General features: G+C 42.6%; 1 protein-coding gene across 1 annotated transcript; it reads right to left on the bottom strand.

Moving 5' to 3' along the window:
• Positions 1-41,216: 41,216 nt before the first annotated feature.
• Positions 41,217-71,729, bottom strand: LOC106607398 (protein shisa-9B). The gene is made up of 4 exons (XM_014204320.3): positions 70,809-71,729; positions 68,917-69,032; positions 49,954-50,112; positions 41,217-43,829 (listed from the first exon to the last, which is right to left on the bottom strand). Exons 1-4 carry the CDS (start codon positions 71,327-71,329, stop codon positions 43,411-43,413), a joined length of 1,215 nt encoding a protein of 404 aa, XP_014059795.1. The 5' UTR covers positions 71,330-71,729; the 3' UTR covers positions 41,217-43,410.
• Positions 71,730-72,089: the final 360 nt, after the last annotated feature.

Below are 72,089 nucleotides of genomic sequence, written 5' to 3'. Positions count from 1 at the left end.
TGTCTGACTACACCTGCAGGGATTTGACCCCTTTGAGAAAGCGACTGAACATTGATTATACCGCTGTGAAGATCATCGCAGTCGCACAGATCGTAAACCACTCAAACCATCTACATATCCAAAAGCCAGAGCGAGAGCGTCTTTTCTCTGCCTCAAGCCTCTTTTTTCCCCCAGCCTTTGTCTGTGTGAGACGATAGGAGGGTTCTCTCTCTCTCTCTAAAGAGCTCTGCATCAGCAGTAATCCCTATGTGCCTTTATGTGTTCAGATCTCCACAGATTTTGGTCCAGTCTGCTGTGTCTTGCTATGGCTTGCTGTTGTGCTGGGCTGGGAACACTGTGCTGGGCTGTGTCTTTTGTCCACTGGCATGGGGATTTGGTGCATTCAGAGCCTGCTTTGCAGCCACTGATTTGGCCCTGTCGGTGTCTTGCTAACCGAATGTCTATTGCTCCCTCTTCCATTGCATACGTCAGACAGCCATCCACTTGACTGGCTACAGCGTAACTGTGTGATGTTTTCTGCGGGCTCGGCTTCCCGACTGAAACGCCAAGCACTTTGTTTATGTAGGGGTGACAGCCAAACACATTTTATATGTTTGTGAAGAATACTGAGGATTCGAGGACTTGTCTTGCATTTGCTATATTGTATGCACACATTTTGTATTCATTTGTTGTATAAGCATCCATTACACCCCTCCCTCCCTCCCTCCCTCCCTCCCTCCCTCCCTCCCTCCCTCCCAGGGAGGGAGGGAGAGATTGAGAAAGAGAGGGAGGGAGAGATTGAGAAAGAGAGGGAGGGAGGGAGGGAGGGAGGGAGGGAGGGAGGGAGGGGAGGGAGGGAGGGAGGGGAGGGAGGGAGGGAGGGAGGGAGGGGAGGGAGGGAGGGAGGAGGAGGGAGGGAGGGAGGGAGGGGTGTAATGGATGCTTATACAACAAATGAATACAAAATGTGTGCATACAATATAGCAAATGCAAGACAAGTCCTCGAATCCTTGTCTTGCATTTGCTATATTGTATGCACACATTTTGCACACATGCACACAGCTCCCTCCCTCCCTCCCTCCCTCCCTCCCTCCCTCCCTCCCTCCCTCCCTCCCTCCCTCCCTCCCTCCCTCCCTCCCTCCCTCTCCCTCCCTCCCCTCCCTCCCTCCCCTTGTTGGGGATATACAATGGGTAGGCTATGGTATATTTTGATAACCTAGAATTAGGTATTTTACTAATATTTTACCAAAAACTACATATTTGCCCCAAGTATTTAAATCAATCATTTTTTTATTATCAAATAAACATAGTGAATTAAATCTAACCTCTCGTGTAGTTGCGCTTCCTCTTTTAATATGCACTTCCTTAAAAATCTATCTTAAAGAACATCTTAACTGCATTCTGTGCTGATGCTGGTGTAACCACGGCAACCCTAAATCCATAAACTCCCCTGCACAGTTTTCTCCTGGCAGAGTGGTGCCATTTTCCCTTCTCCCCTCCTCTCCAAGACATTCACGATGCAAAAGTACTGCTGTTTCTTTAATAGGCAGTAGCACATGACGGGGGGTTTGCCTCCTTCGTAACCACTGCTTTCACAAATGCATATTTTTCATGTCAGAAGGACTTACAATCTAATCAAAGACAACCTGTCGTTGGAAAGTTTCTACTGTGAAAAACACGTTCTATTTCTTTCTCTGAATCTTATCAACAATGCTTTTATGAAGTTATATGAATACAGTATGGGAATGTAGAATATAAATAACAAACAGTTGATCAGTTTGAATAAATTGTCATATCAGACTGAGATGCAAGAGAAAATTGACCATGCATTCCTCTTACATTAATGTTTAATGCAGTACGGACATGAAACTGAAAAATCCTAAGCCTCAAAATTACCACTACTGAACAAACACCCCATGGAAATCCCTGGTCAACCACTCTGCACGATTTCAGGACCCTGGACAGCAGCCACTCTGAAACTATACCTGGCATCGCACTTCACTGCTAGTCTTGCAGGGCCCTACAGGGTGTGAAGCCGTCTGTAGTTTGACTCTTAAGATGTTCAGACTTAAAAAGTGTGGAAAAACTGACAGTTTCATCTCCTCCCGGATCTGTATTGAGGAATACTACAAACAAATAACCCATGCACTTCACTGTGCTACGTGATCTGACTGCATTGGCCAGAGTGATTGATGATTAGACACATAGTGCAGAACTCAATCAAGAACCAGGAACTCAGCTCAACACCATACCACTACTTTTACTTTACTTTACCCCCCCTCCCCCGTAGACCAGAGGGACCAGGGACTTTGCAGGCTGTGGAGATTGATATCAGTGTTATCTAACATCTCTAGTTCCATTAAAGAAACATTCTGGGAGCCTTAACAAACTAATCCTTCCAAGGAGCTGGGATGTGGCAATGGGATGGGACCTGTATCTAGAATCAGTCTGCCATGTCCACCTCCTCTGTGGGATTATAACCCCCTCTAACTCTTCAGTCTCCATCTGATTTCTACTTTATTTTGGCCTCCCCCACAGATATTGGGCCAGCCAAACATAGGAGTAGCTACACTAGTCTGTACCTGTGAAATCCTCTTAGAGAAGACACTGTGGATGGATGATGGGCTGTGGACTGGGAGTGGGGATAAAGAAAGGGTTTCACCTGACAGAAGGTCACTACTCACTCAATATGCCAAGCTTGACATAAAGTGGTCCTCGACTACGCTCGCGTGGTAGAGATGGGATGTGAGATGTGGACCACAGAAGTGTCAAAGGAGCGCAAATGTCCTTTGATAATGTTTAAGTATTTATAAGCTGGCTCATTTGGAAATGTTGTGACAAATGCAACACATAGGACAGTTTTCTTATGTAGATTTCCTGGCAGAGAAGTGTGCTATGTTTACAGATTAATTTCTGATCTAGGAGGAATCATAACCCAGATGCTGTATCACTCCCTATACACCATCTCATCAAAGTGTGCCTCTATAACAGTTCTCAGACCTAGGTCATGTATGCAGTAAGAGTTTTGCATTACAGTGCAAGTGATTTCCTCATGAGCCCCCTCTTGGGAAATCAACGTCATTAAAAGGTTCACCCTTCTTCACAGCTGTAATTAGTGCGACAAGTTCTGGATAGTGAGACCCGCATCCGGTGACAGAGGACCAGACCACTTCCTGACACAGTATCAATGACTGACGCTGCTGATCATTTCAAACACAAAAGGCTTTTAACACTTTTTTTTATTTGAATAAGCAGTTCTCTCATTTAGCAGGTGTTGTTTTGCCTATTTATTAGCACTTTATCTATTCATCAACTGATTGACACATTGAAGATCTAGGCCTATAAGCAAGTAAATTCCAAATGTATGTGTGCAGTTCAATTAATACATATTAATGTGCATGTACACAGTGGCCCATCTACTGTTGCTAGCCCCAATTCTGATTTGTGCTCTGATATCTGCTTCACTGATTTCTGCTCTCGTAAAAGCCTGGGTTTTCTGCAAGTTAACACTAAAAACGTATTACCTACAATTTATCAATTTAAAGTGTGGGTTCACAGCTGCAATACAGATGTTGGTCATTAATTGTTAAGAGACGTTGTTAAGAAAGAGTGTTTTGAACACTGATGTTAACCTTTCTGGTTATAACCGTTTTCAGCAAGACATACAGTATCTTCCAAAGGTGGTGGAGTGGAAATATTTACCAAGGAACACCTTCAGTGCTCGGTTGTCTCCACCAAGTCTGTCCCCAAACAATTTGATTTGCAAATAACTCTTTGTTGACTGTTGCTGGGTGTTATCGTCCTCCATCAGCACCGGCCTATACCCTACCTGCCCTAAGCTCTCTCCTGGCCCCTTACACTAAGTCTGAATTTGTCCTGCTAGGTGACCTAAACTGGGACATGCTTAAACCACCTGACCAAGTCCTAAAGCAATTGGGACTCCCTAAATCTTTCTCAGATTATTACCAATCCCACAAGGCATGACTCCAAACACCCAGAAAAGGCTACTCTCCTTGATGTTATCCTTACAAATAATCCTGATAGGTATCAGTCTGATATTTTCTGTAATGACCTTAGTGATCACTGTTTTACAGCCTGTGTTCGTAATGGTTGCTATGTGAAACGACCTGTCCTGATTTGTCATAGACGCTTGCTAAAACACTTTAATGAGCAAGCCTTCCTTCATGATCTGGCCTCTGTAAATTGGTATAAAATCAGCTTGATCCCCTCTGTCGACGATACTTGGACCTTCTTTTTTGATATTTTCAGTGGTATTATTAACAAATACGCGCCCATAAAGAAAATGACAATTAAAAACAGGTTCAGCCCCTGGTTCGACCATGATTTGCCAGAGTTATTCCACCTCAAAAATTCCATTTGGCAATTCACTCCGCACACGCATACTCAGGCTGACTGGCTCTCGTTCAGGCAAATTCGAAATAAGTGCACTCAGGCTATCCATAAGGCCAAAGTTAGTTACTTTAAGGAGCAGTTCTCTCTCTGTGAGTCTATCCCCAAGAAGTTCTGGAAAATGGTTAAAGACCTGGAGAATAAACCCTCCTCTTCACAGCTGCCCATTTCCTAAACGATATCATTACCTCCATTGATAAAAGACAGTACTGTGCAGCCGTATTCATCGACCTGGCCAAGGCTTTCGACTCTGTCAATCACCACATTCTTATCGGCAGACTCAACAGCCTTGGTTTCTCAAATGACTTTCTCGCCTGGTTCACCAACTACTTCTCAGACAGAGTTCAGTGTGTCAAATCGGAGGGCCTGTTGTCCGGACCTCTAGCAGTCTCTATGGGGGTGCCACAGGGTTCAATTCTCGGGCCGACTCTTTTCTCTGTATACATCAATGATGTCGCTCTTGCTGCTGGTGATTCTCTGATCCACCTCTACGCAGACGACACCATTCTGTATACTTCTGGCCCTTCTTTGGACACTGTGTTAACTAACCTCCAGACGAGCTTCAATGCCATACAACTCTCCTTCCGTGGCCTCCAACTGCTTTTAAATGCTAGTAAAACTAAGTGCATGCTGTTCAACCGATTGCTGCCCGCACCCTCCTGCCCGACTAGCATCACTACTCTGGACGGTTCTGACTTAGAATATGTGGACATCTACAAATACCTAGCTGTCTGGTTAGACTGTAAACTCTCCTTCCAGACTCACATGAAGCATCTCCAATCCAAAATTAAATCTAGAATCGGCTTCCTATTTCGCAACAAAGCATCCTTCACTCATGCTGCCAAACATACCCTCGTAAAACTGACTATCCTACCGATCCTTGACTTCGGTGATGTCATTTACAAAATAGTCTTCAACACTCTACTCAGCAAATTGGATGCAGTCTATCACAGTGCCATCCGTTTTGTCACCAAAGCCCCAGTATACTACCCACCACTGCGACCTGTACGCTCTCATTGGCTGGCCCTCGCTTCAATTTCGTCGCCAAACCCACTGGCTCCAGGTCATCTATAAGTCTTTGCTAGGTTATGCCCCGCCTTATCTCAGCTCACTGGTCACCATAGCAGCACTCACCTGTAGCATGTGCTCCAGCAGGTATATTTCACTGGTCACCCCCAAAGCCAATTCCTCCATTGGCTGCCTTTCCTTCCAGTTCTCTGCTGCCAATGACTGGAACGAATTGTAAAAATCACTGAAGCTGGAGACTCATATCTCCCTCACTAACTTGAAGCATCAGCTGTCAGAGCAGCTCACAGATCATTGCACCTGTACATAGCCCATCTGTAAATAGCCCATCCAACTACCTCATCCCCATATTGTTATATATATTTTTTGCTCCTTTGCACCCCAGTGTCTCTACTTGCACATTCATCTTCTGCACATCTTTCACTCCAGTGTTAATTGCTAAATTGTAATTACTTTGCCACTACTGCCTATTTATTGCCTTACCTCCCTAATCTTACCTCATTTGCACACACTGTATGTAGATTTTTTCTATTGTGTTATTGACTGTACATTTGTTTATTCCATGTGTTTATTCCATGTGTAACTCTGTGTTGTTGTTTGTGTCGCACTGCTTTGCTTTATCTTGGCCAGGTCGCAGTTGTAAATGAGAACTTGTTCTCAAATGGCCTACCTGGTTAAATAAAGGTGGACATTTTTTTAAATAAAAAACAGCTGCCCATGTCCCTTAATGTTGATGATGTGGTTGTTACTGACAAGGAGCACATGGCTGAGCTCTTTAATCACCACTTCATTAAGTCAGGATTCCTATTTGACTCTGCCATGCCTCCTTGCCGTCCAACATTTCCTTATCTCCCACCCCTTCTAATGCGACTATCCCTGATGCTCCTCCTTCTTTTCCCCCTTCCCCGCTACAAAGTTTCTGAGTCCGAGGTGCTAATGGAGCTCCTTAAACTTGACCACCAAAAAAACATCTGGTTCAGAGGGTTTAGACCCTTACTTCTTAAAGGTTGCTGCCCCTATCATCGCCAAGCCTATATCTGACCTTTTTAACCTGTCTCTCCTTTCTGGGAAGGTTCCCATTGCTTGGAAGGAAGCCACGGTGCGTCCTTTATTTAAAGGGGGAGTTCAAGCTGATCCTAACTGTTATAGGCACATTTCTATTTTGCCCTGTTCATCAAAAGTGTTGGAAAAACTTGTCAATAATCAACTGACTGGCTTTCTTGATATTTATAGCATTCTCTCGGGTATGCAATCTGGTTTCCTCAGGTTATGGATGTGTCACTGCAACCTTAAAGGTCCTAAATTATGTTACCATTGCCCTTGATTCTAAGCAATGTTGTGCTGCTATTGTTATTGACTTGGTCAAAGCTTTTGATACGGTAGACCATTCTATTCTTGTGAGCCAGAAAATGAGTATTGGTGTCTCTGAGGGGTCTTTGGCCTGTTTTGCTAACTACCTCTCTCAAAGAGTGTAGTGTATAAAGTCAGAACATCTGCTGTCTCAGCCACTGCCTCCTTAGGGAGTACCCTATGGCTCGATCCTAGGCCCCTCACTCTACTCAATTTACATCAACACCATAGCTCAAGCAGTAGGAAGCTCTCTCATCCATTTATATGCAGATGATACAGTCTTATACTCAACTGGCCCTTCCCCGGATTTTGTGTTAAACGCTCTACAACAAAGCTTTCTTAGTGTCCAACAAGCTTTCTCTGCCCTTAACCTTGTTCTGAACACCTCCAAAACAAAGGTCATGTGGTTAGGTAAGAAGAATGCCCCTCACCCCACCGGTGTGATTACTACCTCTGAGGGTTTAGAACTTGAGGTAGTACCTCATACAAGTACTTGGGAGTATGGCTAGACGGTACACTGTCCTTTTCTCTTTACATACAGCACCTCTTTCACCACAGCTGCCAAACTAAACCTGATTCAGATTACCATCCTACCCATGCTAGATTACGGAGACGTAATCTATAGATTTCTATATCATTTATAGATCTTTACCATTCGGCCATCAGATTTGCCACCAATGCTTCTTATAGGAAACTGGTCATCTCTGTATACCTGTCGCAAGACCCACTAGTTGATGATGCTTATTTATAAAACCCTCTTAGGCCTCACTCCCCTCTATCTGAGATACCTACTGCAGCCCTCATCCTCCACGTACAACACCCGTTCTGCCAGTCACATTCTGTTAAAGGTCCCCAAAGTACACACATCCCTGGGTCGCTCCTCTTTTCAGTTCGATGCAACTAGCGACTGGAACGAGCTGCAACAAACACTCAAACTGGACCGTTTTATCTCCATCTCTTCATTCAAAGACTCAATCATGGACACTCTTACTGACAGTTGTGGCTGCTTTGCGTGATGTATTGTTGTCTCTATCTTCTTGACCTTTGTGCCATTTTCTGTGCCCAATAATGTTTGTACCATGTTTTGTGCTGCTACCATGTTGTGCTGCTGCTATGTTGTGTTGCTACCATGTGGTTGTCATGTGTTGCTACCATGCTATGTTGTTGTCTTAGGTCTCTCTTTATGTTGTGGTGTCTGTCTTGTCATGTGTGTTTTGTCCTATATTTGTATTTTATGTGAACATTTTAATCCCAGGCCCCGTCCCCGCAGGAGGCCTTTTGCCTTCTGGTAGGCCGTCATTGTCAATAAGAATTTGTTCTTAACTGACTTGCCTAGTTAAATAAAGGTTAAATATATATATATATATATATATTAGTATGGGGTGGAGGTGGAGGTGGGAGTTGCACTAGGAGGCATATTCTTTTACCAATCATACATGATAATGTCTCTTTGCGGTGCATTGTTTTTGCACATGCATTATCATGTTTTCCACATCCATTTCCATTCCATTGCATTAATTATTATTACATGGCCACAGCAGTGCTTTTAATGGGTGAAGAGACCTAAGTCCACCTTTTAATCCACTCCCAATATCTCCTTCTCGGAGACGTGAAGAAGACTGATGCTGATTTAAAGCTCCTGACACAGGGAAACGCTGTCCCTGAAAGGCATTCATTCTAGGTTTGGGCGATATACCGTTTATACCGTATACCCGGGTATTTCGACATAGCGACTGTATGATTTTCAATACCATTTAATAAAACGGGATTGGGGCACCCCTGCCTCACGGGGGTTGCGTGCTACGCCAATGCTTAAGTTAAGTATAATTCTAATAAATCTATAATGTGTTTAATACATTATATCCAGCTAAGGGCTCCAGCTATGGATTTGGTTTGCTAACTTGCTAGCTAAGTGGCTAGATGTCAAGATCAAGCTTCCAGTTGCTGCAGAGACATTCAATCACCTCTATGGGATTTTTGTGCATCCCCTAAAAATAACGCCTCTTGTGTGCACTTCCGGTAATACCATATACCCCGGTATGGTACAAATCAAATCGAACTTTATTTGCCACATGTGCCGAATACAACAAGTGTAGACCTTACCGTGAAATGCTTACTTACAAGCCCTTAACCAACAATGCAGTTCAAGAAGAGTTAAGGAAATATTTACCAAACAAACGAAGGTAAAGAAATATATAAAAAGTAACACAATAAAATAACAATAACGAGGCTATATACAGGGTACCGAGTCATTGTGCGGAGCTACAGGCTAGTCGAGGTAATTTGTACATGTAAGGTAGGGGTAAAGTGACTATGCATAGATAATAAACAGCGAGTATCAGCAGTGTACAAAATAAATGGAGTGGAGGGTGTCAATGTAAATAGTCCGGTGGCCATTTCATTAATTGTTCAGCACTCTTATGGTTTGGGGGTAGAAGCTGTTAAGGAGCCTTTTGGTCCTAGACTTGCCGCTCCGGTACCGCTTGCCGTGCGGTAGCAGAGAAAACAGTCTTTGACTTGGGTGACTGGAGTCTCTGACAATTTCATGGGCTCCACTACAGCCCCGTCGATGTTAATGGGGGCCTGTTCGGCCCGCCTTTTAGTCCATGATCAGCTCCTTTGTCTTGCTCACAGAAATGGTATGAAAATCTGCATACCCCCAACTCTAATTAATTCAAAAAGAAGCTTGACATTAACTGAAATTCAATAACGTGTCTTATTCGTTACAACTGAAAGGCAATACATTGGGGTACGCGCAATGCCGTCAGGGGTATGCCAAATAACAATGTGATTCACATTTTTTTATTTATATATATTACAATTAAATTAAAAATAAATTAAAAATCTTCACATTTTCAAACAGTACATTTATATTTTCAAACGGGGCTATACATTTGGGTGAGTTTTTTTTCTCACCTGAGTAGCCTCGTTTCACTGCCAAAAACCAAATTAAACCATCTAGTGTTCAGCAAAATAACAACACAATGTTAAATACAGGTAGCCTAGTCAAATAATTAACATCCAATCACATTATCCTTTACTCTCTCGTGGGAAACCTTCACTCTTGCGCAGACATTTAAAAACTAAACATGACCATTTGAAAAATAAGCCACGGGAGTTTTTTGAGCGAGAATAAAGACGACTTTCGAGTAATAAGACATGTATAAAAGCAACAGATACCATTAATAAGAAGGGGCTAGAAGCGTCTTATATGGTGAGCTACCGAGTGACTTGGACAGGCAAGCCCCATACTATTGTGAGGGACTTAATTCTTCCTGCTGCCGTGAATATGGCTGGGACAATGCTGGGGCAAAAGGCCCAAAAAACTATACAGACAATTTCATCATCAAACAACACTGTTTCACGACGCATCAGTGACATGGCAGGAGATGTTTTGAATCAATTACTGCTTCGCATACAGGCCAGTGAATTATATACAGCTGGATGAGGCAACAGACGTGGCGGGCCTGGCACAGCTCCTGGTATATGTCCGTTACATTTATGGGGGGTCAATTAAGGAAGACATCCTCTTCTGCAAACCACTGGAAACAGGGCAACGTGAGAGGATATTTTTAAAGTACTGGCCAGCTTTGTGAAATCAAATGAACTTTGGTGGTCAAGATGTGCTGGAATCTGTACTGATGGCGCAAAAGCCATGACAGGGAGACATAGTGGAGTGGTTACGCACGTGCAAGCAGTTGCTCCCAACATCACTTGGGTACACTGCAGCATCCACCGAGAGGATCTCACTGCCAAGGGAATGCCTGACAGCTTGAAAGACGTTTTGAACACTACAGTGAACATGGTTAACTTTGTTAAAACAAGGGCCCTGAACTCTTGTGTATTTTCTGCATTATGCAATGATATGGGAAGCGACCATGTAAAGCTTTTACAACATACAGAAGTGGGCTGGTTATCAAGGGGCAAAGTATTGACACTTTTTTTGAATTGAGAGATGAGCTTAAAGTTTTCTTTACTGACCATCATTTTCACTTGTCTGACCGCTTGCATGATGACGAGTTTCTCACACGACTGGCCTATCTGGGTGATGTTTTTTCTCACCTGAATGAATCTAGGATTACAGGGACTCTTCGCAACTATATTCAATGTGTGGGACAAAATTGAGGCTATGATTAAGAAGTTGGAAGTTGGACAACACACAGGTCTTTTTGTGTGCAAATGAACTCAAGCTTACAGACAATGTCAAATGTGATATAGCGAAGCACCTGAGTGAGCTGGGTGCACAATTACAGAGGTACTTTCCCGAAACGGACGACACAAACAACTGGATTCGTTATCCCTTTCATGCCCTGCCTCCAGTCCACTTACCGATATCTGAACAAGAGAGCCTCATCGAAGTTGCAACAAGCGGTTCTGTGAAAATTGAATTTAATCAGAAGCCACTGCCAGATTTCTGGATAGGGCTGCGCTCAGAGTTTCTTGCCTTGGCAAATCGCGCTGTTAAAACACTGATGCCCTTTGCAACCATGTACCTATGTGAGAGTGGATTCTCGGTCCTCACTAGCATGAAAACTAAATACAGGCACAGACTGTGTGTGGAAAATGATTTAATACTGAGACTCTCCAATACAACCCAACATTGCAGAGTTATGTGCATCCTTTCAAGCACACCCTTCTCATTAACCTGTGGTGAGTTATTCACCATTTTTGATGAACAAATAAGGTTTTATATGTAAGATGGCTAAATAAAGAGCAAAATTATTGATTATTATTATATTATTATTTGTGCCCTGGTCCTATAAGAGCTCTTTGTCACTACCCACGAGCCGGGTTGTGACAAAAACTCACACTCATTCTTATGTTCTTATGCGGGCTTACAATGATGGCAAAAAAACATTTTTGGAGAGTGCGCTGACCCTGGTGCTAGAGGGGATACACAGCGGGAGGTTGAATGTTTGAAGGGGTACGGGACTAAAAAAAGTTTGGGAACCACTGTCCTAAACCATTCACCTGTCATCCCACTTTACTCCACGTTTTAACATACAGAAACACATTGGTAATTCATCCATATGCATTCCCATGTGACTCAGTCTATAGTTATGTATTTACAAATCTTTGCATTGGTTCCACAAACCAAATCTTACATAGTGAGATTTGAAGTTGCCAATGCAAAAACAGCTGTTTCTGTTTGAGTACATCTTTAGGCTTAAGTTCCTTGAGGGTTGTAGGCAGCAGAAAGTGTGGGAGCTTTAGATGGGATGATAGATGTCAGTCAGGGATGCCAATTACAGGAGAGTGGATCCTCAGCATATGTGCTAAATGGAGCAGAACGTTCATCCCCTGAGTGCATCACGGCAGAGCCGATGAGCCATGTGGACGCCAGGGAGAGAGTGGCCACTTGGGACCCAGCCAAAGACCCACCCATCCCATAGCTCATCTCTGTCTCTCAGTGTCACTCTCAGTGTCTCTTAGTGTCTCTCTGTGTCACTCATATAAGTATGTAGGCCTACCATACCCATCTCTGAGGGACACGGATAAGCAATGGGTTTAGGATGTGAAACTCATTGTGAGGCTCCAACACTACCGCATCAGACAAACACTGGCATCACTGAACAACTTGTATCCCACATTAAACTAATATATGAGGATGTATTACTCTTCAATTACTCCATAATATGTCTGTACCAGATAAGGTCAGTAATGCAGTGGGTAGTTTCATAGTAAAATATTCTATAAAAAGAAACCAGCAGAGAAACCCAGACTCCTCCACTAGAGAAACCCAGACTCCTCCACTAGAGAAACCCAGACTCCTCCACTAGAGAAACCCAGACTCCTCCACTAGAGAAACCCAGACTCCTCCACCAGAGAAACCCAGACTCCTCCACTAGAGAAACCCAGACTCCTCCACCAGAGAAACCCAGACTCCTCCACCAGAGAAACCCAGACTCCTCCACTAGAGAAACCCAGACTCCTCCACTAGAGAAACCCAGACTCCTCCACTAGAGAAACCCAGACTCCTCCACTAGAGAAACCCAGACTCCTCCACTAGAGAAACCCAGACTCCTCCACCAGAGAAACCCAGACTCCTCCACCAGAGAAACCCAGACTCCTCCACCAGAGAAACCCAGACTCCTCCACCAGAGAAACCCAGACTCCTCCACCAGAGAAACCCAGACTCCTCCACCAGAGAAACCCAGACTCCTCCACCAGAGAAACCCAGACTCCTCCACTAGAGAAACCCAGACTCCTCCACTAGAGAAACCCAGACTCCTCCACTAGAGAAACCCAGACTCCTCCACTAGAGAAACCCAGACTCCTCCACTAGAGAAACCCAGACTCCTCTCAGATCCGTTGTCTCATTTACATTTTCGTCTCACTAGAGCTTTATCAATTCCACCTCTTCATGTAACACAGGGATAATGGGTCTCTGGTGCAGGCTGTGGCCAGGTACGCCTCTATAACTACCCAGGCAGAGAGATTGGAGCTAGCGATGCTATCTGTGGACCACATTAAAAACAAAAGGGTGTTGTAAAGACGCCCAGTGGGAAGTGACATGAACTTGACATGAAGTGGTCTCATCTGATGCAGCCTACAGTCTCCTGTGGATTCTCAAGACAGGCCTGTGAGACAGTGAAAAATGTTCATCGCTACTCTCCAGCCTGGAGCCTACAAATGTAATTCTACTACAGCAGCGATATCAGCCCAGATGCACTCGTTTTTTTGGTTGTTCATCAATCAAATGCCAAGCAGAAAAATCATCCAGAGACAGTACACTTCAGAAATCTGGCGCTTAGCAACATACAGGACTTGACTGCAAATACCATAATATTTGTGATTTATTCAAAAATGCATTAATGATGCTTCATCTGAATATGCCATTCTGTCAGCGATATGATTTATCATACACAGTGGGGGCATGGTCATTTACTAAAGTATGACAGAATTAGGTTATTGAGCTGATTTAATTTCCAGAGGGAATCACCCCAGTGGGAAAAAACATGATTTGCCAATTAACAATAATCTCTCCTGTCCTTTTCGGGGACATTACAATAACTGCAATAGCTTTTTAAAGCTAGAGGTTTAAATGAAGGCACAAAGCATGTCCATAATCATGAGTAAACTCTGTGGAAATTACAGGAAGTTAGTTGTTATATGCTCATTAGTTTCTTCAGTGTTGTGTTTATGTACAGCTGCTGTCTATTTGATAAAGACCACACTAGGTTAACCTGTACATACAGTACTTTATGATAAATCACACTAATATGATCAGTTCATAATTGCAATGTAACAGACAAATGAGGGTATTACAATAATCAGAATAAGCACTATTTGCTTTGAAATCAACCGAATACAAAATATAAGGGGAATGATGACAATGAATTATTGAACGATCAAGTGCATAAATAGGCCGTCATTGGAAATAAGACTTTGTTCTTAACCGACTTGCCTAGTTAAATAAAGGTTCAACTAAAATATTTAACCCAATTAAAAAAAAGAATAAACGTCTGTAGTTAATGCAGAACAGGATGGTAAACAAAGTACATTCATTCCCGGCTGTCAGCAGCGCTAATGATGTGCCATTCAAACCCCTGCAACACAGTGAGGATGCTCTGACAAGTGGAAAATCAGAAAGATGACAAGTAATCTATAAAAATACTTAAGCTGAAGATAATTTGTCATCTCTGCATACAACCATGAGTGGAATACCAAGTAGCTAGGCCGATAGCAAAATATATTTGAACATCAATTTTATGTGTATATTTCTGTAGTTTGGGGTCATCTTGAAATGGGGGGCCATTTTAATCAGGCAAGGGGAAACTGCTTAAAAAAATATGGTTTAGATTTTGAATGGAGAGCTAATGTATTTTGCTGACACATCTGCCTGGCTACATCACAGAGCTTATGGTCTGCAGGTCCCAGCTGTATGCCAGCACAGAGTTCATGCTTTAGTGTGAAATTTTAGTGTGTTTGTCTGTGTGTGTGTGCGCGCTTATGTGTGCATGCTCACGTATGTAAATGTGTGTGTATGTGTTTCTTTAAGAGAGAGTAAAACCAAATTGTGCATGTTTTACATGGTTGGGACGTGGGAAATGTGAGGGGGACTTGTGCTTTCATAGCTCCTGTCTTCTCTTGTACATCTCAGTTTTTCAATTGCCTTCTGTTGCTGTAGCAGTGCCCAGAGGGCAGGAAGGCGTATTTGACCTAATCAATGTTCTGAAGAACAACATACAGTACCAGTCAAAAGTTTGGACACACCTACTCATTCAAGGGTTTTTCTTTATTTTTACTATTTTCTACATTGTAGAACAATAGTGAAGACATCAAAACTAAGAAATAACACATATGGAATCATGTAGTAACCAAAAAAGTGTTAAACAAATCACAATATATTTTATATTTGAGATTCTTCAAAGTAGCCACCATTTGCCTTGATGACAGCTTTGCACACTCTTGGCATTCTCTCAACCAGCTTCACCTGGAATGCTTTTACAACAGTCTTCAAGGAGTGCTGAGAACTTGTTAACTGCTTTTCCTGCACTTTGCGGTCCAACTAATCCCAAACCATCTCAATTGTGTTGAAGTCGAGTGATTGTGGAGGCCAGGTCATCTGATGCAGCACTCCATCACTCTCCTTTGACATTTTCTTAACCTCTTACATCTAGACGTTCCGCTAGCGGAACACCTGCTCCAATATCCAATGATGGGCGTGGCGCGAAATACAAACTCCTCTAAAATACAAAAACTTCAATTTTTCAAACATATGACTATTTCACAGCATTTTAAAGATAAGACTCTCCTTTATCTAACCACACTGTCCGATTTCAAAAAGGCTTTACAACGAAAGCAAAACATTAGATTATGTCAGCAGAGTACCAAGCCAGAAATAATCAGACACCCATTTTTCAACCTAGCATATAATGTCACAAAAACCCAGAAGACAGCTAAATGCAGCACTAACCTTTTATGATCTTCATCAGATGACAACCCTAGGACATTATGTTATACAATACATGCATGTTTTGTTCAATCAAGTTCATATTTATATCAAAAACCAGCTTTTTACATTAGCATGTGACGTTCAGAACTAGCATACCCCCCGCAAACTTCCGGGGAATTCGCTAACATTTTACTAAATTACTCACGATAAACGTTCACAAAAAGCATAACAATTATTTTAAGAATTATAGATACAGACCTCCTCTATGCACTCGATATGTCCGATTTTAAAATAGCTTTTTGGTGAAAGCACATTTTGCAATATTCTAAGTACATAGCCCAGGCATCACGGGCTCGCTATTTAGACACCCGGCAAGTTTAGCACTCACCATAATCATATTTACTATTATAAAAATGTGATTACCTTTTGTTGTCTTCGTCAGAATGCACACCCAGGACGTCTACTTCAATAACAAATGTTGGTTTGGTCCAAAATAATCCATCGTTATATCCGAATAGCGGCGTTTTGTTCGTGCGTTCCAGACACTATCCGAAATAGTAAAGAAGTGTCGCGCGCTTGGCGCAATTCCTGACAATAAAATTCAAAGTATTCCATTGCCGTACGTCGAAGCATGTCAACCGCTGTTTAAAATCAATTTTTACGTCATTTTTCTCGTAGAAAAGCGATAATATTCCGACAGGGAATCTCCTTTTCGGCAAACAGAGGAAAAAATCCCAAAGGCGGGGGCGGTCGGGGTCACGCGCATAAGCTAGTGTCTCTTGATGGGCCACTTGAGAAAGGCGATAATGTGTTTCAGCCTGGGGCTGGAATGACGACATTCTCTTTTTTCCCGGGCTCTGAGAGCCTATGGACGACGTGGGAAGTGTCACGTTAGAGCAGAGATCCTTAGTAAATGATAGAGATGGCAAAGAAGTTCCAGAAATGGTCAGGCAGGCCACTTCCTGTAAAGGAATCTCTCAGGTTTTGACCTGCCATTTGAGTTCTGTTATACTCACAGACACCATTCAAACAGTTTTAGAAAATGTAGGGTGTTTTCTATCCATATGTAATAAGTATATGCATATTCTAGTTACTGAGTAGGAGTGGTAACCAGATTAAATCGGGTATGTTTTTTATCCAGCCGTGTCAATGCTGCCCCCTAGCCCTAACAGGTTAGCGAATTCCCCGGAAGTTTGCGGGGGGTATGCTAGTTCTGAACGTCACATGCTAATGTAAAAAGCTGGTTTTTGATATAAATATGAACTTGATTGAACAAAACATGCATGTATTGTATAACATAATGTCCTAGGGTTGTCATCTGATGAAGATCATCAAAGGTGAGTGCTGCATTTAGCTGTCTTCAGGGTTTTGGTGACATTATATGCTGGCTTGAAAAATGGGTGTCTGATTATTTCTGGCTTGGTACTCTGCTGACATAATCTAATGTTTTGCTTTCGTTGTAAAGCCTTTTTGAAATCGGACAGTGTGGTTAGATTAACGAGAGTCTTGTCTTTAAATAGCTGTAAAATAGTCATATGTTTGAGAAATTGAAGTAATAGGATTTTTAAGGTTCCCACCTAGCCCATAGAGGTTAAAATCAATTTTTACGCCATTTTTCTCGTAGAAAAGCGATAATATTCCGACAGGGAATCTCCTTTTCGGCAAACAGAGGAAAAAAATCACAAAGGCGGGGGCGGTCGGGTCACGCGCCTAAGCCCAGAGTCCCTTGATCGGCCACTTGAGAAAGGCGATAATGTGTTTCAGCCTGGGGCTGGGATGACGACATTCTGTTTTTTCCCGGGCTCTGAGCGCCTATGGACGACGTAGGAAGTGTCACGTTAGAGCAGAGATCCTTAGTAAAAGATAGAGATGGAAAAGAAGTTCAAGAAATGGTCAGACAGGCCACTTCCTGTAAAGGAATCTCTCAGGTTTTGACCTGCGATTTGAGTTCTGTTATACTCACAGACACCATTCAAACAGTTTTAGAAACTTTAGGGTATTTTCTATCCATATGTAATAAGTATATGCATATTCTAGTTACTGGGTAGGAGTAGTAACCAGATTAAATCGGGTATGTTTTTTATCCAGCCGTGAAAATACTGCCCCCTAGCCATAACAGGTTAACCTGTTGGGGCTAGGGGGCAGTATTTGCACGGTCGGATAAAAAACGTACCTGATTTAATCTGGTTACTACTCCTGCCCAGTAACTAGAATATGCATATAATTATTGGCTTTGGATAGAAAACACCCTAAAGTTTCTAAAACTGTTTGAATGGTGTCTGTGAGTATAACAGAACTCATATGGCAGGCCAAAACCTGAGAAGATTCCATGCAGGAAGTGGCCTGTCTGACAAATTGTGTTTAATCTTGGCTCTTTTTATTGAAGACTGAGGATCTTTGCAATAACGTGACACTTCCTACGGCTCCCATAGGCTCTCAGAGCCCGGGAAAAAGCTGAACGATATCGAGGCAGGCTCTGGCTGAAACACATTACAGCTTTTGGCAAGTGGCCGATCAGAGTACTATGGGCTTAGGCGTGTGCCCGAGTCGACCGAATGCTTTATTTTCTTTTGTCTGTTTACCTAAACGCAGATTCCCGGTCGGAATATTATCGCTTTTTTATGAGAAAAATGGCATAAAAATTGATTTTATGTGAGGCCGGGCTATCTACTGAGAATATTGCAAAATGTGCTTTCACCGAAAAGCTATTTTAAAATCGGACATATCGAGTGCATAGAGGAGTTCTGTATCTATAATTCTTAAAATAATTGTTATGCTTTTTGTGAACGTTTATCGTGAGTAATTTAGTAAATTCACCGGCAGTGTTCGGTGGGAATGCTAGTCACATGCTAGTCACATGCTAATGTAAAAAGCTGGTTTTTGATATAAATATGAACTTGATTGAACAAAACATGCATGTATTGTATAACATAATGTCCTAGGGTTGTCATCTGATGAAGATCATCAAAGGTTAGTGCTACATTTAGCTGTGGTTTGGGTTTATGTGACATTATATGCTAGCTTGAAAAATGGGTGTCTGATTATTTCTGGCTGGGTACTCTGCTGACATAATCTAACGTTTTGCTTTCGTTGTAAAGCCTTTTTGAAATCGGACAGTGTGGTTAGATTAACGAGAGTCTTATCTTTAAAATGGTGTAAAATAGTCATATGTTTGAAAAATTGAAGTTTTTGCATTTTTGAGGAATTTGAATAACGCGCCACGGGATTACACTGGCTGTTGAGTAGGTGCGTCCCACCTAGCCCATAGAGGTTAAAGTGCAGTCACAAAAACCATCAAGTGCTATGATGAAACTGGCTCTCATGAGGACAGCCTCAGGAAAGGAAGACTCAGTTACCTCTGCTACAGAGGATAAGTTCATTAGACTTAACTGCACCTCAGATTGCAGCCCAAATAAATGCTTCACAGAGTTCAAGTAACAGACACATCTCAACATCAAGTGTTCAGAGGAGACTGCTTGAATCAGGCCTTCATGGTCGAATTGCTGCAAAGAAACCACTACTAAAGGACACCAATAAGAAGAAGAGACTTGCATGGGCCAAGAAACACAAGCAATGGACATTAGACTGGTGGAAATCTGTCCTTTGGTCTGATGAGTCCAAATGTGAGATTTTTGGTTCCAAACGCCATGTCTTTGTGAGACGTAGAGTAGGTGAATGGATGATCTCCTCATGTGTGGTGGTTCCCACCGTGACGCATGGAGGAGGAGGTGTGATGGTGTGGGGCTGCTTTGCTGGTGACAGTGTCTGTGATTTATTTAGAATTGAAAGCACACTTAAACAGCATGGCTACCACAGCGTGAAGGAAAAGCAGCCAACAATTGCTCAACATATGTTGGGACTCCTTCAAGACTTTTGGAAAAGCATTCCAGGTGAAGCTGGTTGAGAGAATTCTAAGAATGTGCAGAGCTGTCATCATGACAAAGGGTGGCTACTTTGAAGAATCTCAATTATAAACCATATTTTGATATGTTTAACACTTTTTTGGTTACTACGCGATTCCATATGTATTATTTCATAGTTTTGATGTCTTCACTATTATTCTACAATGTAGAAAATAGTAAAAATAAAGAAAAATCTTGGAATGAGTAGGTGTGTCCAAACTTTTGACTGGTACTGTACAAAGCGAAAAACTTACAGTGAGGGAAAAAAGTATTTGATCCCCTGCTGATTTTATACGTTTTTCTGGATTTTTGTTGTTGTTATTCTGTCTCTGACTGTTCAAATAAACCTACCATTAAAATTATAGACTGATCATTTCTTTGTCAGTGGGCAAACGTACAAAATCAGCAGGGGATCAAATACTTTTTTCCCTCACTGTAGCTCTAATGTTACAAGCTGTATAGCTGAATTTCCCATTCACTTGAAGGGAAAGATTTGTAATACATCCATACATGATGTACACATACATGTGTTATTCATATAGTGAGCTTAATTTTCTCTCAGTTAATTGAAAATGCTGTGCTAATTATTGAATGGTCTTCCTCAAGAACATCTGACTACTGCAGAGACTACTGATCAAATAGCCAAGGACATTTTGGTTACTTGTACAGCATGTTAGGCTACAGCAAAGAGCATTACAGATTGAAAGGCTTTTGTGAAAGTTAATTTAGGAGCCTTGACCAGTGAAATAGCTGTTTCTCTTCCTTTTTCTGCAACAGTAATTTCTGAGCCTCACTTTGTTCTGTACCTGGACAGAAAGTGCTTATTTCAGGCAGAAAGCCTATTATGTTCTTCGTATTCAACATCCTGATACGGTCTCCTACTGTCAGTGATGGCTTTATCCCGTTCCCCCAAAAGCACATTACCATATGTATATGTTCAATGGAAGATAGAGAGCCATTCTATTTGCACAGTCTACCTTACTGGCATCATTGCTATTGTCCAATCAATAAGTTGGGTGAATGTTTGCCCATTCCTCCTGACAGAGCTGGTGTAACTGAGTCAGGTTTGTCGGTCTCCTTGCTCGCGTTCACTTTTTCAGTTCTGCCCACAAATTTTCTATAGGATTGAGGTCAGGGCTTTGGGATGGCCACTCCAATACCTTGACTTTGTTGTCCTTAAGCCATTTTGCCACAACTTTGGAAGTATGCTTCGGGTCATTGTTCATTTGGAAGATCAATTTGCGACCAAGCTTTAACTTCCTGACTGATGTCTTGTGATGTTGCTTCAATATATCCACATAATATTCCTTCCTCATGAAGCCATCTATTATGTGAAGTGCACCAGTCCCTCCTGCAGCAAAGCACCCCCACAACATGATTCTGCCACCCCCGTGCTTCACGGCTGGTATGGTGTTCTTCGGCTTGCAAGCCTCCCCCTTTTTCCTCCAAACATAACGATGGTCATTATGGCCAAACAGTTTTATTTTTGATTCATCAGACGAGAGGACATTTATCCAAAAAGTATGATCTTTGTCGCCATGTGCAGTTGCAAACCGTAGTCTGGCTTTTTTATGGCGGTTTTGGAGCAGTGGCTTCTTCCTTGCTGAGCAGCCTTTCAGGTTATGTCGATATAGGAGTCGTTTTACTGTGGATATAGATATTTTGTACCTGTTTCTTCCAGCATCTTTACAAGGTCCTTTGCTGTTGTTCTGGGATTGATTTGCACTTTTCGCACCAAAGTACGTTCATCTCTAGGAGACCAAATGCGTCTCCTTCCTGAGTGGTATGACGGCTGCGTGGTCCCCTGGTGTTTATACTTGCGTACTATTGTTTGTACAGATGAACGTGGTACCTTCAGGCGTTTGGAAATCGCTCCCAAGGATGAACCAGACTTGTGGAGGTCTACAATTTTTTTTCTGTCTTGGCTGATTTCTTTAGATTTTCCCATGATGTCAAGCAAAGAGGCACTGAGTTTGAAGGTAGGCCTTGAAATACATCCACAGGTACACCTTCAATTGACTCAAATTATGTCAATTAGCCTATCAGAGGCTTCTAAAGCCATGACATCATTTTCTGGAATTTTCCAAGCTGTTTAAATGCACAGTCAACTTAGTGTATGTAAACTTTTGACCCACTGTAATTGTGATACAGTGAATTATAAGTGAAATAATCTGTCTGTAAACAATTGTTGGAAACATTAATTGTGTCATGCACAAAGTAGATGTCCTAACCGACTTGCCAGAACTATAGTTGGTTAACAAGAAATTTGTGGAGTGGTTGAAAAACGAGTTTTAATGACTCCAACCTAAATGTATGTAAACTTCCGACTTCAACTGTGTGTGTGTGTGTGTGGTGTGTGTGTGTGTGTGTGTGTGTGTGTGTGTGTGTGTGTGTGTGTGTGTGTGTGTGTGTGTGTGTGTGTGTGTATATACACTGCTCAAAAAAATAAAGGGAACACTTAAACAACACAATGTAACTCCAAGTCAATCACACTTCTGTGAAATCAAACTGTCCACTTAGGAAGCAACACTGATTGACAATACATTTCACATGCTGTTGTGCAAATGGAATAGACAACAGGTGGAAATTATAGGCAATTTGCAAGACACCCCCAATAAAGGAGTGGTTCTGCAGATGGGGACCACAGACCACTTCTCAGGTCCTATGCTTCCTGGCTGATGTTTTGGTCACTTTTGAATGCTGGCGGTGCTTTCACTCTAGTGGTAGCATGAGACGGAGTCTACAACCCACACAAGTGGCTCAGGTAGTGCAGCTCATCCAGGATGGCACATCAATGCGAGCTGTGGCAAGAAGGTTTGCTGTGTCTGTCAACGTAGTGTCCAGAGCATGGAGGCGCTACCAGGAGACAGGCCAGTACATCAGGAGACGTGGAGGAGGCCGTAGGAGGGCAACAACCCAGCAGCAGGACCGCTACCTCCGCCTTTGTGCAAGGAGGAGCAGGAGGAGCACTGCCAGAGCCCTGCAAAATGACCTCCAGCAGGCCACAAATGTGCATGTGTCTGCTCAAACGGTCAGAAACAGACTCCATGAGGGTGGTATGAGGGCCCGACGTCCACGGGTGGGGGTTGTGCTTACAGGCCAACACCGTGCAGGACGTTTGGCATTTGCCAGAGATCACCAAGATTGGCAAATTCGCCACTGGCGCCCTGTGCTCTTCACAGATTAAAGCAGGTTCACACTGAGCACATGTGACAGATGTGACAGAGTCTGGAGACGCCGTGGAGAACGTTCTGCTGCCTGCAACATCCTCCAGCATGACCGGTTTGGCGGTGGGTCAGTCATGGTGTGGGGTGGCATTTCTTTGGGGGGCCGCACAGCCCTCCATGTGCTCGCCAGAGGTAGCCTGACTGCCATTAGGTACCGAGATGAGATCCTCAGACCCCTTGTGAGACCATATGCTGGTACGGTTGGCCCTGGGTTCCTCCTAATGCAAGACAATGCTAGACCTCATGTGGCTGGAGTGTGTCAGCAGTTCCTGCAAGCGGAAGGCATTGATGCTATGGACTGGCCCGCCCGTTCCCCAGACCTGAATCCAATTGAGCACATCTGGGACATCATGTCTCGCTCCAACCACCAACGCCACGTTGCACCACAGACTGTCCAGGAGTTGGCAGATGCTTTAGTCCAGGTCTGGGAGGAGATCCCTCAGGAGACCATCCGCCACCTCATCAGGAGCATGCCCAGGCGTTGTAGGGAGGTCATACAGGCACGTGGAGGCCACACACACTACTGAGCCTCATTTTAACTTGTTTTAAGGACATTACATCAAAGTTGGATCAGCCTGTAGTGTGGTTTTCCACTTTAATTTTGAGTGTGACTCCAAATCCAGACCTCCATGGGTTGATAAATTGGATTTCCATTGATTCTTTTTGTGTGATTTTGTTGTCAGCACATTCAACTATGTAACGAAAAAAGTATTTAATAAGATTATTTCATTCATTCAGATCTAGGATGTGTTGTTTAAGTGTTCCCTTTATTTTTTTGAGCAGTATATATATATATATATATATATATATACTGTATATAAAATAACATATGATGGAAAAGTGACTTACGGAATGTTTCACATTTCAGCAGACGCTCTTATCCAGAGCGACGTACAGTAGCAATTCTGGTTAAGTGCCTTGCTCAAGAGCACATGGACAGATTTTTCACATTATCAGCATGGGGATTCGAACCAGTAACCTTTCGGTTACTGGCCCAATTCTCTTAACCACTAGGCTACATGCTGTTTGCCTCCACCTTAAGCAATTCTAGCCAATAAAAAAAAATATACATAATGACACATCACACTCAAACACACACACAGCTGCACCTGGGAGATAAATGGATATTTAAAGGGATTTGGGTCACGCAAAGAACCTACTATAGCTGACCCTATATAACAACACATTTCACTGCACCTTTCCAGTGTATGTGACACTAAAACATATTTTTTAGTTTTTTGTATAAAGTGCTGGTCATTTGTGAAATGTGTTTCTGCATGGCTCGGTAGTCAGTGGGCCTGAAAAATGAACAGTGTTCACAATGATGATAGCGCCATTATGGGAGCTCCTTGGAGAGGGACAGCAGAAACTCAGGTCCTCCTCGCTGGCTGCAGCTATCTATTACACTCCATCTAAATGGCTCTCTGGGGGACAAGGATGATGAAGAGTACTAGAGGGGGAAGCAAATATTAAAATACAATACATAAGACTTGTGGGTAGATCTAACAGTTCAGGCAACGGAACTTGGGATGCCTCAATGAGAGCATTAACGGGATGGTCTCATCTCAAGTCCATACAGGAATACCTGCAATGACTGTGATCAAATAATGACCCTAGTAATGTCTGTTATTATCATGTCCTATTCAATCATACTGCTCTCTCCACCACCAATCTTTAATGAGAACATGGAGCTTATATTCCCCAAAAGTTATTCAGTTGATGATGAAACTATTTTTCCTAGTACTGGGGGTGAATCCTGAATCCAGAATGTCCAGTCAACAAGTTTCCAAAATAAATGGGAGCCTAGCAAAACATGGCTAAAGGGCTGAGAGCACATTTTCAATTCATTTAACCCAGAAGTAGCAGCTTGTCCTCCCACCCTGCCATCTGTGTGCTGGCCACCGGCCCGCTCCTCCAGGCAGACAGCAGGACCAGGTCGACCAAGCAGGTCCACAACACTACACTGTGTTCCTTCTCACAGAAACACTAGCTTTACATTGACATGAGAGTGTCATACTGTTCTCTTGATGTCACTGTACAAATAGGCACTCTATGGTGGTGGTGAATTCCCTATGGGTCCTAACTGAGGATGAGGAAACTGTTGCTCCAAGCATTTTATTAAAATATATATTTTTTATTAAATATTAAAACATACAGCCTACCTGCTCAACATTTACATTGCATTCAGTGTTCTAGCAGACACTCCCATCCAGAGCGACCCACAGGAGCCACCTGGGTCTAGCGCCCCGCCCAAGGGCACATCGACAGATCTCCGACCAAGTCAAATCGGGAACCCGAACCAGCAACCTGTTTTTTTACACGCCATATATCTTTCAACTATGCTGTGATGTTTAACATACAATTTTAATCTATCTAATCGAATAGAATCCACAGATTGTGAGTTGAAGATAGATAAATACTTTTGCTAAGAGTCTCCTGACCCCTCCTGTCTCAGCCTCCTGTAATGGCTGTCAAATGGAGTAGACCAAGGCGCAGCGTGGTTAGTGCTCATCATGCATTTATTTGATCTGAACACTGAAACAAAGAAACAGAAACCGACAGCCAAACAGTTCTGTCAGGTAAGAATTACTAAACAGAAATAAACCACCTACAAAACCCAAAGGAAAAACAGGCTACCTAAGTATGGCTCCCAATCAGCGACAACGATGTACAGCTGTCCCTGATTGAGAGCCATACCAGGCCAAAACAAAGAAATACAAAACATAGAAAAAAGGACATAGAATGCCCACCCTAGTCACACCCTGGCCTAACCAAAATAGAGAATAAAACCCGCTCTATGGCCAGGGCGTGACAGTACCCCCCCCAAAGGTGCGGACTCCGGCCGCAAAACCTGACTCTAAAGGGGAGGGTCCGGGTGGGCCTTCCTTACGGCGGTGGCTCTGGTGCGGGACGTGGACCCCGCTCCAACTTCGGCTTGGCCCACTTAGGTGGCGCCTCCGGAGTGGGGACCCTCGCCGCCGACCCCAGACTGAGGACCCTCGCAGCAGGCCCCGGATTGGAGGGCGACTCTGGCGGCGCTGGACTGGCGTGCGACTCTGGCGGCGCCGGACAGGCGGGCGACTCTGGCGGCGCCGGACTGGCGGGACATGCAGGAGGCCTGGCTCTGGGAGCAGGCACAGGACTCACCAGGCTGGGGAGACATGCAGGAGGCCTGGCTCTGGGAGCAGGCACAGGACTCACCAGGCTGGGGAGACTTGCATGAGGCCTGGCTCTGGGCGCAGGCACAGGACTCACCAGGCTGGGGAGACATGCAGGAGGCCTGGCTCTGGGAGCAGGCACAGGATAGACCGGGTCTTGAAGACGCACTGGAGGTCTGGAGCGCACGGCCTGCACAACCCGTCCTGGCTGAGTTGTTACTGTAGCCCGGCACGGGCGGATTGCTGGCACAGGGCAAACTGGGCTGTGCTGAGGACTGATGGCTGCCGTGCATAGAGCGGCAGCCTGGGCCTAGGAGATGCACTGGTGGCCAGATGTGCTGAGCAGGCATACTCCTTCCTAGCTGGATGCCCACTCTAGCAAGGCACTTGCGGGGGGCTGGTATTGACCACACCAGACTGTGCGTGCGGATGGGCGAGACCGTGCGCACTTCCGCATAGCACAGTGCTCTCCCCACCAAACGCTCCCTATAATAAGCACAATGAGTTGGCTCAGGTCTATTGCCTGACTTACCCCAACTCCCCGTGTGCCCCCCCCCCCCCCCCCCCCCCCAAAAAAAATAATTCTGGGGCTGCCTCTCAGGTTCCCGTAGCTCCCTTAACTTGTCCTTCCAGAATCTACGTTCCGACTCCCATGTCCATCCTTCTCCCCGATGCTCCAATCCACGCTGCTTGGTCTTCTTGTGGTGGGTGTTTCCTGTATAGTCTGTGCACCTTACGGGACTGTTGTCGTCGTTTGTTTTGTTTAAGTGTTTTTTTCCTTCAATAAATAAAAAGATGATCAATATACCCGCTGCATTTTGGTCCACTCCTTACGACGCCCGTTACACCTCCAGTATTTATGCTGCAGTAGTTTATGTGTCGGGGGGCTAGGGTCAGTCTGTTATATCTGGAGTATTTCTCCAGTGTCCTGTGTGAATTTAACTATGCTCTCTCTTATTCTCTCTTTCTCTCTTTCTTTCTTTCTCTCTCTCGGGGGACCTGAGCCCTAGGACCATACCTCAGGACTACCTGGCATGATGACTCCTTGCTGTCCCCAGTACCTGGCTGTGCTGCTGCTCCAGTTTTAAATGTTCTGCCTGCGGCTATGGAACCCTGACCTGTTCGCCGGACGTGCTACCTTTTCCAGACCTTCTGTTTTCAACTCTCTAGAGACAGCAGGAGCGGTAGAGATACTCTCAACGATCGGCTATGAAAAGCCAACTGACATTTACTCCTGATGTGCTGACCTGTTGCACCCTCGACAACTACTGTGATTATTATTATTTGACCATGCTGGTCATTTATAAACATTTGAACATCATGGCCATGTTCTGTTATAATCACCACCCGGCACAGCCAGAAGAGGACTGGCCACTCCTCATAGCCTGGTTCCTCTCTAGGTTTCTTCCTAGGTTTTGGCCTTTCTAGGGAGTTTTTCCTAGCCACTGTGCTTCTACACCTGCATTGCTTGCTTTTTGGGGTTTTAGGCTGGGTTTCTGTACAGCACTTTGAGATATCGGCTGATGTAAGAAGGGCTATATGAATACATTTGATTTGATATTCGGATATTAGTAATTGACTGACCAGGTCTCTCCAGATCTGCCAACAATGCTATTTCTATGGTCAATTTTAGATTATTGTTATGCTTTTTCAGCCATTCCTGAACCTGAGACCAGGAACAGGCTACCTGAGGGCAATACCTGAACAAATGGTCTATTGATTCTGTATCCTCACGATACAATCTGCAGAGCTGTGATGATTGTATGTCACCGAAATTCAATATTGTTTCGGTGGCAAGAATTCTGTACAATAATTTTAGCCGAAAGGCACGAAAGGCACGAAGTCTTGAATCTTGTGTCATTTTATATATCAGCTCAAACACCCTGTGCCATGGAATTGGTACATAAAAAATTACTTACCAGCTATTTTGCACAGCTGCACAGGTGTCAACCTCCTGGTCCTTAAATGAAACTGGTAAACTTTCCTATTTATGCTATTTTTGTTCCTCTGACAGTTTTGGTCCTTTATATTGGGCAGACAGACCAGTTTCCTACATCCTCCCGCTGCCACCTGCCTCCTCCATTTTTGGGGTAATGCTGTAATCAATTGGTTGTAATATTGGATTGAGTAGACCTACCCATACAATTCCAATAGCTCCATAAAGGACATAACTTTACCATTCCAATTTACAATATAATTTAAAAATTAAAAGGTAAAATTATTACCTTTGACTCATTTCTCTCTGCCTCCTTCTTTCCACTCCTCTCCTCTTTTGGCCTCACCCTCTCACGTCCCCCCTAATCACAAGGCAGGCAATACGCTTGACCTCATCTTTACTAGATGCTGTTCTTCTACCAATCTCACTGCAACTCCCCTACAAGTCTCCGACCACTACCTTGTATCCTTTTCCCTCTCGCTCTCCTCCAACACTACTCACTCTGCCCCTACTCAGATGGTATTGCACCATCGCAACCTTCGCTCTCTCTCCTGCTACTCTCTCCTCTTCCATCCTATCATCTCTTCCCTCTGCTCAATCCTTCTCCAACCAATCTCCTGATTCTGCCTCCTCAACCCTCCTCTCCTCCCTTTCTGCATCCTTTGACTCTCTATATCCCCTATCCTCCTGGCCGGCTCGGTCCTCCCCTCCTGCTCCGTGGCTTGACGACTCATTGCGAGCTCACAGAACAGGGCTCCGGGCAGCCGAGCAGAAATGGAGGAAAACTAGCCTCCCTGCGGACCTGGCATCTTTTCACTCCCTCCTCTCCACATTTTCTTCCTCTGTTTCTGCTGCTAAAGCCACTTTCTACCACTCTAAATTCCAAGCATCTGCCTCTAACCCTAGGAAGCTCTTTGCCAGCTTCTCCTCCCTCCTGAATCCTCTTCCCCCTCCCCCCCTCCTCCCTCTCTGCGGACGACTTTGTCAACCATTTTGAAAAGAAGGTTGACGACATCCGATCCTCGTTTGTTAAGTCAAACGACACCGCTGGTCCTGCTCACATTGCCCTACCCTATGCTTTGACCTCTTTCTCCCCTCTCTCTCCAGATGAAATCTTGCAACTTGTGACGGCCGGCCGCCCAACAACCTGCCCGCTTGACCCTATCCCCTCCTCTCTTCTCCAGACCATTTCCGGAGACCTTCTCCCTTACCTCACCTCGCTCATCAACTCATCCTTGACCGCTGGCTACGTCCCTTCCGTCTTCAAGAGAGCGAGAGTTGCACCCCTTCTCAAAAAACCTACACTCGATCCCTCCGATGTCAACAACTACAGACCAGTATCCCTTCTTTCTTTCCTCTCCAAAACTCTTGAGCGTGCCGTCCTTGGCCAGCTCTCTTGCTATCTCTCTCAGAATGTCCTTCTTGATCCAAATCAGACAGGTTTCAAGACTGGTCATTCAACTGAGACTGCTCTTCTCTGTGTCACGGAGGCTCTCCGCACTGCTAAAGCTAACTCTCTCGCCTCTGCTCTCATCTTTCTAGACCTATCTGCTGCCTTTGATACTGTGAACCATCAGATCCTCCTCTCCACCCTCTCTGAGTTGGGCATCTCCAGCGCGGCTCACTCTTGGATTGCATCCTACCTGACAGGTCGCTCCTACCAGGTGGCATGGCGAGAATCCGTCTCCGCACCACGTGCTCTCACCACTGGTGTCCCCCAGGGCTCAGTTCTAGGCCCTCTCCTATTCTCGCTATACACCAAGTCACTTGGCTCTGTCATATCCTCACATGGTCTTTCCTATCATTGCTACGCAGACGACACACAATTAATCTTCTCCTTTCCCCCTTCTGATAACCAGGTGGCGAATCGCATCTCTGCATGTCTGGCAGACATATCAGTGTGGATGACGGATCACCACCTCAAGCTGAACCTCGGCAAGACGGAGCTGCTCTTCCTCCCGGGGAAGGACTGCCAGTTCCATGATCTCGCCATCACGGTTGACAACTCCATTGTGTCCTCCTCCCAGAGTGCTAAGAGCCTTGGCGTGACCCTGGACAACACCCTGTCATTCTCCGCTAACATCAAGGCGGTGACCCGATCCTGTAGGTTCATGCTCTGCAACATTCGCAGAGTACGACCCTGCCTCACACAGGAAGCGTCGCAGGTCCTAATCCAGGCACTTGTCATCTCCCGTCTGGATTACTGCAACTCGCTGTTGGCGGGGCTCCCTGCCTGTGCCATCAAACCCCTACAACTCATCCAGAACGTTGCAGCCCGTCTGGTGTTCAACCTTCCCAAGTTCTCTCACGTCACCCCGCTCCTCCGCACACTCCACTGGCTTCCAGTTGAAGCTCGCATCTGCTACAAGACCATGGTGCTTGCCTACGGAGCTGTGAGGGTAACGGCACCTCCGTACCTTCAGGCTCTGATCAGTCCCTACACCCAAAGAAGGGCACTGCGTTCATCCACCTCTGGCCTGCTCACCTCCCTACCTCTGCGGAAGCACAGTTCCCACTCAGCCCAGTCAAAACTGTTCGCTGCTCTGGCACCGCAATGGTGGAATAAGCTCCCTCACGACGCCAGGACAGCGGAGTCAATCACCACCTTCCGGAGACACCTGAAACCCCACCTCTTTAAGGAATACCTGGGATAGGATTAAGTAATCCTTCTAACCCCCCCACCCTCCCCCCCAAAAAAGTTATAGATGTACTATTGTAAAGTGGTTGTTCCACTGGATATCATAAGGTGAATGCACCAATTTGTAAGTCGCTCTGGATAAGAGCGTCTGCTAAATGACGTAAATGTAAATGTAAATGTAAAAAGAAAATACCCTTTTATTTAACATAAATACCGGTCTTTTATCAACCAGCACATTTGAGTTCAACCATAATATTTGTTGTAATATATTTTCTGGGGGATGAAATTGCAAGTGTAACCAGCTCTGCAATGCTTGTTTGAAAAAGAGAGATAATTTGAACAAGGTTTCATTTTCAATTAATTGAAAATGAGACATGGAAATCTGCACAACGGCAAAAATGCAATTTTTAACAAGGGATGAGCTTTTTTTAGTAATCTACTTGAGAACCATTTTGGGTTCAAGTAAAACTTTTTTGTTCGTGAAGCTTTTAGAGAGAGGTTTAGTGCTTTGATATTTAATAATCTCAGTCAAACCAGTTCATATTCATTAAATAGATAGGCACGCTTTATCTTTTCTGGTTTAGCATCCCAGATAAAGCAAAATGTTTCTAGTTTTCTATTGCAATTAATTGTGGAGAGCTCATATCTTTTGTGATATGAATACCAAGTATGTCTACTTCACCGTCAGCCCATTTTATAGGTACACTGCAGGGTAATGTAAAAGTTGTGTTTTTTAAAGATATATACGTCATATGGTACACATATTTTATGTTTTAGTCGAGAGACATTGCATGGATCTAGAGTGCCAACTTAATATAAAACTTGAGGCATTGGCATACATGGACGCCTTTGTTTTTAAGCCTTGGATTTCTAATCCTCTGTTGTTATTTAATCAAATTTTAATAGCTAGCATTTCGATGGCCATTACGAATAGATATGGTGACAGCGGATACCCTTGTTTAACTCCTCTTGACAGTTCAAAACTCTCTGAGAAGTAGCCACTATTTACTATTTTACACCTGGGGTTGCTATACATTACTTTTTGCCATTGAATAAGAGACTCACCGAAATTGATTTATATAAAAAATTCAGTCTCACTGAATCAAAGGCCTTTTCAAAATCCGCAATGAATAACAGGCCTGGCTTCTTAGAAGTTTTGTGTTGTTCTATTCTGTCTGTTTCCTAGTTGTGTTGTGAAGTTTTGACTAACTTATTAAGAGCAATCAGATCAGAACCAGAATATCAGTTGAATCCAGTGTATATGGTAACTTCCATTCTTTTGGACAGACTTTCTATTACTAACTATAACTTTCAGAACATTCCCAACTAAATGTACAAGAGTATTGTTACTCATCTAATGTGTGACTGAGACATCTTACAAAATGAGAGTGAAAAAATCTTGTCAATAATGCATGCATACTGACATTTCATGAAGGTAGGATGATCAAAGAAAACTGGCATCCACCAGGATGTGCACTTGTTTAACGTAAGGTCAGCAAATCAAAGCCCTGATGAGCTTCGGTAGGAAACCAATTCCATTGATCCCGAGGTTCAAAATCCACCCACCCCGGAATATTAATGAGTGAGCTCAATCAAGTGCACCTACACATACAATAAGCATTTTGAAGTCACTCAGGTTTAAATTAAAGCACCTGCTGTCAGAGCATCAGCTTGTGAACACATTGTCCAATGTTAACATTGCAGATATAACTACAACCGCTGCCTCATGTTGACAGACAGACGGCTCACACTCCGATGTTCACCAAGTCAAAAGCACCATTCATTCTCAGTGTACATGATTGGACATAACTAGCTTGCCAGGGGATCACGCTCTTGATCTGAAAGCAACTCTCCATATAACCTGACCTGCACTCTCCCTCAGAATACCTGTTTGTTCCTCTCAGATACAGCACATCTTCCATTTTACTTCATTAGTCTGGATTTAGCTCTAATTGTGCAACTGCAGAAAATATTGGTTTAAAAATAGATGGATGAAAAGCTGGCTTTCGAAAGGCAGGAAACTGCCAATTTTAGTCAATTTCAGGAAATCCACTTCCACGCAGCTTTTTTCTGTAAATCATCCTGATCCACTGATGAAATTGCTTGTCATTTCAGGGATTAGGATGTTCCAATCAAATGAAATTTCCAAAGGCCCTGTGTGTGAGTGAGACAATAGAAATTATATATTTTCAAAATTGCTCCCCAGTAGAGTTCTTCACGGGTTCGGGTCTGAAATTGAAATGTTTCTATTGGGTCCGGGTCGGATCTGGATCTGATTATCCTCGGGTCTGTTCGGGTCCAGGATCAACTTTTTGGACCCGAGAAGTCCTCTCCTTCACAGCTCCTCAATGTAAACCGCACAGTACATCCCCCAAGGAGGTGTCACACATTAGTCTGCATCTTTACTCTGCTGCTATTCATATATCATATCTCAGTCATCTACATTATAGCACACCTCAAATCAAATTGTACTATTCACATGCGCTGAATACAACAGGTGTAGACCTTACAGTGAAATACTTACTTACAAGTCCTTAACCAACAATGCAGTTTTAAGAAAATACCCCCCAAAAAGTAAGAGATAAGAATAACAAATAATTAAAGAACAGCAGTAAATAACAATAGTGGGGCAATATAAAGGGGGTGCCAGTACAGAGTCAATGTGCGGGGGCACCGGTGTTGAGGTAATTGAGGTAATATGTACATGTAGGTAGAGTTATTAAAGTGACTATGCATAGATAATGACAGAGAGTAGCAGCATCTTAGAAGGGGGGGGGGGAATGCATATAGTCTGGGTAGCCATTTGATTAGATGTTCAGGAGTCTTATGGCTTGGGGGTAGAAGCTGTTTAGAAGCCTCTTAGACCTAGACTTGGCGCTCTGGTACCGCTTGCCGTGCGGTAGCAGAGAGAATAGTCTATGACTAGGGTGGCTGGAGTCTTTGACAATTTTTAGGGCCTTCCTCTGACACCGCCTGGTATGGAGGTCCTGGATGGCAGGAAGCTTGGCCCCTGTGATGTACTGGGCCATACGCACTACCCTCTGTAGTGTCTTGTGGTCGAAGGCCGAGCATTTGCCATACCAGGCAGTGATGCAACCCGTCAGGATGCTCTCGATGGTGCAGCTGTAAAAACTTTTGTGGATCTGAGAACCCATGCAAAATCTTTTCAGTCTCCTGAAGGGGAATAGGATTTGTCATGCCCTCTTCACGACTGTCTTGGTGTGCTTGGACCATGTTAGTTTGTTGGTGATGTGGACGCCAAGGAACTTGAAACTCTCAACCTGCTCCACTACAGCCCCGTCGATGAAAATGGGGGCTTGGTCGGTCCTCCTTTTCCTGTAGTCCACAATTATCTCCTTTGTTTTGATCACGTTGAGGGAGAGGTTGTTGTCCTTGCACAACACGGTCAGGTCTTTGACCTCCTCCCTATAGGCTGTTTCATCGTTGTCGGTGATCAGGCCTACCACTGTTGTGTCATCGGCAAACTTAATGATGGTCTTGGAGTTGTGCCTGGCCGTGCAGTCATAAGTGAACAGGGAGTACGCGAGGGGACTGAGCACTGGGCCCCCATCTAGAGGATCAGCGTGGCGGATGTGTTGGGGGCGGACCGTCAGGAAGTCCAGGATCCAGTTGCAGAGGGAGGTGTTTAGTTCCAGTGTCCTTAGCTTAGTGATGAGCTTTGAGGGCACTATGGTGTTGAACGCTGAGCTGTAGTCAATGAACAGCATTCTTACATAGGTGTTCCTTTTGTCCAGGTGTGAAAGGGCAGTGTGGAGTGCAGTAGAGATTGCATCATCTCTGGATCTGTTGGGGCGGTATGCAAATTGGAGTGGGTCTAGGGTTTCTTGGACAATGGTGTTGATGTGAGCCATGACCAGCCTTTCAGAGCATTTTTATGGCTACAGACGTGAGTGCTACGGGTTGGTAGTCATTTAGGCAGGTTACCTTAATATTCTTGGGAACAGGGACTATGGTGGTCTGCTTGAAACATGTTGGTATTATAGACTCAAACAGGGACAGATTGAAAATGTCAGTGAAGACACTTGGTCAGCACATGCTCAGAGTACATGTCCTGGTAATCCGTCTGGCGTGAATGGCCTTGTGAATGTTGACCTATTTAAAGGTCTTACTCAAATTGGCTGCGGAGAGTGTGATCACACAGTTGTCCGGAACAGCTGATGCTCTCATGTATGTTTCAGTGTCGCTTGCCTCGAAGCGAGCATAGAAGTTATTTAGCTCGTCTGGTAGGCTCGTGTCACTGGGAAGCTCTCAGCTGTGCTTCCCTTTGTAGTCTGTAATAGTTTGCAAGTCCTGCCATATCCGACAAGTGTCGGAACCGGTGTAGTACGATTTGATCTTAGTCCTGTATATTCGCTTTGCCTGTTTGATGGTTCGTCGGCGGGCATAGCGGGATTTCTTATAAGCTTCCGGGCTTGAGTCCCACTCCTTGAAAGCAGCAGCTCTACCCTTTAGCTCAGTACGAATGTTGCCTGTAATCCATGGCTTCTGGTTGGGGTATGTACGTACAGTCACTGTGGGGACAACGTAATCGTTGCACTTATTGATGAAGCCAGTGACTGATGTGGTGTACTCCACATTGCCATTGGAATAATCCCGGAACATATTCCTGTCTGTGCAAGCAAAACAGTCCTGTAGTTTAGCATCTGCTTCATCTGTCCACTTATTTTATAGACCGAGTCACTGGTGCTTTCTGCTTTCATTTTTCCTTGTAAGCAGGAATCAGGACGATAGAATTATGGTCAGATTTGCCAAATGGAGAGCGAGGGAGAGCTTTGTTCGCATCGATGTGTGTGGAGTAAAGGTGGTCTAGAGTGTTTTTCCCTCTGGTTGCATTTTTAACATGCTGACAGAAATGAGGTAAAACTGATTTAAGTTTCCCTGCATTAAAGTCCCCAGCCTCTAGGAGAGCCGCCTCTGGATGAGCATTTTCCTGTTTGCTTATGGCGGTATACAGCTCCTTGAGTGCGGTTTTAGTGCCAGCATCGTTCTGTGGTGGTATATAGACAACTACGAAAAATACAGATGAAAACTCTCTAGGTAGATAGTGTGGTCTACAGCTTATCATGAGATACTCTAACCTCAGGCGAGCAAAACCTTGAGACTTCTTTAGATATCGTGCACCAGCTGTTGTTTACAAATATACATAGGCCCTCGCCTCGTGTCTTACCAGAGGCTGTTGTTCTATCCTGCCGATACAGTGTATAACCCACCAACTGTATGTTATTAATGTCGTCGTTCAGCCACGACTCGGTGAACATAAGATATTAAAGTTTTTAATGTCCTGTTGATAAGATATACGTGCTTTCAGTTTGTCCCATTTATTTTCCAGCTATTGAACGTTAGCTGACAGTACGGATGGCACAGGGAGATCAGGCACTCATCGCCTGATCCTCACAAGGCACCCCAATCTCTTTCCGCCAAATCTCAGTTTCTTTCCCCAGCGACTGACGGTGATGAGGGCCTGTTCGGGTGTTTGGAGTATATCCTTCCCTTCCTTCCCGTCCGTTCTTTGTCCAATTTAAGGTGAGTAATCGCTGTTCTGATGTCCAGAAGCTCTTTTTGGTCATAAGAGACGGTAGCAGAAGAAACGTTATGTACAAAATAAGTTACAAACAATGCAAAAAAACGAACAAAATAGCATGGTTGATTAAGAACCAATAAAACGGCAGACATCCTCTCCGGCGCCATCTTTCTAAGAGCCAACAGGGACTTGACTTTGAAGTCTGTAATCTTAAAACGACTCATGATGGAGAATGAGTTGCAGTGTAGCATCCACTTGGACCTTCCCACTGCGGGCTGGCCAAGTTCTATTTGTACTTTTTGCCACACAAAGGAAATTATGTTAAATGTTGGAAAGTGGAGTAAATTGCTTTTCTTTGACAGGCTCCTGGGAGTGCAAACCTTAGACCGTTAGCTGTTATGAATTACATTGGCCTATTTAAATGAACTCTCTGTTGAATCCATCAGAACTTAGGTGCTTTTGTTTGAACAGTTTTCTGTCCAAAATAGTGAGTGGCCCACTTCCTCTCACTGAAAGGTTGTCCTTTTATTAGACTGGACGTTCGGATCTGGAATGCTGCTTAGGCCTACATACAGTACACACACACACACACACACACACACACACACACACACACACACACACACACACACACACACACACACACACACACACACACACACACACACACACACACACACACACACACACACACACACACTTTGTGCTGGGTCACTATATGATTTCAAGAATAGTTTTTTTGGAAACATGCCTTTCATCTATGTTCTGTCCCCCTCTCTCTCTCTCTCTCTCTGCAGTCAAATGAAACACATGTCAGTCTTCCACTTCTGACGTGAGATGTCATGAAGGTTATCCTGCACCTGCAGAACCTGAGATCAATGAACAAACAACCACAGAGATGCACTTCCTTTCTTTTTCCAGAACGACATATTTGCATTCTTTGGAGCAGATAGTTCTAGCAGAAAAAGTTGAATACTTTACCAAGATCAATAATAAGATGTCTGTGCTGTGGTTGTTTTTGGAATGGTATATAGCGGAATATATTTTAAACTCTATGAAGTTTAATCCAAAGTTGGAACCTCAGTTTTGGTCAGTGAACCTATAACCTACCCACTGGGCACAGACGTCAGTTCAACATCTAGTTGTGATTTACATTTGGTTGAGTTGTTGAATTCAACGTGAAATCAACAACCATAAAATCACCATGTCATTGGATTTAGGTTAAACGTTGGGTGAAAAAAAAAACGAAATTCCCTCACGCTCATGACTTTTTTCAAATCCAATTTATTTTCCATGTTGATTCAACGTTATCACATTGACTTTTTGTTTGAAATGATGTGGACATAATGTTGATTCAACCAGTTTTTTCCCGAGTATCTTCACTCCGAGGCTAGAAGATGTGAAATACAATGCTCCTTATGGGAAGCCTGGGTGTCAGCATCAGAGCAGAAGTACATTATACTACAGTAACTCCTGCTTCAGTGTGGCCTTAATTACTAGAACATTAACTGTAGTAATTAGGCCAAGCCCACAGCAGGTGAGACAGTGGCAGTTGGAAGGTTGTCTGGTGTCGCGTCATTGTCATTAAAGAGGGTTTGTTTAAAAATGATAACAGGCTGTCACACTGTTGATATACAATGTCTTACTGGGTTTCTAGGTTAATACTCAAGTGTTCTGCAAAATGAAACGAAAATAGCATGGCTTTAGGACAAAAATATCTTTTACATATTGAAAACCATATTTGAGGATAGAGAGACATCCAGTTCTGTTTCATTTGCTTAGCTTTTGAGCGAGGTCGGTTCGTTGAATGTAGTTCATTCACCTAATAAGAATCAATGACACAGCCTCATTACCCTTTATTACCCTTAACACCCCTCAGCGAGTTACACCTGACTTTAGAGTGACGTTTGTCAGCAGCAGACATTTAAACTAAAAGGGATGACAAAATAATGTGCCAAACTCTAAAATTGAGCATAGATGTATGGACATGAGTCATGGATGCCAAAGTAGTTCTGTGAACAGTGAAGTTTCATAGCGACGTGATTAATCAGATGAGCAGTCTGGATTAGTCTGAGTCGGGTCTCTGTTGGCAGCATCTGTGGTCCTGCTGAGACCAGATAATGCTTCTCGAGCAGATGTCCTTGTTTCATAAGCACAGATAGCAAAACAAGGTATTCCAGATGGTCTCGGAACACGACCACTCATAGCATTAGAATGACTGTGCAACTACTTGCTAGTCTCAGCGAGCCTCTTCCAACATATGGGTGTTAAAGGGATATTTCAGCCAAATTATGAAATTTCATTTTTGTTTCCTTACTTTGAAAGCAGTCTACGGTCAAAGAGGGACTGCAAACGAATCCACGCTATGGGTTTGTTTACCTAGCCACTGCCACCAACTGCTAATAGTTACTGGGAGTCCTGTCCTGCACAATGGCATCCCATTAAAGATAAGACATGGAAAGATTTTCTTTGATTAATCTGACTAATTGTTGTCCAGGTGCCGACTACTCAAGTCGGAAGTTCTCTTGCACTATTCAGTCACTAAGATCCAGCCATTTAAACAACTACATCGTGACATCCACAGGCTCATTGTCTGCTGGGAGCCACAGGAACGATTCCAGTTCTATATTTATCCAAGCTGAAGCAGGAGATTAGCTCGTACTGACCACTTCACATGAGAGTGACATAGGCACTTCAACAGCTGCCATCTCCATCTGTAATAAGACCGCAGTCAGTACTGCGTCAATATTGGCTAATCTCAGTACTGCGTCAATATTGGCTAATCTCCTATACGACTGGCTGGATGGTGGAGAATTTAAGTGGCTCCTACAGTTTTAGCCAATGGTAATGACTCAATCAGCGAAGTTAAATCTATGCAACTGTTTTGAAAATCATCTCTTAAACGTCTCCAAATGTTGCTCACTGTCTTAGAACATTTTTTAAAAAATCCAAACTTTAGTCAAAATAACTTTATTGTAAAAAGTCATATTTAATCTGATTAGCTAGATAAAGTGGGTTAAAATCGATAGTAGAAAACAAATTCTCTGTATCTAAACCAATTTGAAGACTGAAATGAATGAAGCTGAGGGTCCCAATAGTACCTCTAAAGTACCTGTAAAGACCTTCTGTTTGAGCAAACATTTAATGTGGCGCTGACACCATAGCCTTGTTGCTGATGGATGGTGTTGAAGGAGAACAATCTCCATAGAAAGGTCAGCAGAGTTGTGTGTTAATTAAAACGTCCAGGGACAGATTGGGCTTTAATGAAGAGCCATCTCAACATGAAGAGATAGGCAGGGCTCTTGTCCTGCTGATAGGGCTGCTAAATGATCACGCTAGACAGCCAGGTTAACTCTCATTACAGGGAACAAGGCGTGGCGTAGGACCACTGGGGTTTTATTAGCTAAGTTGAATGCTTGGGAACACAATCAGTCTCCACTGAATGGCTGCAAGTGGATGCTGTTCAAAGGAATTTCTGCAAGTTTACGATGATCTATGCAGCCTCCTGTATGTTCACAAGAAACGTTAACTGGATGAATGACCGATTGGGTTCTAACCTGGGTCTCCTTTGTGTCGTGTGACACAAGTGTTAGCCCTCTAAGCTAAAGCCTAATCATAGTAAGATCAAGAGAAATGCAACATTCAAATAATGCAACCATGGATATACTGTACCTCACCACAAAAATCTTGAGAAGAAACAGATTTATTGTAAATATGATTTTAGATGTGTACAATACAATGGAGTTTCCGCTTCCCAACTTGCACATACATATATGACAAGTAATATTTCATTTTGTTAGAATACAAAATCAGTTGTGCTTCACGAATAACATGATCCACTGACAAAGAGCACCATCGTCTTCCCACTCCTAAAGGTTGGAACCAAGACCACTAGCTGCATCATGAATGCAATTCAGCCTCAGCCAGGGGCACAATTTAGTTCAATGAGGATTAGGTAGAGAATGTTTTTATTAGATTGAGAAATGAGCAAAGTTTGGATGTAAATAGTTAAATAATTTCATAGGACATGATTTAGAATCAATGGCCATTGTGTTATTACTTTACAGTATGCCATTATGTAGCATGGTGACCAGTCAGCTGGAATGTTAATCTACACGTCATGTACATGTTTTATGCTATTATATCAGTGGAAGCTATTTTAGTGAGGGAGTTATACTTCACTACTACACATATAAGTGTTACTGTAGGTTCCCTCCATGACTGAAACAGTATAATAGGTGCACTCTATCTACAATCAATGGAGCTGTGGACTTTTGCACATGTTTTAACACTGAGAAACCAGATACATTTTCTGGTGATTATAGTTTAATAAATGAACTCTGTTGGATATGATATTGTTATTGAGAGGGTCCTTTGAAGTGGAACAGTGATTTCATATCATGCTATACGGTATAATATTATGCATCAATCTGTTCATAGACCAGTCAGTATTTGGACAATTAAATCAGGTGCACATTTCATTTGGACACAAGGCACAGACTTTTTCTATGGCCCTACCAAAACATCACCTTAACTATGTACTGTACAGGCATAATAAATATGTCTCTATATTTATGACCTAAAGAATCAGCCCTTTTGCAGTCAATGCAAATTTGCAGTACTTTTCCTTACCATTTTCATTGTTGGACATTGTTTTGTATAGACAAATGTAATACACAAATATGTATCCATTTTTTTGCATCACATCATTGGTATTCTGAAGTCTTCTGTCTTATTGGTGCAAATGTTAAACTGATATGCGTTGCATATATGCCAAAAACTGCATATATGACTAGTCTAGTCTAGAAAATTCTACATACGAGTGGCTTGTGTGATGAAACAACAATACAGCGTGTTGCAGTTTGTGTGACTGTGAGTTACGTCATGCAAAATAAAGATGTGAACATATTCATTATGAGAAATGTAAGATGGTGCCTTGGTTGTTAGCATATTGCGGCAATCTACAGTATTGGTGCATTACGTTTCACTGACAATGTGATAACACACTCAAAACATATAGTTGTGTGCCTGACTATACAATACATATCTGGTTCAAATGTGGTTAAAAATCAGTCTTGATGATTGTTCCCTTAGTCTAATCCGAAAATGTCGACTTGTGTTTTTTCGTACTGTACCAACCACAAAATAAAAATACTTTTTGTCTACCTCTAATGCTTTCCAAAGTCCTAAACGTAGGGAATGTGACTCACGGCTATTCTTACCAGATCTCATGTGGTGAGTAAGAGAATGAACGACAAGCTGCTGGCTGTCACTCCTCCAGCCATTAGAGCCACTTTGTTACTGGCAGACAGACTAATGGACAGTTGAAAGCCATGGAAAGTTGAGAGGCATGATTAAGACATGCGGACAAAGTGTGGGCTGCTCTTGAATCAGTGGGCAGTGACAAACGCAACACATGGCAAATTGCATCAGAAGCCCTTTATTTAAAACGCTTTTTTGGTAAGTGTGGCATGCTAATGCGCTGTGCCGCTCGTGTGGGCTCCCAAGAATGGAGTGTTGAGAGAAAAATGTACTATTTTTCATCTGATGACGCACAACTAGCCCAATGGAAAAGACAGGCACATCTTGACCTGTGTGTTTGTACATGGGTACTCTCAGATGTTTTAGTTGGCTACTCCAGATATTCAAAAAGAAGACATTTTATTTTTATGTGTATATCTTATAAAGTTGATGAAACTGTAGATTTTATTTTTTTAAATAATAATAAGAAAAATAGGAGAGAAAAAAACGTTTTAACAATAATTAGTACATAACGTATTGCAATTTATCTTTTACAGATAGTTAAAGTTTGATTTGTGCATGCAATGACATCAACTCATGGTGATTTCAGAAGACCTTCTCTGTCTTAATCCAGGGCTTGATCTCATACTAAATGAAATCCATCCACTCTATTTACCCAGGCTGTACCTTTTATGGCTGTTTCAGGAACATCCACTACCCTTTAACATCTCTCTGGGTAGCCGTAAAGGAGCCCTCAGCAGTCTTCTACTGCCACAACAGTCTGAGATGGGGGCCTGGCTCTAGGCTCTAGTATTGATGGAGGTGGGTGAGAAACAGGCACCCCTGCACAAAATGAATCCCATGCTAATCAATTTGGGAATTATCATAAATATATGGGCAATATATTCACAAATGTTTGGGCAGTGACGTTACATGTATGGAAAGGACACAATTCCTTCTGTGTTTTCTCTATCATTGTTCTAAGGTACCAAGGTAAACACACACACACAATGCATTGTCTAATGGAAACAGAAATAAAGAATGTGAAATGATAGATGTAACTCACCATTTTCAACTGACAGTTGTGGACCTGTTTGCAAGATGAAGACATTTAAGTAAATTCCACACCTTAGACAATGGTTTATAAGACGAGCTCTTTGATTTGAACAGTATTTCATAGTTTTCTCAGAGAAAGGCACAGCCCTAACACCAGAGAGCAGAGTAGGGTGTGTATAATGTTGTGGCTACAGAACTGGTTTGGTGCAGTCTCATCCACCTCATGCTCTGTAGTTTCTGAAGGAGAATATACAGTCCATATCTGAAATTGTTACTGTTTCCCTATAGATGTAATCATGAGCCCGAGGTTCCGAGCATGAGCATTACCCACAAGTCCCCCCACAGTATATACAGTACACAACATCTGAGGAAATGTCAATCAATGTTGAAGTGAACAATGTATCCCTTCACTAACGGCTGCTCTGCTCCACTGCGTCTAGATCTAAACCTACTGGCTTATCCGAGGCGGATTCAATGGAAACTACATGAGATGATACACATTTTCAGGCCCTTTGAGATCTCAGTTAATACTGACAATAGGAAAAGTATATTGCCACTGGGCTTTTGTACAGTTCCAGTCTCTTCCACCACTGCATGGCTCCAGGCTCATCCTGGCTAACCTGTCCATCAGAGGTCAATCATTGCTATGCTCTGCTCATTGAAGTTTTTAGTCTGACTTGCAGTATATGATTTGTTTGTATTAGTTGCAATATAATCATTAATACAGTGATGACTGAAACCTTGGAGGTTTGGAGTATGTTGTTGTGGTCACTCTCCCCCCACTGGCAGGAGTCCCACACATGCCTGTCACATGCACAGTCAGCCACACGCATTAGTTGACACATAGCACCCCTAGAGAGGGGCACTCAATCCAGGACTGCTGTTCTTCTTCAGCCTCTACAGCAACCTTCTGACCAACTCTCTCTCTCTCTCTCTCTCTCTCTCTCTCACACTCTCGCTCGCTCTCGCTCTCTCTCTCGCTCGCTCTCTCTCTCTTTCTTGCAGCTGGGGTTATAGTGGTTATAGTGGTGGGGTGGGCTCTCAGATCAGACAGTCACTTCTGTCTTGCTGTTGCTGACAAAGTAGGGCTGCGGGGGCATGTAGTGCTGGCTGCGCGAGGTGCTGTGCATCTCGTTCACCTGCTCTATGGTGCAGTGTTTCTTAGTGCCGTGGCTCTGCCGGCGGCCCACCGTCTCTGAGCCGTCCCAGTTCTTCTGCATCCCTGGGTTGGCGATGGTGTTGGAGCCATAGGCCAGAGTATGGGAGCTGCTGCTGTGGCTGCTGTGGCCCTTGGTGCTTTTGGACTTGTGTCCGTTCTGCTTTAGGGAAGGCTGTAAGGGAGGGCTGTAGGGGTTGCTGGGCTCCTGCTCTATGCGATGCATCGGGTGCATAGGGAGACTGCCCTTGGCTGCCATCTCTACCATGTGCCGCCGGTTGGTGTAGAAGTTGTCATTAACCTTCTCCGCTGGAAACAGACATACACACATACATGAGCAAAAAAACATAAATGAAAAAATATTGTAATGACAGCCATTTTGTTAATGTCATGCACAGACAATAGCAAATGTTCAGGTCTTTGCTTTGGCGAGATTTATTTAGATTAGTTGAGATATTGAAGTATTTGAGGATTTTGGACTGTTTCCAAATCTATATTTATGTACATGCAATATTAATGCCATATTAATCCTAAACTGGGGTAGATGACATATTGTCATGTGGGGTGAGGAACAGTTGAGAAAATGGTAGCTAAAGGTTTTTTAAAGGATACCGAGGTGAATAATACATTTTGCCTGAGCCGTGTTGAATGTTGTTGATATGTCCTGTATATCATCATGCCATTGGAAAATAAATGTAAATGATTTTCCCAACATTGCCATTATCATCTGGAAACATGCAGGCTTTAGCTAATAGTAAACAACCCCCTCCAGACTGGTTGGGGAGTTTGCTCTTTTCAAAGCTGGCTGTGTGCACAGTTGTATTGTAATATGCAAATTAATATGTCCCTGAGCATTCTGGAATGTTTACTTGATTTCTATAGTATATTTGATGCTTTGTGTATAATATATCCTTTAACTATCGGACATCATTTGCCCTTAACAGCCACTGACATTGTTACATGGTGTCATTTGACATGTCCAGTCTGGTGCAGACCTGTTCTGAAAACATTATCCCCTCACTAACACCATACTCTACAGCGTCAGTCATTTCCCTGTGTGACATTTCAGACTTTCTAATTAAATGTCCTGCCGGTGACCTTTAATCTGTTATGATACCCTGGTGGGCGGAGGGAGAGGCAGACGGCCTCAGCCTCAATGTTCTGGATCGGACACCGCCACATTAGCGCGAGACTCGTCTCAAACCAGGGAGGAGCAGTGCAGAGCTCCCTCTGAACAATGTGCTTTCATAGCGTACACATCAATTGCCCACAGCTTAATACACATCAGAGAATCAGAGAGGAGGGAGGGGACCACATTGGTTCACATAGACTCAACCCAAACAGTTTAATAAGTTTCCCCACCGGCACTCATTCCTCTGTTCTCCCTCCCATCCCCTAGTCACCGGGCAGCTCTCATTAGATACACTACCGTTCAAAAGTTAGGGGTCACTTAGAAATGTCCTTGTTTTTGAAAGAAAAGCACATTTTCTGTCCATTAAAATAACTTCAAATTCATCAGAAATACAGTGTAGACATTGCTAATGCTGTAAATGACTATTGTAGCTGGAAACGGCAGATATTTTATGGAATATCTACATAGGCCCATTATCAGCAACCATCACTCCTGTGTTCCAATGGCTAGTGTGTTAGCTAGTCCAAGTTTATCATTTTAAAAGGCTAATTGATCATCAGAAAACCCTTTTGCAATTATGATTAAAGAAGCAATAAAACTGGCCTTCTTTAGACTAGTTGAGTATCTGGAGCATCAGCATTTGTGGGTTCGATTACAGGCTCAAAATGGCCAGAAACAAAGAACTTTCTTCTGAAACTCGTCAGTCTATTCTTGTTCTGAGAAATTAAGGCTATTCTATGCGAGAAATTGCCAAGAAACTGAAGATCTCGTACAATGCTGTGTACTACTCCCTTCACAGAACAGCGCAAACTGTCTCTAACCAGAATAGAAAGAGGAGTGGGAGGCCCCGGAGCAAGAGGACAAGTACATTAGAGTGTCTAGTTTGAGAAACAGACACCTCACAAGTCCTCAACTGGTAGCTTCATTAAATAGTACCCGCAAAACACCAGTCTCAACGTCAACAGTGAAGAGGCGACTCCGGGATGCTGTCCTTCTAGGCATAGTTCCTCTGTCCAGTGTCTATGTTCTTTTGCCCATCTTAATCTTTTATTTTTATTGGCCAGTCTGAGATATGGCTTTTTCTTTGCTACTCTGCCTAGAAGGCCAGAATCTCAGAGTCGCCTCTTCACTCTTGACGTTGAGACTGGTGTTTTGCGGGTACTATTTAATGATGCTGCCATTTTGAGCCTGTAATCAAACCAACAAATGCTGATGCTCCAGATACTCAACTAGTCTAAAGAAGACCATTTTTATTGCTTCTTTAATCGGGACAACAGTTTTCAGCTGTGCTAACATAATTGCAAAAGGGTTTCCTAATGACCAATTATGTGCTTTTCTTTCAAAAACAAGAACATTTCTAAGCGACCCCAAACTTTTGAATGGTAGTGTACGTTTCACCACAGTCTTTATATCCCCTAATGATCCGTCTGCAGCTTGACGCCTCTTCACTAGATTAGCAGCAGTCAGATAAGTTTCATCTGATTGTCTATGATGTCACAGAGAGAATCTGGTGAATGTTCCACATGCCTGCCGCCACATCATCCTCTGTGGGATTGTGCCTCTGCAACTCTGACAGCTGCCATCTCATCCAGCCCCATTTATGGCGAGGGCCTTTGAAGTTCCTTTAGTTGAATCAGGCAGAATCCATAAAGAGACCCCTGTTTAATTAGGGTGATAAACACTATCAAATATGTCTCCATCACTTCTTTTAATTCCCCATCAGAAGCAGAGCTGGTTTCTGATGCCTGTCTCTCTGGTTTATTAATCCGAGCGTTTATCTGCTCTGCTAGCTCACTCGCCTGTTTCTCTTATTGGTCTATGGAGAAAACGACTGACTGTTTGAGCATCAATCAGTGTAAAAAAAAAACTTAGAGATAAAGTCAACATGCTTAGACATTGCTTTCCTGTGAGCCTAATTAATCATTCCCTTTTTCTATATTTCAGAGGCATTAGTTCAGCACCATGGCATTTTGCTTCAAATGGAGAGGCAAAGATAACAGGGAAAGTCTCTGACATAACTACATGACGAGGAAATCAACAATATCCCCTGGCACATGACAGCCATACATAAATTAGAATCCCAATCTAATTCACTGTCTATGGCATACACACAATACTGAACTTGCAGAGATCTTCATGTAGACTTGTATCCTAAATGAACGCATCAAAGAGAAGGCTGCTTGCAGAATTGTCATGTTCAACTCAATTATAATTACAGCTTTTTGGAGAATGGCATGAGAAATAATTAGCCTAGTGTTTACAGCCAGAAGAGCGGCAGGCAGATCCAAAATGTCTTCAGACACCTCCCTGATGGGGCTCCCGCTCCTTTATAATTTAGCCAGTTCAGATTGTAAATGTCTGTGAGAAATCCAATTCTGTGACCTTACAAAATCACTGGGGGGACAGCGGGAGAGAATAATTCATTGCTAGATTTTGGTTGATCATTTCCCAAACCTTGGATTTAGCACTCAGGGAATTTAGAGGTGAGGCATAAGACACATTGCAGTAAACAATGCTTTTCCCTTGTGCAGGGGGTGGGTCAAGCTGTGATGTTTAATTTATTATACTTGCCCTCGCTAAATGTTATAGAAAATCTATTTCACAATATAATGTTGAAGGATAACTGAAGAGACATGGTTTCATGATCCTAATATCAGTTATGGGTTCAATGAGATCTGACTCTCAATGTAGACCTTCACTAGTTGATGTTGGTACTGTAACAGTGGCTGTCCAACATTTCACAAGCTTCTTCATTTATGATTTGCAGCAGCAAAACTATAGGTGATAAGAGCAACAAAGGCAAAGCAATGGATAGCCTTGAGACATGAAATTTGAAAGGCAAATCAATTACAGTAATTTTCCTAAAAGCGAGGTTATTTTCCTCCCTTTCTGAAAGGCAAAATTCTACATCTGTTATCCTGTCTAATTAGAAATAAACCGTTAACACAGTGTAAATATTTTTGTTGAGAGCCTCTCTTTCTTTGAGGTTTTTCTTTAAACGGAAAGTGTCACATAAACATAGTGTCTCTCAGTAAGTAACCATACAGCATGCTAGGATAGAGACGGAGACCAGGCTAACTGATAATTACAGCAGGCAGCAGAAAATATCTACACTAGCTGCTTGGTGTTTTTGCTCATCATTCCAGATCTCCATTGTGTTAATTAGCCCACATTTAATCATGTAATTTGAGTGTGATTACATGGAAGTTCGACACTTCAGAGGCGTATGCTCATTTGCGATCTCGGCTGATATTCTAATCCTCACGTCCTCTTTTATGAGAAGAGATGCCTTCAATTTAACAGATGGCCAAATAAATACTCTACCATTCCCATCCATTTCAGTGGAATGGTTTCCCTTTCTCACATGCTATAGGTATGCATGGCATGTACAGTACCAGTTAAAAGTTTGGACACACCTATTCATTCAAGGGTTTTTCTTTATTTTTACTATTTTCTACATTGTAGAATAATAGTGAAGACATCAAAACTATGAAATAACACACATGGAATCATGTAGTAACCAAAAAATAAGAATGGTGCCGGAGAGGATGGCTGCCGTTTGATTGGCTCTTAACCAACCGTGCTATTTTGTTTGTTTTTAAGCATTTCACTGTAAGGTCTACACCTGTTGTATTCGGCGCATGTGACAAAGAAAATTAATTAGATTTGATTTGAAAAGTGTTAAACAAAATATATTTTAGATTTTAGATTCAAAGTAACCACCTTTTGCCTTGATGACAGCTTTGCACACTCTTGGCATTCTCTCAACCAGCTTCATGAGGAATGCTTTTCCAACAGTCTTGAAGAAGTTCCCACATATGCTGAGCACTTGCTGTCTGCTTTTCCTTCACTCTGCGGTACAAGTCATCCCAAACCGTATAAATTGGGTTGAGGTCGGGTGATTATGGAGGCCAGGTCATCTGATGCAGCACTCCATCACATGCCTTGGTCAAATAGCCCTTACACAGCCTGGAGGTCTGTTTGGGGTCATTGTCCTGTTGAAAAATGAATGATAGTCCCACTAAGCGCAAACCAGATGGGATGGTGTATCGCTGCAGAATTCTGTGGTAGCCATGCTGGTTGTGTGCCTTGAATTTTAAATAAATCACAGACAGTGTCACCAGCAAAGCACCCCACACCCTCACACCTCCTCCTCCATGCTTCACGGTGGGAACCACACAGGCGGAGATCATCACCTACTCTGCGTCTCACAAAGACATGGCGATTGGAACCAAAAATCTCACATTTGGACTCATCAGACCAAAGGACAGATTTCCACTTGTGTAATGTCCATTGCTTGTGTTTCTTGGCCCAAGCAAGTCTCTTCTTCTTATTGGTGTCCTTTAGTAGTGGTTCCTTTGCAGCAATTCGACCATGAAGGCCTGATTCACACAGTCTCCTCTGAACAGTTGATGTTGAGATGTGTCTGTTACTTGAACTCTGTGAAGCATTTATTTGGGCTGCAATCTGAGGTGCAGTTAAGTCTAATGAACGTATGCTCTGCAGCAGAGGTAACTCTGGGTCTTCCTTTCCTGTGGCAGTCCACATGAGAGCCAGTTTCATCATACCGCTTGATGGTTTTTGCGACTGCACTTGAAGAAACTTTCAAAGTTCTTGAAATTTTACAGATTGACTTAACTTCATGTCTTAAAAAGTAATGATGGACTGTCATTTCTCTTTGCTTACTTGAGCTGTTCTTGCCGTAATATGGTATTTGACCAAATAGGGCTATCATCTGTATACCACCCCTACCTTGTCACAACACAACTGATTGGCTCAAACACATTAAGAAGGAAAGAAATTCCACAAATTAACTTTTAACAAGGCACACCTGTTAATTGAAATGCATTCCAGGTGACTACCTCATGAATCTGGTTGAGAGAATGCCAAGAGTGTGAAAAGCTGTCATCAAGGCAAAGGGTGGCTACTTTGAAGAATCTCAAATAGAAATTATATTTTGATTTGTTGAAAACTTTTTTGGTTACCACATGATTCCATATGTGTTACTTCCTAGTTTTGATGTATTCACTTATTCTACAATATAGAAATTAGTAAAAATAAAGAAAGATCCTTAAATCAGTAGGTGTCTCCAAACGTTTGACTGGTACTTATATTGTACTGTGAAATATATGCATTTCGTTAGATTTGAAATGATGATTAAATTATATATTACCCCTTTTGATTAGCTGATGAAATCTGTTTAGCTATTTTGATTATGAAGTTAATCAGAGAAGCTGCTCAGCGCTTATTCCTATATTCCCATATCCTCATATCTTAGAATGAGCAATAAGTGTCTCTTACCGACAGCCTTGAGGGAGGCGTACTTATTGAGCTCTTTCCCAGGTTGCTGTTGCTCATAGGGGCTAGTGATCTGTCCCATGGAAGGGTAGGGGTGGGGAGGAGACCCTAAGCCTGGCATTAGTGATGATCCTGGACCCACACTGTTCATCTGATTAGCCTCTGTAGGGAGAGAAAGAGAAAGATGGCAGAGAGAGAGGTGTCAGTCTGGCAGAAAAAGTAAAAAATGTCATTAAATATTGATGTTCCATCTGAGTGATTGAGATTATGGGCCCATATAAATGCTACAATGTATTTGCAAGTTAGCAAATTTGATTGTGCACTGTTGTATTGTTTTTCCACTTAAGTGAGGCAATATTTTTTACCTTTTACGGCAGTGGGCTAAATAAGGGTCACACAGTGTTTCTTGGTAGTCTTAAACATATCTACTTTGAAACCTCCCTCACATGGCAAAAAAAAATAAAACACCACTATAATGTCAGATATAGTTGAAATGTACTACATTTTGAGTTTGCATCCCAATATTACACTTTATATACATCACATAAGACCATTTGACATAGAATCACCGGATTTTCGGTGACATATAAAAAGAAATGTTTATAGATTTTGAAATGATGAAAAAAATTAATAACATTCTATCCACGAGGCCCCTAGGTAATTTGGCTGCATGAAAGGGCTATCGGCAGTATTTTTGAAATCAGTGTTTCTTCCTTCCTGTCAGTGGTGAGATGTAAGAGCTGGTGTCTCCCAGGAAAGCTGTGGAAGTCGAGACCTGATAGTGTAAGCTGCCTACGTGAGGTCTATCTCATTGACCTGCCAATACAATTGTTATAGTCTCTTCATGTTAGCCCCGGGATACAAATCATTAACCGTCCATCGCTCCGAGCTAGATGGCTCATCTAGCCAGCTCACTGTGCTAATCCTCTTCCAATCGAATCTCTTTGGTTTCCTCCAAACAAGCCTCAGCCAAAACCAACAGCAACGTAGCTCAGCCCCCAGCTGATATGTCTCTCAATAGGCCTGATAGAAATCAATTTGACAGATGGATAAGAATGGACAGAGGTAATTGTTTCAGATCCTTGGTAACATTGCACCCCGTGCTGGTTGGCCCTCCCTGGGGACTCAGCTGGAGAGAGAGAGTGTGATGACTGCTCTTTATAAGATGGTACTAATCCAGCATCCAGCATGCAGACATCTGCTTAATTGAGGAGTGCATGGAACCATGGCAAATTGACTGGCCCCCTGCCTGCTGGCATGGCAGCGCAACCAGATGTTGTGGGCATCATTTTCAACTGGCCCCGCAGGACCCAAAGGAGGTCAGGAGACAGCAGACTGCACCCACGCCCAGGTGTCAGTTTGGGGGACGGTGAATGCCACCTTAATAACTCCAGCAATACTACAGTAGCTATCTACAGTAGAATATCACTAATGTAAAGTTAACTAATTGCTCAATATTGATATTGTGTGTAATAGCAGAGTTCCATAAAATGCATTCCCCCAGTTTGGCTGTAGCAGTTACTGATTGGTCAAGGTATTACTGTACATCCATTCAGCCTATGTTGTTGTTGTATCTGTATTCATGTTGCACATGTAAACATAACTCTCTTCCATTACTGATGTCCACAGCCAATGTGAGGAACAATACCAGCACCTTGAGAAAGTAGAGTCATTGTAGTAGACATTGTAAGTGCCCATAAACTGCTGCTTGGGCATGTTGAGAACACTAATGAGTTTTCAAAGTACAAGCAATCTGTTGAGCAGCAGATTGAACCTATGGCACGAAATGAACCTATGGCACGAAGTAACAATAGCTTCCTATGTATGACCACATATTCAACAAGTAAAATAGAATGGTCCAGCACTGCTTGAAGGTCTGGATTAATTTGAAGGCTACTACAAATTGTAAATAACATCTGTTAGAAAAAGGGAAAATAATGATCTGACTTCTTATGGGCCCTGTCCTACATTAGATATTCATTCAAGTCTACAATCTTTTTGATTTTTACAGCACCATCAATAAGTAACTGCGTAATATAAAAGCAATATTAAGTAACTGTTTATTATTATTATGATTAATCAAAAGACAAAGGTCATTCAGTTATTATTTATAGTGAACAAGTATTCATTAAAAAGAGTAGATGAAAAGGAGTTACCTTGACTGTACCTTTGAGACTGTGATAAATGAAGAACTATAAACGTCTGCTTTGGAAAATAGAGATGAGAACCTCCAGTTCATTACTCATCTCACAGATAGTAGAAGAACTGGCAACATTTACTCCAGTGTGAATGCTTTTTTAATATATAATTGTTGTGTTCTTACTACGACACAAACAGTAATACATTATACTTGAAACAGAGATAACATTGACATGACTTTATCGTTCAAACTCAAGTTCAAGCACAGTGCATTCATTCGCAGGCGCAGGACTCAGTTAGTATCAATGCTCTAGGTTCCACAATAACAACATACAGTAGTGCCTATGATAAATGCTGTGTAATAGTATCACACTATATCATACTTAACAATAATTATGGCCAGAATTCAATCATATCTACAGTGTGACCACCCTCCTTTGTTTCCCCAATCATGATGATCAAAACAGGCTGTCAACTTGTATGTTACACATAATAACTGGCCGTGATTAATGGCATATTTGCGGAGGCACACTGAGGCCAATTAACAACTTAACAACTCTTTTGCAAGTCAACAGGTCAACATGTTCTGAGAGCAGATTTCTCTGGCAAGTTTACACTTCAGTAGATTGCCAAAGGGAGGCTAAATGGTGAAAAGAACATACAATCCCCATTACTTATGCCCCAAATCTTACCAAGCAGTTCGCATAATAGGACTCACATCTTGTTTTAACTCGATGCTACTGTACACATACATCTCTCTTCTGCAGTGATGGTATGAGGGGAGAATCCAGACATGACGATCACTGAGTAGTCAACATCAATGTTTGTAATGATACAGATTTAATCAAATAAAATGTCTTATCTGTAAGATCTGTTGCAGTATAATACCTCATTTTATTGTTGCCATGCAACATCTAATCAGGCACACACACCACAGTGTGAAAAGCAAAGAGCCTCTTTTGCTCGGTTTCATGTTAGTTAGTTGATAAGGAGGTCAGTGGACGTGGAACCCTGTTTGTCAGTGCTGCAACTAGTACACAATATTCCATTCTAATTAGCTCCACAGCTAATATACTAAATACATTTGCATTTACACATTTAGCTGAACACTGTCATCTGCTTTGGACAGTGGACAATGAACCGTGAAAGAAATGGATCCAATCAAATCAAATCTAGGCTAAAATGGTTCCGTCTGTCTGGGAAAAGACTGATGCCAAGTGGACTGAAATAGATGTTCTGATTTGGAACAGGGTCTTGGTAGCAATGACCATTCGTCAGGGAAGAGATGTCAGCTATCGCTGAAATGTCACCAGAGCTTTTGTTCTCCTCGTCTTCCCGGCTGGCAGGCGATTTGATTGGATTCTAGTCTATTTTTCCCAGACAGTTACTTAATGAATATGCCAGCTTTAGTTACGCATGCTTCCTGGCTCATGACTCAGCAGCGGCCACTGGAAGGTTTCTCTTCTCCAGATGATGAACACAATCATTGCTGGATCTACAGGTCCGAAAGGCTGAAGGCAGCAGCGATGTAAGAAAAGATGTCTAGTCTGACTAGTCTGACAGCCGGGCCAAGAGGGCTGTAGCCAACAGCAGGTGCATTAATCCATTTTGGTTGGAGAGGAGAGAAAAATAGGTTTCATGATAAGAAAAGTTGCATGATCTTTCAGAAGTTCTGAACCAAAATGTATAAATGGACGGCTTGAAATCAACGTATCCCCAGAAAAATACAGCACCAACTGCAAAAAAAATTGCTGTTCAAAATCAACTTTTGTTTTCATAAAAATTAATTATGAAGTTGACCCTCTATGTTTATTTCGTGCTTATCCACAGGGGAATAAATATGAAGAATGGGAAAAGTTCATAGAAACTACCCTAGCAACTTGCCCACCAGATTTGGACCTAAAGGTTCCCTGAGGGCTACTGACTATGATAATCAGAAACTTTGGAAATTCTTATGAAATACTGCACTGCCACCTGGAAACATATTCCCCCTGCTGCACAGTGGTCCCAATAGATACGCTCCAACAGGAGATGGTTCAGGAACAACAGGGCAGTAGAGCTTTCAACAGAGGTCTGGAGGGACCCCAGCATGAATGAATGATGATTGTTGAAACGTTCCAGTGTTTTCTGTGGGAAAAGACGAGGGTTTAAAGAGGAAGAGACCATTGCACAGAACTACAATATACTTTAAAGAGAGAAGGACTACTGTACTCTTCTCTGCCACTGAAAAATAAAAGATGGTACAACTTTTTTAACAAGTATCAACTTTTAGTTGTTCAGAGTCCACTATGCCATGGTGCAGCCTCTCCATGATAATAAAAAATAGAATAATAGTGAAATAGGCTAATTAAAAGCTAATTTCCCACCGGTCAAATAGATGTTTCCGTGCTGTGCTAATTACTTTGCAAAAGACCATGAAATGATCCGTGTTGTCTCATTAAAAGACATATACAGGGAAGCTGTATAGGTATGGCTCTGTGACTAGGTGAAAACAATGAGTGGTTTTCAAGAATCCTTGTTCTCTGAAATTACCCCACCTCTGGAAATCTGGAAATCTGAAGTACAAGCTGTTTCTTTGGCATTGAGCTGCTAATTTAAGTAGTAATACATCTGTCCCTCCATTGTCTGTGTACAATGGATAAAATCCAATTTCATCTGCCAGACATTGGTCCTCTTTACACACCGTTTCTTCTAAATTACTGGAGTCCCACTTTAATTCACTTTCCATCTGTCTGCCACTGGTAAAAAGTGGTCCATTTGTGAAAACTTTTGTAAGGTTAAAGACTCAAAGGTTGTTGCAGGATAAGTGAATCAACACTACAGACACAGATACCTTCCAAGAACTCATAAAAAATGCAAGAGTGTATTTTGGGAGCTGGATGCCCCAAAGGGATGGATGGTACAATGGGAAGGACACTCTCATTTACAGGTTATTTCCAATTGGGGAGTGAAAGTCTGCAGAAGGTTTAGTCCTAAGACCTCCAATAACATGTACTGTATACTTTATTAGCAATACTTCATAATATTTGATGCACACTTGTAGTTTCATCAGATGATTTGGCATTGCTTTGTTGCATTGAAATATTTCAGATTCAATAAGCATGTACAGAAAATAACCTAATATATGCATACTTCCAATTTACCTACTGCAAGGAATGTGATTTCAATACTTTGCACAGTTTGTCAGTATTTGATGTTGATTTTCACAAATGAATTTGTCTAGAATAGTCAGTGTGACATTTAACACTAAGCCTCTCGCAGAAACCTACTTCTGCTAGACGGATTTACAGGGTATTAGACAGTGCGCAAGAAGAAAGTCACTCAGTCACTCTTATTTGCCCTGATGGAAGAAGTCTATATTCCATGTAAATGTGTGTCTAGCCCCTGGCTTTTCTTCTTTATACTCATAAAGGTTGGACAAGCTGAAAGATTAATAGTCAGGCCTTGAAGATTGATGAGAAAAACCTTTGATTTACCAGGGTAAATCATGACTTGACAGGTCATTTTATAGGTTGAATTTCCTCAGTTGTAATTTACATAAAATAGGCATATGCAGGGATGGAACATAACCGATCTGGGTGCAGATGATGGCATAAAAACAGTATGTATCGGAATTCATCCAGACTGAGGAAAGCCATTGTCTGTGTAATCCAATCTGACAGGTAGAGCTCACTGTGAGATAAAAGCAGCAGAAGAATCAATAATGCCTCCTCTCTTCTCCTCTCTCAGAGCATTGTTCACTCCTTCTCTGTGTTCTACCTGCTTCCATTACCTTAAATTCATACGCATTCATCAGCTCACCTCTGAAATGTAGCCTACGCTTCCAGACTCTGAGTGTTATTGAGGGCGACACTTCACTTTGTAACTGTTGATGTTTATGGCTTGATTGGCAAACTAGGTGAACAGGTTTCTCTCCAGAGGCAAGTTTGACTACGTCAACTAAGTAATGGAATCTCTAACTTACAATGGCCTGTACCATAGTTCATACATTAAAGTTGGCAACACCCACATGAGCAACAGTTCATACTCACATTATTTATCTGCTGAGGGAGATCACAAAAAGCCTGCATGAAATTAACATTTAATGAATTTATATTCCGGCACTGTGTAAATCTAATGTATAAGCTTTGTCGTTTTGTATTACTGAATGAAATTGACGTTCCCCTATGCTAAGGGTATATTGGATGGACAACACAGTTATTTTGTCAAACTTATTCATTACATTGACTCCATTGTATGTGCTTTATGAATGGATAATTCAGTAAACCGTTAGGTAAAAATGCAAGCACAGAATAACGATGTGCAAAAGGTACATTAAATATAGATACACCATATTCACTATTTTGTGCATTAAGATGTGTATGCTGTGGTCTGGGTGAACTACTTACAACCCTGCATGATGGTGGGTTTGTGTGCACTGTTTGTGATAGTGGTACTCTCCATGCCACCAGTTGGGTCAAAGTTGTCTGTGCATGGAAGCGTGCGTTTCATTCGTCTATAGTACAGCCACAAATGTGACTTCTACAAAATAGATAATATGCCCACAGCAATGCAAAAGCTAATCACTATCTGCTCATCCAAGTGCTTGCATATTGCCATGTGCTACTTATGGTACATTAAATCATTTAGTTTAGACAAGAGAGAACTTAATTTGTATTCCATTAGTGGGAGTAAACACTCATCTCACTTTTCAACCTTGTTGTATGAAGCTTCTCTTCTCAGCCTGGAAGCTTGACAAGGTGTTATCATTCATGTCAGGTACCAACAAAGATATAGAACTACAGTATTAGTATGCAGCACCAGTACTTTTAAAGGTTTGGCCCTTAGGCGGAAGCTTAACTAAAGTGTCTCAAAATGATCACAGCATTCTTTTGTCTAATACCATTCAACAAGGCAGATATAAAAAGGAAAAGGAGATACAAAATGCCCTGTTAAAAAACAGGCATATAACTGGAAATAAAGGTGATGTTTTGTAACTGTTTTCCATTCATCATTGAAGGTAGTAGTAACCCATTTAAATACAGTTTCCTGTGACACTGTCTTGTGGGGAAAGGGCCTGCCAGACCGTCCGGCCGTGTGTGTTGGCAGCAAGGGAGAACTTTCTTCTCTTCGGCTGGCTGCCTAGAGAGAAAAGAGGCCAAGTGGCCACAGGTGCCCCTTGCTCACACAGGCAGGCCTGGAGGAGAGGGACAGGACAGTGCGTGTGGCCAAGATGGCCCCAGCAGCACACAGGACAGAAGTGGAGTGTAGCCTAGCCGCCAGCCAGCCACCCAGAGGAGAGGCAACTAGAGGAGAGGAGAGGGAACTAGAACAAAGCCCTGTCTGTCTGAGAGGATTGTGTCATCTGTGACGGCTGACACGTGTGAGAACTCCCTCTGGACCATTTCACTCAGTGCCAACCAGGCACCCACAACCCCTGCCATAGAGGCAGTATCCATCCTAGGGAGGCAGCCCTGGCATGGGTACACTTGACAGTGTCAGACATGGCTAGGGGACGAGGAGGGGAACAGGCGCAGGACTGTGCCCTATAGACACACCACTCTACCCCCTGCCCAGAAGTGAGTCAAAGAGACAGAAGCAGAAAATAACCATTTTAGTGGAGCTGTTGTGCAGTCAAAACAACAGCAGTCCTCAACACATATGGGAAGGAGGCACAATGCGTTGTCTCCCGACAATGTATTCTCAAGGCTATAATCTCAGGGATATAGCAGACTATATTCTGTATACAGGGTACAGGATTTTGTCATGTGTTTCTGAAGGCTTTTTTCTGTTGATTGGGAGAAAGGAGACTTTGTATGCTAACAGGCTTTGTTGTTCTATTGTAATATCTGTCCATTGTAGCTAGTTGATCTAATGTTAAAATCCATCTGTGCTGCCCTGATTTCTTGATTCTCACAGACTACTCCATCCGAACAAGGGGATTAATCTGCTGAATGCTTACCAACCAACTGAAGAGGGCTCAGTCACATAGCTAGTGCTGCTGTTCCTGCCGGTGCAATTATTTACCTCTCATGTTCAGTTGACAAAATTAGATCCTTGTGTCTTTGTTTATCTCGTAACAATATAGTCTGTGTGTGTGTGTGTGTGTGTGTGTGTGTGTGTGTGTGTGTGTGTGTGTGTGTGTGTGTGTGTGTGTGTGTGTGTGTGTGTGTGTGTGTGTGTGTGTGTGTGTGTGTGTGTGTGTGTGTGTGTGTGTGTGTATGAAAGCCACACCTCGATGTCCTCAAATACATCAAAACGACAGTGACGGTGATAGATTTTCCTGTGGACGAAAACAGAGCACAACCCATTTTGTTGCAACCAGATGCAAACCTGGCATGAAAATTGAAAATAACATGGGAGGTATGTTGTTGTACAACTGAGGCATTATCTACAAAGAGAGAACTACCAGGCCCAGGAGGTTTAATGCTAGTGTACTACAATGACTGAAAGTTGACTGGGTATTACTATGCTGCTCCTGAACTCATGGTCTCCTGGACTAATAAAGTCTGGTGGTTTTGAGGTTGTAAGATGCATGGTTGTGATTGTTTGGGTTTCTATTCTGACAATGACCATTTTTTACCCCAAAGCATCCATTTGTTACAAGAAACGTCTGGTCATCTGTTGACATGAACTACCTCTGTCTTTGCTGACCTAGTAATAATTACAAAAGAGTTATGGAAGGACAGTAATTTTCACAAACATTATGACAATTATGGTCAAAAACAGCAATATATTTTTCAGAGGGATGTGTTTCCTATGGTATTGTAGATCGTGGATACTATGATGCCAATGATGCACTAATAACGCTCATGATCTAACATGGGCTGTGCTTCATCTACATATAAATCTGTTTATAAATGTAGATATTCATCATTTAGCTGGGAGTAAACTTAAACACTTACCACTTAAGAGGGGCTTGCCAACACTAGCCAACAAAGAAAAGATGACCAAAGAACCATCTTTAAAGAGTAAGTGAAGAAAGCCCCCTTTGAAGCTGTGACCATTCTCAGTGGACATTAGTATTAATATTACATTACATTGGATGTGTTAGAACCCCCAACAGGCCCTCTGTGTAATTTACCAATCACCAGCCAGCATGGAGGCAGAGTATCCTGAGTAGTGTGAGGATGTTCAGAACAAGTGCTCTAAGGTATCTGCAGTAACCCCCATGTTATTGAACTACTCAAAAATGCCATTAGGCAGTCCTAAAATAAATCATTTTCATTGGTCATACATGAGGGCATTGGGTTTTGGGGTCTGATCGGCAGTCTGGTATATGATAAACCTACAGCTTACTTTTAAAATACATTGTTGAACATGTTGTGTTGTTTTAATGTACTGTATAGGGAGGGATTCATGTTAATCTTTTTCGTATTACATTTTGCTGTAGGTTTAAATGTAGCTTACTATGACCCATCAGTGAGGCAGCTATAGGCCAAAGCGCTGAAGCTCCCATCCCATCGCTAGCTGCTCCTGAGCCCCTGATTTCCACCACCTACCTGTCAACATGTCGGCTGGCTGGTAATGAACGGATCATTATTCCAGGAGGGGGCACGGAAGAAAAAAAGGGGTCTCTGTTTAAAGAATGATTAATTATTCGCCTGTCATGGCAGCACCAAGAACGCCTGAATTCATTAAAGTGAATAATAATAATTTCAGCTGAAGGAGAAAACTCATCTCGTAGGCATACCTTGAGGTACAGTAGGCTTGATGTTCAGGGTACTATATGCCTGTGACAACCAGGTAGCCATTTTCTGAAAGATACTACCTTGTCCACACATTTCCGTACTCTACTTTGGTGGGTTTAGATGTAAGAGGAGAAAGTGGAAGCATTAACCAAAGAAAATGCTTATTCAACAGTTGATGTGTTGAAAACAAAGAACTAAGCTGCCTATTAGGAATGTTCATTCATTATTAGTATTTCCCTCAAAGCATGATTATTATGATATTTAAGGGTGCCTCAAATGTCTATATGTATAGTTTTCCTCAGGGGAATTTCCTTAGATAAAAGTATTTTTTTATCAGTTCAATCTGAAGTTAAAAGGGGCAGAAAAAAAATCAGTGTCAGCACAATTGTGTGAGATTGCCATGGATACAGGCATGCACAATCCTATAGGAGTTGATAGTGTAACAGCAAACTGCAAGTGTATAATCAGGTCCTTTTGCCACTGTGGGGAAATTAATTCAAAGTCAGATATAATGTATTCTGCCTCTTAAGTTAGTGTAATTCAACAACAGTCACCTTTTTTCTGCTCCTATCTATTTTACCTACAACAGAAAAAATCCATGGACAGGCCACTTGGTCGTCATACCTTCGTTTCCATGGAGATGTCATGCGTATTGGCACCATATGTATTAGTTCCATCATGTGACATAAGGGAATCAGAATGGAAACCACCTGAGCCATATACAGCGCCTTCAGAAAGTGCTCACACCCCTTGACTTTTTCCACATTTTGTTGTGTTACAGCCTGAATTTAAAATTGATTAAATTAATATTTTATTTGATATATTATTTACACTTTGTATGGTGTATCAATACACCCAGTCACTACAAAGATACAGGTATCCTTCCTAACTCAGTTGACGAAGAGGAAAGGAACCGCTCAGGGATTTCACTATGAAATGTACTTTATGTCCTGAATACAAAGCGTTATGCTTGGGGCAAATCCAACACATCACTGAGTACCACTCTTCAAATTTTCAAGCATGGTGGAGGCTGCATTATGTTATGAGTATGCTTGTAATCGGTAAAGACAAGGGAGGTTTTGGGATAAAAATAAATAAATGGAATAGGGCTAAGCACAGGCAAAGTCCTAGAGGAAAACCTGGTTCAGTCTGCTTTCCAAAAGACACTGGGAGACAAATTCACCTTTCAGCAGGACAAAAACCTAAAAAATATACACTGGAGTTATTTTCCAATATGACATTGAATGTTCTTGAGTGGCCTAGTTAGAGTTTTGACTTTAATCGGCTTGAAAGTCTATGGTAAGACATGAAAATTGCGTTCTAGCCATGTTCAACAACCAACTCGACAGAGCTTGAAGAATTAAAAAAAAATAATGTGCAAATATTGTACAATCCTGGTGTGCAAAGTTCTTAGAGACTTACCCAGAAAGACTGACATCTGTAATCGCTGCCAAAGATCATTCTAACATGTATTGTCTCAGGGGTGTGAATACCTATGTAAATTAGATATTTCTGTATTTCATTTTAAATACATTTGCAAAAAATTCTAAAAACATGTTTTCAGTTTGTCATTATGGGGTATTGTATGTAGATCGGTGAGAAAAAATATATTTCATCCATTTTGAATTTAGGCTGTAACACAACAAAATGTGGAATATGTCAAGGGGCATGAATACTTCCTGAAGACACTATAGCATGCATGATCTGAAGCACTGGAAACCACTGACTCTTCTTGTATAAAAGAGAGGACTTTGTATTGTGAATGTCAAAGCCCTTCAAAAAAATTCATAGACATGGTCTAATCATAACACAGTTCTTTCATAATCAATTAAAGGTCTGACGAGGGTTAATGAATGTTTCAAAATTGGTCTTTGAAACAAAGGCCTCATTACTTGAATGTACTTGAAGTCTACGGCCATAACAATGGGAGAAAGCTTTCCCACTGGGCACAGACATCAGTGCAACGTCTAATTTTGATTTACATTTGGTTGAGTTATCGACTAACTTGAATTCAACGTGAAATCAACCAAAAATGTCATCCTGTCATTGGATTTAGGTTAAAAGTTAAGTAAAAAAAATACTAAATTCCCTTATGTTGATGACTTTTTGCAAATCCAATCAGTATTCCACATTGATTCAATGTCATCACATTTGAGTTTTGGGGTTGAAATTACTTGGAAACAACTTTGAATCAACATGTTTTTGCTAAGTGAGTTGCTTAAAATAATATTGTACAATTACAAAAAAGCACAATATGCAGATGAAAAGGCCAAGAAAAAACATTATTTTTAATAGATACCGTGATATGCAACTTTTCAGGGAAGTTAGAAACCAATATACACAGGCAGTTAGAAAAGCCAAGGCTAGCTTTTTTCAAGCAGAAATTTGCTTCCTGCAACACAAACTCAAAAAAATTCTGGGACACTGTAAAGTCCATGGAGAATAAGAACACCTCCTCCCAACTGCCCACTGCACTGAGGATAGAAAACTCTGTCACCTCCGATAAATCCACTATAATTGAGAATTTCAATAAGCGTTTTTCTACGGCTGGCCATGCTTTCAACCTGGCTACCCCTACCCCGGTCAACAGCACTGCACCCCCCACAGCAACTCGCCCAAGCCTTCCCCATTTCTCCTTCTCCCAAATCCAGTCAGCTGATGTTCTGAAAGAGCTGCAAAATCTGGACCCCTACAAATCAGCCGGGCTAGACAATCTGGACCCTTTCTTTCTAAAATGATCTGCCGAAATTGTTGCAACCCCTATTATTAGCCTGTTCAACCTCTCTTTCGTGTCGTCTGAGATTCCAAAAGATTGGAAAGCAGCTGCTGTCATCCCCCTCTTCAAAGGAGGGGACACTCTTGACCCAAACTGCTACAGACCTATATCTATCCTACCCTGCCTTTCTAAGGTCTTTGAAAGACAAGTCAACAAACAGATTACCGACCATTTCGAATCCCACCGCACCTTCTCCGCTATGCAATCTGGTTTCAGAGCTGGTCATGGGTGCACCTCAGGCACGCTCAAGGTCCTAAACGATTTCGTAACCGCCATCGATAAGAAACAATACTGTGCTGTCGTATTCATTGACCTGGCCAAGGCTTTCGACTCTGTCAATCACCACATCCTCATCGGCAGACTCAATAGCCTTGGTTTCTCAAACGATTGCCTCGCCTGGTTCACCAACTACTTATCTGATAGAGTTCAATGTGTCAAATCGGATGGCCTGTTGTCCGGGCCTCTGGTAGTCTCTATGGGGGTGCCACAGGGTTCAATTCTTGGGCCAACTCTTTTCTCTGTATACATCAATGATGTCGCTCTTGCTGCTGGTGAGTCTCTGATCCACCTCTACGCAGACAACACCATTCTGAATACTTCTGGCCCTTCTTTGGACACTGTGTTAACAACCCTCCAGACGAGCTTCAATGCCATACAACTCTCCTTTCGTGGCCTCCAACTGCTCTTAAATACAAGTAAAACTAAATGCACGCTCTTCAACCGATCGCTGCCCGCACCTTTCCGCCCGTCCAGCATCACTACTCTGGACGGTTCTGACTTAGAATATGTGGACAACTACAAATACCTAGGTGTCTGGTTAGACTGCAAGCTCTCCTTCCAGACTCACATCAAACATCTCCAATCCAAAGTTAAATCTAGAATTGGCTTCCTATTTCGCAACAAAGCATCCTTCACTCATGCTGCCAAACATACCCTCGTAAAACTGACCATCCTACCGATCCTCGACTTCGGCGATGTCATTTTCAAAATAGCCTCCAATACCCTACTCAATAAACTGGATGCAGTCTATCACAGTGCCATCCGTTTTGTCACCAAAGCCCCATATACTACCCACCACTGCGACCTGTACGTTCTCGTTGGCTGGCCCTCGCTTCATACTCATCGCCAAACCCACTGGCTCCAGGTCATCTACAAGACCCTGCTAGGTAAAGTCCCCCTTTATCTCAGCTCACTGGTCACCATAGCAGCACCCACCTGTAGCACGCGCTCCAGCAGGTATATCTCTCTGGTCACCCCCAAAGCCAATTCCTCCTTTGGCCGTCTCTCCTTCCAGTTCTCTGCTGCCAATGACTGGAACGAACTACAAAAATCTCTGAAACTGGAAACACTTATCTCCCTCACTAGCTTTAACCTGTTGGGGCTAGGGGGCAGTATTTTCACGGCTGGATAAAAAAACGTACCCGATTTAATCTGGTTACTAATCCTACCCAGTAACTAGAATATGCATATACTTATTATATATGGATAGAAAACACCCTAAAGTTTCTAAAACTGTTTGAATGGTGTCTGTGAGTATAACAGAACTCATTTGGCAGGCAAAACCCTGAGACATTTTCTGACAGGAAGTGGATACCTGATGTGTTGAATTACCTTTAAGCCTATGCCATTGAAACACACAGGGGTTGATTAATGTTTTGGCACTTCCTATTGCTTCCACTAGATGTCACCAGCCTTTACAAAGTGTTTTGAGTCTTTTACTGTGAGACACTGACTGTTCTCTTGTAAAAAGTCTCACAGGCAGAGCAGTGTCTTGCTGTTTCATAATTTGCCAAAAAAAAAAAAAAGATCTGACCGAACAAGAGCCATGGAACGGTGATGGCCGATTAGACTCTGGCGCGCGAGTTCATGTTGGGTACCCTCGTTCCAATACGTTATAAAAGAGAATGCATTCGTCCACCTTGAATATTATTCATGTTCTGGTTAAAAAAGGCCCTAATGATTTATGCTATACAACGTTTGACATGTTTGAACGAACGTAAATATATTTTTTCCCCTCGTTCATGAAGTGAAGTCCGGCGGGCTTAGATCATGTGCTAACAAGACAGAGATTTTTGGACATAAATGATGAGCTTTTTTGAACAAAACTACATTCGTTATGGACCTGTGATACCTGGAAGTGACATCTGATGAAGAGAATCAAAGGTAATGGATTATTTACATAGTATTTTCGATTTTAGATCTCCCGAACATGGCGGCTAGTCTGTATCGCAACGCGTATTTTTCTGGGCGCAGTGCTCAGATTATTGCAAAGTGTGATTTCCCAGTAAGGTTATTTTTAAATCTGGCAAGTTGATTGCGTTCAAGAGATGTAAATCTATAATTCTTTAAATGACAATATAATATTTTACCAATGTTTTCTAATTTTAATTATTTAATTTGTGGTGCTGACTTGACTGCCGGTTATTGGAGGGAAACTATTTCCTCAACATCAATGCCATAGTAAAACGCTGTTTTTGGATATAAATATGAACTTGATAGAACTAAAAATGCATGCATTGTCTAACATAATGTCCTAGGAGTGTCATCTGATGGAGATTGTAAAAGGTTAGTGCATCATTTTAGCTGGTTTTATGGTTTTGGTGACCCTGTCTTTGAATTGACAAAACATTACACACAGCTATTGTCAATGTACTCTCCTAACATAATCTAACTTTATGCTTTCGCCGTAAAACCTTTTTGAAATCGGACGACGTGGTTAGATTAAGGAGATGTTTATCTTTCAAAGGGTGTAAGATAGTTGTATGTTTGAAAAATTTGAATTTTGACATTTATTTGGTTTCAAATTTGCCGCTCTTGAAATGCACCTGCTGTTGATGGAGTGCACCACGGGGGGGACGCTAGCGTCCCACCTAGCCCATAGAGGTTAAGCACCAGCTGTCAGAGCAGCTCACAGATCACTGCACCTGTACATAGCCCATCTATAATTTAGCCCAAACAACTACCTCTTCCCCTACTGTATTTATTTATTTATTTTGCTCCTTTGCACCCCATTATTTATATTTCTACTTTGAACTTTCTTCCACTACAAATCTACCATTCCAGTGTTTTACTTGCTGTATTGTATTTACTTTGCCACCATGGCCTTTTTTGCATTTACCTCCCTTATCTCACCTCATTTGCTCACATTGTATATAGACTTATTTTTCTACTGTATTATTGACTGTATGTTTGTTTTACTCCATGTGTAACTCTGTGTTGTTGTATGTGTCGAACTGCTTTGCTTTATCTTGACCAGGTCGCAATTGTAAATGAGAACTTGTTCTCAACTTGCCTACCTGGTTAAATAAAGGTGAAATAAATACAAAATTAAATATTGACACAAGTAAGCCTTTCACCATGCTAATGAGTCTCTTTCAATTGAACCCTCAACGCAGCAAGTGTTCAGTGTAATATAACATCAGATTGAAAACCCAGGAGGAGATGTTACTCAAACACATGCAGCCTCACATTAACCTAATTACTTGTGCTGCCACCTCTTCAGAGCGCTACTCTTCACAAGACACAGTTCACACACAGACAGTCCTCTTTGGCAGTCAATGTATGCCATGGGGTGTCACATACATGGACATCAGCCTCACTAGATTAGATACCCTGCATAATTCACATCCATTGGAATAGCCTGTCTAAGTGAGAGCTTCTGCTAGCGTAGTGTGCTTGCTTTACATGTGTGATAATGAGATTCATTCACCAGAATAACACTCTTCAGGCGCCTCAGCCCAAAGGGTTTCATTCCATTCCGATTCTATTGATGCTGTGTTAGGCAAATTTGAAAATCAATTTGAATTAAACTATTTCCTTTGTTCTGATTGTGTCTTTTCTTTTTTTTACACCACTATAGCAACCCTGATTATGCTCTCTATTCTAGTGGCTGTGGTTTCTTACTATTCTTGCTGAGGTACCATGCTACCATAAAAAGCCCTGTGAATTTCCTGACTTGATGTCTGTCTACTAAGCTGTACCCAGTGGGTTACCTAATTCAAAACAATCACACACTGTGTTGCTGCCTGAGAGTATGTGCCTGCCAGTCAGTCTCAGCACTCGCTGCTTTAAGCACTTTAATGGTACTTCAGACTGGAGAACCTCAGTAATGTAAAGGCTTTTTAGTCCCAGTGCTCTATGAAATGGCCCTGCTCCCAGCACAGTCACACACCCCACTTTCTGGGTTATTACCCCTCAGCCTGCATGGAGATGGGGTCAGCTCTTTAACAGCACAACACCTGGGTGTCTCCCCTCACACACCTCCCTGCGCCTCTCCACATCTTCAACAGGGAGCTCACTGGGTGAAGCTGTTCACACTGATACAATAACCCGTCACATCTTCTCATGAAACAGCAAGACACTGCTCTGCCTGTGAGACTTTTTACAAGAGAACAGTCAGTGTGGGAATGAGTGTGAATAGCTGCTCTAAGAACCCTGTGCTATCATCCCACTGTATTGAATAAGGGTTCCAGTTAGCCTAACTAAACAACACTACCTCTATTCCAATACAGTGCACACCTTAATAGTGACAAACTGCTCCTTATGATTCCATAATGCCCACATTATACCAAACCAATAGAAAACAGTGTGTGGAATTCTAGTGGAATCACACACTGCTTTCACCCAATCCCTGGCCTTCTAAGGACACCTGAAAAGCTATGTCGCACTAAATTACACATCCCTTTTGTGAGCCGACACAGTGGAGATTGAAGAGGTCCTTGTTGCTTCAACTTGATGTGACGGACTAAGAGAGATAGTGTTGTGCTTGGAGGAGGTGGGAGGGCCACTGACAAAGGAAGAGATTACCCAGAACCCACCTCTCCACTCATCTACCCTCTCCAATCCACAGTGCTATTGTGTGAAAACATATGGATCCTTCCCAATACTGTGAGGAGAGACAATGCCAATGTGTGTCCATGCAGCCCACCTGATTGCAGAACTGGATCTCCAATCCCTTTGGTAATTCCTACCCAAGGGATGGGAGAGAAATATGCCAGCTCTTCATGCGAATACAAGCTACAAGCTTCAATTATCGGTGGAAGCTACACTCAGCTACACTCAAGAATCAAAGTGGAGGCTCTTGACCCAGAGCTACCTCATCTACTTCAGTTTGACAAAAAAAAACAAAAAAACACTGTTGCCATTTGCTTATGCCGTCAACATAAAACTAGTATTCCCATTATCATTCTCTCCAAGTTGAATTTGTCCGTCTCACACAAACAAACAGCTTGTTTTTCATGTCAAACATTGACACTCCTTTTCAGCAGGAAAAATGCACTACCATAAGTAAACATGTCATTTTACTTCTCTCCAACAACAGACGGCATACATTACAATCACTTCCAAACAAGCAAATGGGGAAAAGTCTGTCCATTGCCATTAGTGACTAGAGCCTAGCCTGTGTGATTGCAACCAGCAGTCTGAGACATGCAATGCATAATAAAATAATACATCCTGCATCATTCATGAGTGTGAGTGAGTGAGTGAGTGAGTGAGTGAGTGAGTGAGTGAGTGAGTGAGTGAGTGAGTGAGTGAGTGAGTGAGTGAGTGAGTGAGTGAGTGAGTGAGTGAGTGAGTGAGTGAGTGAGTGAGTGAGTGAGTGAGTGAGTGAGTGAGTGAGTGAGTGAGTGAGTGAGTGAGTGAGTGAGTGAGTGAGTGAGCGAGCGAGTGAGTGAGTTCTTGCGGGTCTGTGTAGATGTGTGCCTGCCTGTTTGAGAGAGACTAAAAAGAGAGGGATGAGAAAGAAAGAGCCAGTTGTAAGAGATGGAGAGCAGCGAAAGCCTTATACTACTATTAGTCAGCGGCGGTTGATGATGATAATTATCCCAGTGTGTTAAATGATTACTGAGGCTGTGAGTAATTGCTTCAGCAGCTCACAGGACTCTCCAGAATGGACTTCTTTCACAACTCTCTTATCTGGAGCGGCTAAATCAGGCGAGCCAGGAAGGCAAAGGGTGGTGGTGAATAAGCCTTTTGAATTTCACAGCTGCCTCACTACAACCACAAAGACCAATCGGAGACTGTTGGGCACTTCAATAGGACTCCAGCATAGAATTGATGAAAATTAAAATGTCAACGTTCTCTTGCGTGATAAGGTTTACTGCTAGTGGCTGTTTTGAAACATTGTGTGTATGTGTGTACAGAGGTAAAGATTGTGCATGATTCGGCTGATCACAGCAGTCAGACCCTCAGTCTTATGCAGATGGCATCCTGTTTATACCATCTCTGTATCTCAATCACGACCATACCCAATGCATTGCAGAGCTTCACATAATACACTATGCATCTTACCATTGGTTGTACTTTCCAATGTGTATCAAACTATTGTTGTAGTGGCTAGTCTCTATGAAATGAGACGTGGGATGGAAGAGGCCTACTTACGGAGACTGTTAGCAGGTACCCTGTTGGCTTGCATGTTGTCATAGTGCTGTCCATGCACTCCAATGTCTTCTGAGTGTTCTCCTGGACCAGGCTGGCGCATCACCTGGGCTAGAGCCCTGACAAGAAACACAAACACCTCAATCAGCTGGTTCACGCATTAATAAAACGTCAAAATGGCTATGAAATCGAGCAAAATTACAGTAGCTCAAACACCGTAAACCTCAATATTTATCTGATATTTATCGGAAATCCTTACAGGTCTTAATGTTTGAATAATGTAGATGAAATCAAATCAATTATTCTCATGCTTGTAGATGAACTACCAATGACCAATTATCATACGCTCAAAGGGTTTTCGTTTCATAATGCACAGTACCATTTATGCTATATTGGGTTAGTGGGATCACCTTCCTTTGTGCATTGATTATATAGTTGAGAATTATGACAAATCACAATAGGGATCACAAGGCATGTTGAGACGAAGGCAGCCCACTGAGCACAGACGTCAGTTCAACGTCTGGTTTTGATTTACTTTCGGTTGAGTTGTCAACTAATTTAAAGTCATCACATTGAATCTTTTTGTTGAAATGACATGGAAACAACATTGAATCAACCAGTTTTTGGGGGAAGTGAACCTTAAGTTCGCTTCCCCCAAAAAAGAACAACGAAGCTAATTAAAATGCTGAAATCTAGGGCAGTGAGATAATTAAAAACAATTGCAGGTGTAATGGGGTAAAAAAGTGGCTTTTAATGGCACCATGTTGGTAGATGACATCAAGAGAGATGAGAGCGTGGCTCATCACACACTACTACCTACAACGCATCTGGTTTTACCAGGACGTAGTGAGCGTGGCTCATCACACACTACTACCTACAACACATCTGGTTTTACCATGACGTAGTGAGCATGGCTCATCACACACTACTACCTACAACGCATCTGGTTTTACTCACACACTACTACCTACAACGCATCTGGTTTTACCAGGACGTAGTGAGCATGGCTCATCACACACTACTACCTACAACGCATCTGGTTTTACCAGGACGTAGTGAGCATGGCTCATCACACACTACTACCTACAACGCATCTGGTTTTACCAGGACGTAGTGAGCATGGCTCATCACACACTACTACCCCGCTCGGACCAGGACGAGGGCGGGCCATCCCCTCCCCCCCGGTTTTACCAGGACGTAGTGAGCGTGGCTCATCACACACTACTACCTACAACACATCTGGTTTTACCAGGACGTAGTGAGCGTGGCTCCTCACACACTACTACCTACAACACATCTGGTTTTACCAGGACGTAGTGAGCATGGCTCAAGACATCAACGCAATTGGACAGGTATTCACAGTCACTCACAAATAAAATATAGTAGGCTGCATAGGTATTGCCTATGATTGCCAATCAAATTGTGGTCAGTAGAACTGACTCAGCATGTATATTTATTCTATATTTTAACACTTCCCACTGGACAAAAATTGGTTGGATCATGAATCAATGTTTCCATGTGTATGTGACCAATACAATTTGATTTGATTTCAACCAACAAATCTATGTGATGTGGGAAAACTGACTGAATTTGAAAAAGGTCATCAAGGTAAGGAAATTTCGTATTTATTTCACCCAACTTTTAAACGAAATGTTTTGTTGATTTTTGTTGTTGATTTCAACCAAATGTAAATCAAAACTAGAAATTGAACTGACGTCTGTGTCCAGTGGGTTATCACCTAGTTTAACAAAACAGCATATTTAATGCATCCATTTTTTTTTTTAGGAAACTTCTGACACTCGAATAAAAGTTAAATTCCTGCATTCATTTAGGCTATCCAAAGTTGTTACTGCATTGCGCACAGGGACTGCTGATGTTGTTTACTGTACACACACCTTGACATGTTTTCTCTGTGTGGACGGTGCGCCTTTTCAAGTCCAAGTTTTGTGAAAATCCCAACGAGGGCCATTATGGCAACAACTCCACATATTATATACACAATTAAGTTTGTCTTATCCTTTGTGGGGTCGTGAGTGGGGTCTTTTTTCTTAGGCGGGGGTCTGCCTGTCATCATCCACGGCGGGGTGTCATAGTTTTTGCAGGTGGTCTGGTCCAGCCGCGAGCTTGTAAACTCACAGCAGAATCTAAAGCCACAGGTCCCGCAGCAGTACAGGTAACTGCCCGTCTGGCACACAAACGGCGGATCCCACTGGCCCATCACATCGTAATAACCCCGGCACCTGTCCTCTGTATGCGGACTCTCCGAAACGCTATTCTCTCTGTTCAATTTTGACTCGTTGGTACCCGTTGGTACCATAATAAAGCCGTCCAGCTTCTGCCCTGGCTCCCCCTCCGCGTCGCATACAAGAACTTTCACCAAAAAGTAGCCAAGCAACAACCCCGCGCTTCTCATCATGTGCGTCCCTTTGTTACTTTTCTTCTCCACTGTAGACGAAGGAAAGGCGATGACCAGGTATCATAACAAGCTTGTACGCATAATCCAAGAACGTGAAACACAGCCATCCGCGATTATTATCATGATTTTACGCACCGCACCTTCTGCGCGTAATTGTCCATCAGCGCACGGTGATGTATGGGAATTTGTGTAAATGTTATATCTGTTCCAATTTCTTATAACAAAAAAACTGATGAGATCTTTACACTGATGCGACAACAACACTTTTACAGTTGCTACAGGTATCTTAAATAGGTTTAGATTTTTTCTCTGCGCTACGCCACAGACATCCTCCGTTGACAGTCGGAGCTCTTGTTGGTAGTTCACTCCAGGCAGTGGGAATATTACCGAACCGATTACCGACAGAGTGGGGAAGAAAGAGGAGGAGGAGACACTTGTGGTAGGTGGGAGAGAGACAGGCAGAAAGAGAGAGATCTGGTGTATGCAATCTGTTGTTTTTATACAGAACAACATGCTCAGATTTCATTTTTTCATAGTAGCCTACTGCAGGCTACAGAAAAATATATACTGTATTCAGACAATACAATACTGTCCGAATAGTTTTTTCTTTATATGCCTATAAAGTCGCAGGTTGCTTTGAAATGATAGAGTTGTAATGTTGCTGTTGTCTGTCAAGTCAAATGTGATTTCATGCATGTTGTATTTGATTGCTATTTGTGGCCCATATATTGCACCTTATTTGTATCATTATGTATTGTTC

This window comes from Salmo salar, chromosome 06 (genome assembly GCF_965601325.2).
Source record: "Salmo salar chromosome 06, fSalSal1, whole genome shotgun sequence".
NCBI lineage: Eukaryota > Metazoa > Chordata > Actinopteri > Salmoniformes > Salmonidae > Salmo > Salmo salar.
This window is presented reverse-complemented; position numbering and strand designations above follow the sequence as displayed.

What these genes read in the sequence shown, in the direction of transcription:
- LOC106607398 (XM_014204320.3), bottom strand. Translation starts at nt 71,329, where the DNA reads ATGATGAGAAGCGCGGGGTTGTTGCTTGGCTACTTTTTGGTGAAAGTT. An exon ending in CACAGAGAAAACATGTCAAG is followed by an intron (nt 69,033 to 70,808) that starts GTGTGTGTACAG and finishes GTTTCTTGTCAG; the next exon opens with GGCTCTAGCCCAGGTGATGC. An exon ending in CGCCTCCCTCAAGGCTGTCG is followed by an intron (nt 43,830 to 49,953) that starts GTAAGAGACACT and finishes GTCTGTTTCCAG; the next exon opens with CGGAGAAGGTTAATGACAAC.